The 72,089-nt window shown below is 47.4% G+C and overlaps 1 protein-coding gene across 1 annotated transcript; it reads right to left on the reverse strand.

Moving 5' to 3' along the window:
* Positions 1–26,575: 26,575 nt before the first annotated feature.
* Positions 26,576–55,209, reverse strand: LOC126263614 (thyrotropin-releasing hormone receptor-like). The gene is made up of 4 exons (XM_049960701.1): positions 55,159–55,209; positions 54,679–54,878; positions 35,049–35,340; positions 26,576–26,674 (listed from the first exon to the last, which is right to left on the reverse strand). The coding sequence occupies exons 1-4, from the start codon at positions 55,207–55,209 to the stop codon at positions 26,576–26,578; spliced, it is 642 nt and encodes a 213-aa protein (XP_049816658.1).
* Positions 55,210–72,089: the final 16,880 nt, after the last annotated feature.

The following is a 72,089-nucleotide window of genomic DNA, read 5'->3' on the forward strand; positions in this document are numbered from 1 at the left end:
AACCGTTACTAGGAAATTGGCATACCAATCCTTGTACTTTTGTAGCCGTAATAGTTTTGTGTGTCCATCTTGCAAGTACTGCCAGTAATCCAGGACGTTCGGTAAGTTCGTACGTGTGTCTCTATAGATGTAATGGACCGTCATACCTGTGATCCACGCCACTGCGTTCGTCTTATGTCGCGGAAAATACGTTTCCCCTGGAAAAAATACTATGTCAGAACAGACTGCTGTATAGATAGTGCGCCGCATGAACGCTATTATCTTTCTTGCGAGAATCCAGACAGCCAATGCCTCGCCGCAGACCAGCCGATGGTCGTCCTTATCCAGCACGGCGCATTGCTGACACAAGGGCGAATCCGCCAAATGTATTGCGTACTTTTTATCGTTTGTAGGGTATTTTAGGTTGACGACAATGTACCATGTTGATCTGACTGATGTAGGTAGGTGGGGGTGGTGGACCGTGCGCCACACCACGTGCCAATTAACAGCTGGATGTTTGCGTTCCACCCTATTCCGGGCGATCTGTCGAAGAAGCAGATGGTACACGTCCTTCGATGTCGACTGTCGGGTCGTCGGTAAACGCTCTCGAACGTAACTGTGTTCCACGATGAACGTGCGCACATACGTTAACGGGGGCGATATATGGCCGACACTGACTGGAGGAAGATGCGATGTTGGTACTAGTTCTTCGATGATCGTCCCCGTAAGCGAGTGATTCCTGTTGCGCCACCGTTTGAGCATAGTATTAATATACATGGCACGCGCCTTCTCGTGCACGTTCACTAAACCAACGCCCCCCTCTCACGCTGGGAGGGTAAGCGTGTTGTACTGTACCTTAAAGAGTTGTCCCAGGCACACATAGTACCCAAAGGCCGCCTGAATCCTCATAGCCATCGTGCGCGTCAAGGGGAGAAGGTGTGTCAGGTGGCACATCGTGGGCGCGAGATAAAGGTTGACGAGTAACACTCGCTGCAGCATATCCATCGACCGTAGGGCGTTTAGTCGTACTGCCGTGCGGACTCTGAGTAACAGTCTTCGGTAGTTGTCCGTAGCCGTTCTCGCTGTCTCTTTATGAAAGGTGATACCCAAACAGCGGAGGGTTTCCACCGCAGGTAAGGGTCCTTCCGTTCCTGGTTCTAGTCCACGCCCCACATGCATGAATTGTGATTTTCGGTAGTTGACCACACTTCCAGCTGCCATCCCATACGTCTGTAGCCAATCCAGTGCTGTTTGAGTCTCCCTGCATTTGAATGATAAATGCCGTAGGGAGATCCCGGTAAGACGGCGGCGAAGGCCTGCGAGACACGGTTCAAAGGCGATCGCATAAAGGAGGATCGACGAGGGGCAACCCTGTCTTAAGATCTTAAAATACTCAGTTCTCCCTCCGTTGACCACCATCGCTGATCTGGCGCCGTGCAACAGCCGCATCACAGCATTGGTCAATAATGGCGAGACACCCATCCTGTTCATCACCGCCGCGAGGTACACATGATCCACGCGATCAAAAGCATGATCGAAATCGACTGCAACCATCGCCCCCCGGAGGCGGCATGCAGCCGCGAGGGCGACGACGTCACGGTAGTCTCCCAAGGCTGTGTGGATAATACTGATGCCGCCAAGACAAGTCTGATCGGCATGTATTCGATTCTCCAGCGACTTTTTGATACGACTTCCCAGGATGCGCATGAAGATCTTGTAGTCACTATTAAGGAGGGTCAAGGGGCGATAATCACAAGGCCGTTTGCCACCACGGGGCTTCGGTATCGGTATCATGAGCCCTTCCGTGAATTGAATGTGAACCAGTACTTCTTGCCGCAGAAGCTCATTAAACATACATAGCCACATCGGTGTCATAATGGTCACAAAGGCACGGTAAAATTCCAACGGAAATTCATCTGGACCTGGGGACTTGTTGCAAGCACCTCGTGTAATCGCTTCCTCCAGCTCTTCACACGTAATTTCAGATAACCCGTCTGCTTCCCCGTTCACACTCGTCGCGTCTGGGATCTCTTCCAGGACGTTCCCCAGCTCCCTCGGACCCTCCCCGTTGCTCGCATAGAATCTGCTAAAATAATCCGTGAACGCCTGTGCTATGCCCCTTTGTGTTGTAAAACGACGGCCATCGCCGAGATCGATCTCATGTATTAAATTCCTGCGTCTTCTTCGTCTTTCCTTTATCACGTAATGCATCGATGGAACCTCGTTGGGCAGGAAATCCTGCGACCTCGCGCGTATCATCGTACCTGCCATCCTCTGCTTCGCAAGTTGTACCAGCTTCGCCTTAACTCGGTGGACGGCCGTCTGGCGTTCTGGTGTAGGTGGTTGAGCTAACAGTTCCCGGAGAGCCGTAAAGTAAAACTCAGTGGTCGTGCGTTGCCATTGAGAAACCTCCTTCCCGTAACCTATTAACGTCCTCCGCAAAGCTGGCTTCGCGCACTCGATCCACCACTGCAGGACAGAACCGAAAGAATTTCGTCGACGGAGGCAGCCATGCCACGCGTCCTCCACCATGCGTCGGCATTCTGCATCTCGCAGGTGGCAGACGTTCATCTTCCAATTACCCCTCCGTCTCCATACCTGCTGTCTATCAAGGTTAACCGTACAAATATATGCCTCGTGGTCTGTAAACGCTGTCGGCCATATTTCTGCGTCCACCGTCGACATTGCTAACGCCCTTGAAACATAGATTCGGTCCAAACGGCCCGCGGAGTGGCTAGTAAAAAATGTATATCCTGGTTGGTTGCGATACTTCAGGTCCCATGTATCGACTAATTCCATCCCGTTGACCAGCTCCCTAAGTTCTCGGCTAGTAGTATAGTTAGGTTGTTGGTCCTTTCTGTCGAGCACACAATTAAAATCTCCGCCGAGTATGCAACCATCGTATCGTCCCTGGAACCACGGTGCAAACTCGTGGGCGTAAAAATCTGCTCTGTCCCTTCTCTTATCCGAGCCTGACGGTGCGTATATGTTGATCAAACGTATTCCTCCTATGGTCACGGCCGTACCACGGGCAGAAGGCAAATACTCTACTTCGTCGGCACGTATCCCTTCCTTTAATAGTATAGCTGTGCCAACGCCTCTCTCGTCACACGGGGAACAGTAAATGTCGTAACCGTAAAAGTCCGAGGGGGGAAGTACCTGAACTTCTTGTAATAGTGCTATGTCTAAATCCGCAGCCTTTATCATGTCACTGAGCATCTTGATTTTTACCGGCGTCCCAATGCTATTGATGTTAACAGACCCTATCCGATAAGCTTGTTGCATGGCGGTCAACGTAGATAGGGTACCGTACGGTCGCTAATTTTGCCGTACATAGGCTGCCGTCGGACTAACGTCCCCCGCCGTTCCCTCATATGGTCTGCCATTATACCGTGCACTCTGCCGGTCTTACACCGGGAGAGTGCGTGGGAGCAGTTCCTCCGGCATCATCTGTTCCCCACGGGGGTGGCTCTTCTGACCAGTCCCCTAGTGTCCCATCGTTGTCGTGCGTTGCAGGCGCCGTAGCCTCCTCAGTAGCCTGTTGCCTGCAAAGAACAGGAGATCCTGGGTTCGAGTCCCGGTCGGGGCACACATTTTCAACATGTCCCCAATGAAGTACATCAACGCCTGTTTGCAGCTAGAGTGTCCATTTAATTATCATTTCATTTCTAGCAAAGCTGCATGGTCATCCACGGTAACTGTTCTTTCGGGAACAGATACTACCGTCACATATAGTTAAAATATGGCTTCCCGCCCATTGACCTTCTTGTGCGAACGTACACGCTTTGCCCGAACTCGTACGGGACTTGGTAGATTAATCTGCCACGAGTAATGAGTATGATAGGCAAACATCTACGAATGTAGTGCTGTGGACATGTTGGCAATGTGGACCTCACGGGGAGCGTGCAAAGGATAAGTCCCTGCAGACGCACTATCCTCTGTGCCCGCGGTGGCTCAGATGGATGGAACGTCTGCCATGTAAGCAGGAGATCCCGGGTTCGAATCCCGGTCGGGGCACACATTTTCAACATGTCCCCAATGAAGTACATCAACGCCTGTTTGCAGCTAGGGTGTCCATTTAATTATCATTTCATTACAAAACTTTTGTGTTGAGCCGTCAAGTACTCTGAAATCTGCTTTTTGTCACTTTTGCTAAACAGAAAAATCTTCATACCTTTTTTTAATATTTCTATTTACGGCTGAAATCATCGATGCAGTAACCGCTTTATGATCGCTGATTCCCTGTTCTGCGTTAACTGTTTCAAATGGTTCGGGTCTGTTTGTCACCAAAAGGTCTAATATGTTATTGCCACGAGCCGGTTCTCTGTTTAATTGCTCAAGGTAGTTTTCAGATAATGCACTTTAAAAAATGTCACTGGATTCTTTGTCCCTGCCACCCGTTATCAACGTTTGAGTATCCCAGTCTATATCCGTCAAATTAAAATCTCCTCCCGGAACTATAACATGGTCGGGAAATCTACTAGAAATATTTTCCAAATTTTCCTTCAGGTGCTCTGCCACAACAGCTGCTGAGCCAGGGGGCCTATAGAGACATCCAATTACCATGTTTGAGCCTGCTTTAACCGTGACCTTCACCCAAATTATTTCACATTTCGGATCTCCGTCAATTTCCTTCCATACTATTGCACTTCTTATCGCTATAAACACGCCTCCATGTCCGCAGCTCGTGGTCGTGCGGTAGCGTTCTCGCTTCCCGCGCCGAGGTTCCCGGGTTCGATTCCCGACGGGGTCAGGGATTTTCTCTGCCTCGTGATGACTGGGTGTTGTGTGATGTCCTTAGGTTAGTTAGGTTTAAGTAGTTCTAAGTTCTAGGGGACTGATGACCATAGATGTTAAGTCCCACAGTGCTCAGAGGCATTTGAACCATTTTTGAAACACGCTTCCCACTTCACTGTCCAGCCTGTCTCTGCGGTATACATTCCAATATGAGTTTAGAATTTCATTACTGTTTACGTCTGGTTTCAGCCAACTTTCTGTCCCTAGTACTATGTGGACATTGTGACCGTTTATTAACGAGAGCAGTTGTGGGACCTTTCTATAGACGCTCCTGCAGTTTACTATTAGCACATTAATATTGTCACTCCCTGTTGCGCTTTGCCTACTGCTACCTTGTCGCGTCTCAGGAGGCGTCTTGTCGGGCCTAGGGAGGGAATTCTCTAACCTAAAAAAACCCACATGTGCACACGTAGTCCGCTACCCTTGTACCCTCTTCCTGCGTGTAGTGTACGCCTGACATATTCAGGGGGACCCTACATTTCTCCACCCGTTAGTGGAGGTCGAGAAATTTGCACCCCAGATCTCCGCAGAATCGTCTGAGCCTCTGGTTTAAGCCTTCCACTCGGCTCCAAACCAGAGGTCCGTGATCGGTTCTGGGAACGATACTACAAATAGTTAGCTCAGATTCCACCCCGCGAGCGAGGCATTCCGCCTTCACCAACTCCGCCAATCGCCTGTATGAACTGAGGATGACCTCTGAACCCAGACGGCAGGAGTCATTGGTGCCGACATGAGCAACAATTTTCAGTCGGGTGCACCCAGTGCACGCTATCGCCGCCGGCAGGGCCTCCTCCACATCTCGGATGAGACCCCCCCGGCAAGCAGACAGAGTGAACACTGGCCTTCTTCCCCGACCTTTCCGCTATTTCCCTAAGGGGCTCCATCACCCGCCTAACGTTGGAGTTCCCAATCACTAATAAACCCCTCCCCCCGTGTGCATGCTCGGACCTTAATGAAGGAGCGACCACATGTCCACTCACAGGCAGAGTGGGCGATGCCACACGGCCAGCCTCCACATTGACCCTCCACCTCGTGCGCCGCGAACGCCGCTGAACCCGCCACTCCCCTTAGGGAGAGGGTGGGCCAACCGCGCCCGGTACCCCCGAAGATTTCTCGACAGCAGGGACCGTGGGTCAAGCATGTAACACCTGGGGTGTACCATGCGACGCACCAGACTCCCCACTGCCGCTACACTCCGAGGCAGCAGCCTGAAGACGGCTGACCGCGGCCATCAACACGCTCAGCCGTTCGCGAACAGTGTCCAGCTCCTCCTGCGTCCGTACACAGCAATCACACATCCTATCCATCCTAAGAAATCAATATACTGTAGAGAATTAATCAATTTTTAACTAGACTGCTAATTCACTAAAGGCGGCTGATAGCTGACTAAACTGTGGTTACTAGACACTTCTTGTTGGAAACAATGAAAATAAACCTGTCTCTGGACTGTATTCGAAACAAACGCTAGCACTACTGACAATACACCTGACTAAAGGGACACTCTGACTGTATTCAAAACAAACACGAAATCTATGGAACACTATTACTAGTATTCGAAAATTAAAGCTTCCTAAAAGCATAAACACACGGAAGAAGAAGTTTTTGTTTCGGTACTGATACACTGCACTTTTTGTGTAACTAGGCTTCAATACGTTATTAATAGAGGTTTCTTTGGCGGCTGTCCGTGACTGAAGACGGCCTCTTATTAACATAAATACTGATAAAATATCATTTCCTACTTACGAACTGCGAGAATATAGAAACTCAATTAGTATTTTTGCTAGTGATCCTAATAGGAAACACGAGGGCATAGTGCGGTTACGTCAGATTCAACCGTTTAAACATCAGGCACACTCGGCCGGACCGCCAAAAATACGGGGATTACAGGTGCTGCCAAAGTCTCTGGAGCTGACAGTGCAGTAACTGCCTGCGCTGACGTCATTACTCCAGTGTTCTTACGTAAAGATAAGATTTAGCTCCTACTTGTGTAACGTAAGTTGACTGACGGTGGGTGGTAACTCATGGTGGTTTCATCGTGACGTGTGGCCGACATTTGTCTCTTCTAGAAAACAATACCTTGAAGTGGAATGATCATATAAAATTAATTGTTGGTAAGGCGGGTGCCAGGTTGAGATTCATTGGGAGTGTCCTTAGAAAATGTAGTCCATCAACAAAGGAGGTGGCTTACAAAACACTCGTTCGGCCTATACTAGATCGAAAGAAGAGCAGCGCGTTTAGTCACAGGGTTATTTGGTAAGCGTGATAGGGTTATGGAGATGTTTAGCAAACTGAAGTGGCAGACTGTTCAAGAGAGGCGCTCTGCATCGCGGTGTAGCTTGCTGTCCAGGTTTCGGGAGGGTGCGTTTCTGGATGAGGTATCGAATATATTGCTTCCCCCTACTTATACCTCCCGATGAGATCAGAAATGTAACATTAGAGAGATTAGAGCGCGCACGGAGGCTTTCCGGCAGTCGTTCTTCCCGCGAACCATACGCGAGTGGAACAGTAAAGGGAGGTAATGACAGTGGCACGTAAAGTGCCCTCCATTCACACACAGTTGAGTGGCTTGCGGAGTACAAATGTAGATGTCCAGTGCGGTGTACTCCAGCGACCTCCACGGGCCCAGGAGTGAGCTGGTCGTGTTGGGCTGCAACACCCGACCAGAGGCGTCTAACGTCAGCGTTTCGACTGATTCCAAAGCAAGCCTTCGCTGATAAGTACCAAGTTTGATGCAGTTATATTGGATAAGTTTCTACTGCATCCGGTCTGTTCTTTTACGTTAAGCGATCAAATTCAGAACTATGCACATTTGTGCGATAAAAAACATAATTTCCATGGTCCCCCTTCTTCACTTTCATCATCATGCTCCAACATCTCACTTGAATAGATTAAGTTGGATGAAAGACCTCCCACACACTGAAAGGATCAATGAGCCGCTTAGAAGTGTGTACGGCGTAGCACGTTGTGACGATCGATGTGTGGGTTGCTGAAGACTCGCAACAATAGTCGTGCCACTCACAAGAAGGAAGACTGAGTAATATGCGACCATAAGAAAAGAAAACCGAGAGAGAAGTACTCGCATTTGAAAGAGCATCATATGTGGATGCGGTATTTCTCCTCTGTTATTGTGCCTGTTTACCAAAGAACCTATGACGGAAATGAAAGGGAAGTTCAGAAGCAGGATCGAAATTCAGTGATGAACAGTTATCAAATTGTACGAATTGGAGTGAACAGTTCACAGATCGCAGACTGAGACTGAGGAGAGAATAATAATATTAAAGAGAAGGAGGCAGATCAGCGATAGATGTAATTTGAAATGGGAGGGCCGTGCATCCGGCAAAGTAAACGAATTCTGTACGGTCTGATCAAAATAGTGCCTAACTGAAGAAGCCGAGAGGGTTTGACAAGCCACACTAGCACAGCAAAGGGAACACTACACCAAAGAGGGATGGACTCGTATCGAACATGGGCCTTAATCTGAGAAACAAATTCCTGAGAATAGACGAGTAGTAGATGAAAATTAATGCCTCCAAATTTTTTATTCTGTTATCAATATTGACCGAGGTACGCGTATAGCTTGGTCTGCTTTCGCCCTTCGCTGACGCTAGACGCAACTGTCTGTCGGTAGGCGGCTCGCACAGCAGCTCGTAGCACGGCGGTGCGTAGCGCAACTGTGACAGTACAGTACGCGGCAAGCAGCGTGCTGAAATCGAGGGGCCTTTAGTTGAAATCCGTAGAAGAATGAAAGCTGAGTACGCTGATGACTGTATAGACGTCAGTGATGTGAGACGTAGATTCGTTAGGGTCAGTAATGAAGGCAACGGTGGAGCTGGCCTCAACGTGTGCGACAGAGCTCGCGAGGGGACGGTCGAGTGCGGGAAGCGTCTAGGACGCTCATAGGAATGCAGATGACTAACTCGTGAGAGGAAATCGTCGGATAACACAGACACAACTCTCAGCTACGTGTGGCATATTAGGGAGCGTGTACGGGCCATCACTGCAGAACTGCAGTACAGAAAACCGTGTGCGATGTGGGTGCCTCGAATGCTCGCTCCTGACACGAAACAAAGGAACAGGACATGTCAACAGTTTCTTTTGCGTTATGAGCGTGAAGGTGATGGAATCCGAAACAGTATCGTAACAGGTGATGACAGCTGTTTTAAAATGGGGTCTCTGTTGGTTCTGGCAAAATGGGGACATTGTTCTTCATGTAACCAAACAGACCAGTTAGCCAAAGCTAATTTAAAGATTCTTACGTGAACAAACCGTTCACTTGCACCCATATTTTTTTTATTTATGATGTACTGAAGTGGCACGAACTGTCATTATAAATAATGTTTTGTAATTGTCCTGATAATCACCAATCTGGCGGCAGAGTTGCGCACCAAGGTTTTAGCTAATAGTCAAACGCTTTTAGCACTAAGTGCTAAAAGCCATCATAAAGATGGTGATTAACGACCGTCTCCCAATGGTACAGCTTGCTCGTTTCTCCCCCCCCCCCCCCCCCCACTGCTGCAGTGTGCTCCTGTTGGCACTTGCCCCATCACCGCCCCCAACCTCCTTAGTGTTTCCAGCACCCCGAGACTGTCATTCTTAGTCTCTACCTTGCTATAGCAATAGTAGCAGCAGAAGCAGCAGTGAATTTGGTGATATGGCAACTTTCCAGCCTATTTTCTGCAAAGTATCAAGTTATTTACGTGGATAATTTTACAGATTTCTTTTTGAGACGAAGCACGTTTCATCGCTATTCTGCCGATTGTGACCCACTTTTTAAGAGAACCTATGTAAGTATGATCTGCTGAACGGAATGAACAGTCTAATGAGTACACAGTATGGTTTGAGAGTAAATCGGAGAAAGACGAAGGTAATGAGAAGTAGTAGAAATGAGAACAGCGAGAAACTTAACATCAGGATTGATGGTCACGAAGTCAATGAAGTTAAGGAATTCTGCTACCTAGGCAGTGAAATAACCAATGACGGACGGAGCAAGGAGGACATCAAAAGCAGACTCTCTATGGCAAAAAAGGTATTTCTGGCCAAGAGAAGTCTACTAATATCAAATGCCGACCTTAATTTGAGGAAGAAATTTCTGAGGATGTACGTCTGGAGTACAGCATTGTATGGTAGTGAAACATGGACTGTGGGAAAACCGGAACAGAAGAGAATCGAAGCGTTTGAGATGTGGTGCTATAGACGAATGTTGAAAATTAGGTGGACTCATAAGGTAAGGAATGAGGAGGTTGTACGCAGAATCGGAGAGGAAAGGAATATGTGGAAAACACTGATAAGGAGAAGGGACAGGATGATAGGACATCTGCTAAGACATGAGGGAATGACTTCCATGGTACTAGAGGGAGCTGTAGAGGGCAAAAACTGTAGAGGAAGACAGAGATTGGAATACGTCAAGCAAATAATTGATGACGTAGGTTGCAAGTGCTACTCTGAGATGAAGTGCTTAGCACAGGAAAGGAATTCGTGGCGGGCCGCATCAAACCAGTCAGTAGACTGATGTCCAAAAAAAAAAAAAATGTAAGTATGGGTTTCGTTGTTAGTTTCCTCTACTTTTAGGAAGCCACACCTGTTTATATCACAGATATATTTTGCCCACGACTCGTGTAAATGTAGGTTTCGCGGTTATTTTTATCGATTTTCTCCCCCCCCCCCACCCCACCCCCACCCTACGAGGTCGCCCCATTGCCACTGACGCCGCCCCATTGCCACTGACGCCGCCGCCGCCGCCGCCGCCGCTCTCGCGAGCAACCCCGCACGCTATTCGTTCGCTTCTTCCGTCAGTCGACTGAACTATCGTTCTTTGTAGAACAATCACCCTCTGTGATTAAAAAGATCCTAATGGGAGAGATTCTTCAATACAAGCAAACGAGCATAAACGGCCTTAATGATCGTGATGCTGTTATGCAAGCGTTGTCTGTGTGTCCTAGATCTGACTATACTACTTTGCACACGCCGTACAAAATATTTGCTTGTCTACCTGCATCTGTTGCTACAGTAGAAAGAAGTTTTTCAACACTGCGCCGTCAAAGACATGGCTGAGGTCGACAACAGAGGAGGATCGACTTAATGGCTTAGCTGTGTTGAACACTCACCTTGACACTGGCCGTCCTGTCGGCGATATAATTAACCAATTTGCCACGAAGAATAGGCGCATAGAATTCATCATTTAAGGAAGAGAACCAGAATTGTAACTTTTTTATATCATATAATGGCATTCTTTGTGCATGTGTATAATCAGTTTAAATAAAACTTTCTTAAACTTTGCGTTTGACTTGATTATTTTTTATTAGGGAAAAAATAAAGGTAGCTCAAGATATCTTTAGCGATCCCTCCTTCAGGTTTTTCTGTATCTACCACTGAGGAAACGCGTATTATTGAAGAATAAACAAATAAAAATAATTTCCGTACTACTAACAATGCGCGGTGGCCATATATTGGGAAAGGCACACGGATCTAAGTCATATCCACTAACCATCACGTAGTGGACATAATGACCAACTAGCCACATGACGATATTGTTCTTCGATCGAGGAAAGAATCGGGATGCACGAGAATCTCCCCGAGATAGCCGCCTCCGACGTCCTGAGGAGCAAAGCCAGTTGTCGGCGAAGCCATCTCCAATGGTAATGGCCGCAGCAAGTCAACCGGTGAGATAATGTATCAGTTTCATGGCAACGATCCGTTACACTGAGGCCAATTCGAAAAAGTGGCACGTTGGTAGGTACAATATCATGAACAACTTGGTACCACGAGGACGCCACTTCCATCGGGAAAATCGGGAGGCTGATGTTAGACCAAACAATCTTCCAGTTCGTTTCTGGCGACAGGGCTTCGACAGAGGGAAGACTATAAGGAACTGGCCAGCGGCTTAACAGCATTTTTAGGGAGAGATTCGCTTGGGAAAGGATATTCACTCCTAAATAACTGACCTCAAGAAAAAATTCCTTGGCGTGCCGTAATTTATAGCTAATCCTACCAATATCTATTGGAGGTGTTAAACTCGCCTGTCGGATACAGTCATAATGGTGAGCTGTAAGTGACTGGGGAGCGCGTTGACACGGATAATGTTGTGGATTGGCAGGAGCCAACCCACGGAGTTTGGAGAAAGCCGAAAGGCACGCGTTTAAGCTCACGCAGGCTGGCGTGAGGTCTGGAACAGGACAAGGAAATGAGACTAGCAAAAAAGGACGTAACTGTGGAATACCTAACTTTAATCCATAAATGGTGAACACCGCTCTTGACGGTACTTGTTTTACAGCATCAATAGTGACTGGTAATGGCGTCTTGCTAGGTCGTAGCAAATGACGTAGCTGAAGGCTATGCTAACTATCGTCTCGGCAAATGAGAGCGTAATTTGTCAGTGAACCATCGCTAGCAAAGTCGGCTGTACAACTGGGGTGAGTGCTAGGAAGTCTCTCTAGACCTGCCGTGTGGCGGCGCTCGGTCTGCAATCACTGATAGTGGCGACACGCGGGTCCGACGTATACTAACGGACCGCGGCCGATTTAAAGGCTACCACCTAGCAAGTGTGGGGTCTGGCGGTGACACCACAGGTAACATCAGCCAACCAATCGTGAATTTCTAAGGAGCCACGTTGAACGCGACGCGTACTCTTGTCAAAACTGAAACGAACAGTAGATCGACAAGGAACAGATTTAGAATACTCGACAGACACCATGGCGCGGGCACAAAACACCGCCGCCAAAGGGGAAACGACAACAAACTCCGCTACGCAACTACGATGTGACTCCGGCCAATACCCCAACGAGACTGAGTAGCTTCAACACAAGCGGCGCTGCGAGACAGGCGGAAGTGAACGACAAGCTGCTCGCTCGACTCGCATGGCGACACTTTACTAGACACGACACTGCAGCGCGCGTCGAAGCCTACCCGGCGCACGTGGGTAGGCAAACCATTAACAGCAGTGCTGGCCGGTGCCGTGGCCCACGTCATCCTCCCAACCCCCTCAGCCATCCAGCACCCAGGGTCACACAAGCAAGGTGGCTGCCTGCTATCAGCGAAATACCTGCATACATATCTTGCGTAAAGAAACTAGAAACGATGTACTGGAGCAGACTGCATACGCGAATTTTCACCCCTCTTAGTCGACTGTAGTGCGATTCAAAAGATCCGGCCGCTTCCGCCTTGCAGCCGCTAGCCGAGAGTGCAGCGGTGCAGAATGGCGCCCTCCCTCACCCCGCCCCCTGTAGCCTCGCACCCTTCACGCGCTGCTCGCTGCTACCGGACTTCCAGGCACCAGTCTGCGTACACTAAGAATTTCTCAATATGCCCTGTCTCTTAGTTCCAGAAGAGTGGTGCTATTAATATCCCATCACCGTGCCACATTTTTTTTTCCGTAGCAAGACATGTGGAGTAAGCTTCCTTACATCATCTGGACTCTGGGATATCGTCTAATATCGTGTCGGACTTCCTTTTGCTGTGCGAAGTGGAGCAACTCGACTTGGAATGGACTCAACAAGTCGTTAGAAGTTCCCTTCGGAAATACTGAGCGAAGCTTCCTCTACAGCCGTCCATAACCGCGGAAGTGTTACTGGTGCAGTTCGCACAACTACCGTCTTGATTATCTCAGATAAATGATGGATAGCATTCATGTCGGACGATTTGCGTGATCAAATCATACGATCGAACTATCCAAGAAAAATGGCTCTGAGCACTAAGGGACTTAACATCTGAGGTCATCAGTCCCCTAGAACTTAGAACTTCTTAAACCTAACTAACCTAAGGACAGCACATACATCCATGCCCGAGGCAGGATTCGAACCTGCGACTAGAACCGCTCGGCTACACCGGCCGGCTCGAACTATCCAGAATGTTCTTCAAATCAATCGTGACCAACTGTGATCCGATGATACGGCCTGTTTTAATATTTTATTAATAAAAATTCCGTCCATGAAGAGGTGCAGATGTCATCCAAGTGGCAAAAGATAACCACCAATCAATGATCGTTTCGATTAGACCAGCGGACACAGTCCATTCCGTATCAACAAGCCCCACACGATTATGGAGTTGCCCCCGGTTTGCACAGTGCGTTGTTGACAACCTGGGTCCATAGCTTCGTGGGATCTGCACCCCACTCGAGCCCTACCATCAGCTCTTACCATCTGAAATCGGGACTCATTTGATCAGAGCGCGGTTTTCCAGTCGTCTAGGGACTAACCGATAGGGCTAGGAGCCCAGGAGACGCGCTGCAAGGGGTGTCGGTCGTACTGTTAGCAAAGGCTTCCGTACAGATACGTTCGTCGTACGTCCCTCATTGATTTCCGCGTTCATTTCAGGAGTGTAGCTGGTCTGTTAGCGCTGGAGACTCCACGCAAACGCTGCTCCTCTCGGTCGTTGAGTGAAGGCAGTCGATCTCTGCGTTGTCCGTGGTGGTAGGTAATGCCTGAAATTTGGTATTCTCGTCATTCTGTTGACACTGTGGCGCTCAGAATATTGAATTCTCTAACGATTTCCGCAATGAAATGTCCCACGCGTCTACCTCCAAATAACATCCCGCGTTCAACGTCTGCTAATTCCCGTCAAGCGGAGATAATCGTGTCGACAACCATTTCACATGAACTCCTGAGTACAAATGATTGCTCCGCCAATGTACTGCCTTTTATACTTTGTGTACGCGATACTACCGCCATCTGTGCATATATAGGTATCCGATACCTTCTGTCAAGGAGTAATGATGTGAACAGCATTCGTCTTAACACAGCTATGCTATACCATTTCTGTACCATTTATGCCGAATACCACAACAGTAACACGTGACACAAAGCCTTTTCATACTTTACCAAAGGTATATCATTCCATGTGTATTACGAAATTCACGTTCAGTTACGGTTTACCAGTTCCAGTATTTATTTTTCCTCATTCCGCCAGAATGCTTTCCAGCTATAGCAGATGGTTCTCCCCTCCTTTGCGCTTCACTGTCATAGTGATAAAATATACAGTGTATCACTCCTAGGAGCTGTCAAACGTATTTGGTATTCCTCTGCAGCTAATAGCATTTGTGAGTGGCACGCGGAGAGAATTTCTGTCTTTCGATGAGACTTTTGAGCTACTGAGCAGTTCCACAACTTTATTCGCAAGACTTTATTTACTAGCCGACAACACAACTTTCCTCTGCCTGTTAAGATGTTATTCCATCCATTAGTAGACACACAAATCTCGTAGAAGAACGTACACTACGCACCCTGCCTTCTCTGCAACTCACTCTCTAGCACTTTATTTACTCTGCTGCAACCTAGCAGAGGGCCGAGAATGATTGTCGAATTAACGTAATATATTCTATGACAGCATTGAAAATAATGCTAAATTACGAGGCAATTTTGATTCTGTTGGTAATGTTTAACATTTTCTTCTACAAGAAATCGAAAACTTTGAAATTTTTTGTGATGTCGTCAGTCATACGATCACACCGCCGCCTGAGAGATCGAACTGCCGGATGCGATTCTCTCGATAAACGTAACAGAAGAACGGCTGTCTTAGCCAAAGAGTACACAGACAGTCGCAGTACGTATGCTCGCCGCGGTGCGCCGCTACGCCACTTCGTGTGCAGCACGAGAGAAATGCAGTTGTGCCAGTCTACAATTCGTAGTCGCGGTCAGTGGTCAACCAGCGCCGAGGTTAGTCATCGTCTGCAACTCAGTCATTAATGCCATCAAGTATTTGTAGCTCCGTTCCAAGTTAGTCTTCAAATTCACCGGATTCCACATTCAAGATTACGAGAGAGTAATTCGTCCCTGCAAGATTTGTGACTTGTACATTATGTCATTCTACAGACGCTTAGTCGAGTCGCGTCTTCTAGAATTTTCAACCAACTGATCATGGACTACAGCAAACTTAAGTAATAAATACTTTCTTATTTTTTACTCCTGCTAACTAATTGAGTTTTCCTGTTGTAGTTACCAAGCAGTCTTGGCATAGTAGAACCCACGTTTCCACCTCCTTGGCTACATTATATTTGCCACCTCATGTTAATGGACTCGATTACGGTGCGATCATTTTTATCTATTTAGCGCCATGGTATAGACCCCTTGCGCCGGCCGCGGTGGTCTCACGGTTCTAAGCGCTCAGTCCGGAACCGCGCGACCGCTACGGTCGCAGGTTCGAATCCTGCCTCGGGCATGGATGTGTGTGATGTCCTTAGGTTAGTTAGGTTTAAGTAGTTCTAAGTTCTAGGGGACTGATGACCACAGATGTTAAGTCTCATAGTGCTCAGAGCCATTTGAACCATTTTCAACCTTAGACCCCGTTGGTTCCTCAGGCTACTTGTGCCGTGTCATTTATTACATAATCATCGTTTAATGCGCTTTAAATATAATACAAATACGTTAGAACCTGCTTTTATTGCTGGTTCACGTGGTAGGTTCCTTTAACGTGTCATTTTTATCCTGTATGCCATTCACTTCGCCGGCCAGTATGGCCGAGCGGCTCTAGGCGCTTCAGTCTGGAACCGTGCGGCCGCTACTGGCGCAGGTTCGAATCCTGCCTCCAGCATGGATATGTGTGACCTCCTCAGGTTAGGTTTAAGTAGTTGTGATTTCTCGGGGACTAATGACCTCAGATGTTAAGTCCCATAGTGCTCAGAGCCATTTGAACCATTTGAATCATTCACTTCCACGTACTTCCTTTCATGTTTCTTCCCTGGCGGCATATAACACGTAGAAAAATGACATGAAGGACATTGCTTAATGCGCAGCTTACACTGAAAATCTCTACCCATAGCACAAATACCGGTGGTACGTTTGTGTGCCTGGCTTGAACTCACGGTACTCACCCACTCACTGCACTTGGTGCTCACTTTAGTGTTCGCCTTCAAGCTTGCATTCAGTGCCGCCCGGTTGTGCCTCGCGTTTCTGGTCGGCAGTGCCGTACACTGACATGTGGGCAGGTTTAGTACTCGTAAATACGACTATGCCAGACGACGTAGAGTGTCTCCATCGAATCCAGGTATTCACAAAGAAATACCCGCTTCGTTACGGCAGTCACCGGACTTGCCACGTTAAGTGGAATTTTCAAATTCATTACTACTTCAGTATACGGAATACCACAATTGTACTGCTTTTGTGTGTTCACAACTGAGGCCATGTTTACAGGATACGACGAGTTCAACGGAAGGAATAGCCACCCCTCGGATAGCGAAAACCCATACTCCCCCTACCAATATACACTCCTGGAAATGGAAAAAAGAACACATTGACACCGGTGTGTCAGACCCACCATACTTGCTCCAGACACTGCGAGAGGGCTGTACAAGCAATGATCACACGCACGGCACAGCGGACACACCAGGAACCGCGGTGTTGGCCGTCGAATGGCGCTAGCTGCGCAGCATTTGTGCACCGCCGCCGTCAGTGTCAGCCAGTTTGCCGTGGCATACGGAGCTCCATCGCAGTCTTTAACAGTGGTAGCATGCCGCGACAGCGTGGACGTGAACCGTATGTGCAGTTGACAGACTTTGAGCGAGGGCGTATAGTGGGCATGCGGGAGGCCGGGTGGACGTACCGCCGAATTGCTCAACACGTGGGGCGTGAGGTCTCCACAGTACATCGATGTTGTCGCCAGTGGTCGGCGGAAGGTGCACGTGCCCGTCGACCTGGGACCTGACCGCAGCGACGCACGGATGCACGCCAAGACCGTAGGATCCTACGCAGTGCCGTAGGGGACCGCACCGCCACTTCCCAGCAAATTAGGGACACTGTTGCTCCTGGGGTATCGGCGAGGACCATTCGCAACCGTCTCCATGAAGCTGGGCTACGGTCCCGCACACCGTTAGGCCGTCTTCCGCTCACGCCCCAACATCGTGCAGCCCGCCTCCAGTGGTGTCGCGACAGGCGTGAATGGAGGGACGAATGGAGACGTGTCGTCTTCAGCGATGAGAGTCGCTTCTGCCTTGGTGCCAATGATGGTCGTATGCGTGTTTGGCGCCGTGCAGGTGAGCGCCACAATCAGGACTGCATACGACCGAGGCACACAGGGCCAACACCCGGCATCATGGTGTGGGGAGCGATCTCCTACACTGGCCGTACACCACTGGTGATCGTCGAGGGGACACTGAATAGTGCACGGTACATCCAAACCGTCATCGGACCCATCGTTCTACCATTCCTAGACCGGCAAGGGACTTGCTGTTCCAACAGGACAATGCACGTCCGCATGTATCCCGTGCCACCCAACGTGCTCTAGAACGTGTAAGTCAACTACCCTGGCCAGCAAGATCTCCGGATCTGTCCCCCATTGAGCATGTTTGGGACTGGATGAAGCGTCGTCTCACGCGGTCTGCACGTCCAGCACGAACGCTGGTCCAACTGAGGCGCCAGGTGGAAATGGCATGGCAAGCCGTTCCACAGGACTACATCCAGCATCTCTACGATCGTCTCCATGGGAGAATAGCAGCCTGCATTGCTGCGAAAGGTGGATATACACTGTACTAGTGCCGACATTGTGCATGCTCTGTTGCCTGTGTCTATGTGCCTGTGGTTCTGTCAGTGTGATCATGTGATGTATCTGACCCCAGGAATGTGTCAATAAAGTTTCCCCTTCCTGGGACAATGAATTCACGGTGTTCTTATTTCAATTTCCAGGAGTGTAATTTCGTTGTCACTATATAAGGTGGTAGTGTCATAAATTATGTGATTTTAACTTATGCACTTCTCAATAAACGAAAAGTAGATATGCATAAAAATCTTCTTCAATATGCCCTCTTTTCTCGTTGAAGTTATTTGACACGATGAACGTGGGACAAAATAGTATTTTTGCTGACAATACTTACAAGGAGCAGTGAAGAGATTGTCTATCAGCCCCCTTTTGTCAGAGTATCGCTTCCCCCACATTCTCATCATTAACGAATTTTCCAGTCTTTGATGTATAGTGTTGCATCTTCCTGACATTGAAATGTGGCTGGCCTATAGTCTTTAGCACTTCTCTCCCTTTCTATAACTTCTGCATGCAATTCGAGCCATCGTCAAACAGAATACTGATCGCTCATCATGCTACAGTAGCGGTAAACTCATTCCACATCTACGAAACTGGTTGATTCCTGTGATGGCGAAGAGCCGCTCCATATATTATAAAAGTTCATTGACATTCGATGGTAGCTGCCGAGGTCGGAGGTCCAATAGTGGATTTACAGTATGGTTCTGCATGTCTTCTCCTATGTAGGCAGCGCACACGTCCCTGCGTATTCAAATACAGATATGTAAACACGCAGAGTACGACGCTGTGGTCGGCAACGCCAGTGTCTGGCGCAGTTGTTAGATCGGTTACTGCTGCTAAAAATGGCAGCTTATTAGGATTGAAGTGAGTTTGAAAGTGGTGTTCTACTCTGCGCACGTACAATGGAACACAGCACCTCTGAGGTAGCGATGATGTCAGGATTTTTCCGTAGAATCATTTCACGAGTGTACCGTGAACGTCAGGAATCCGGTTAAACATTAAATCTCCGACATCGCTGCGGCAGGAAAAGGAGCCTGCAAGAACGGGACCAACGACGACTGAAGACAATCTTTTAACGTGACAGAAGTGTAACCCTCCCCCAAATTGCTGTAGAATTTCAATGCTGGGCCATCAACAAGTGTCACCGTGAGAACCATTCAACGACACATCACCCATCTGGGCTTTTGGAGCCGAAGGCGCACTCGTGTACCCTTGATGACTGCACGACACATTGTAATATATTGATTATTCCTTGCTATTGTAGTGTTATCTTGAAGGTGTGAGAAAGGAGGACAGGCGCTCCAAGGTGCGGAAGCAGAGACGATGCTGAGGGCAGACGAAACTAATAGAGAAATTGTTGCATGATGTAAACCGTAAGGGAGAGCCTTGCGAAAATGTAGACGCCCCAAGATGCGGTCCCAGGGCATTAGTTACTCTTCAAGGAATTAACATGTAACTTCATGTGTCGTCTAGACGCTGTGGTAGGTTGCCACCAACAGGCAAATATTAGCGATAAAGCCAGCTTGATTCCAGCCCTGAGAACAGCAAAGTCAGTAGGCCCACAAGGGTTATAAACAGAATGAAAACCCCCCAAAAACGTTTATCTAGCTGTCCCTACTCCAGGGAGCCCGAGGGGCAGGGGCTAACTGACATGTAACACTAATGTTCCAAGCCTTATTTGGCAGAGCAGTTACGTTTAGCTTTCAGCTGAACAATGTTGATACTAAATACGGACTCAGTGGAAATGCATTAACATCCCCGCCTTAGGACCGGTAGTGGGGACCTGTAAGAGACCTGCGGGATCGGCTGGGTGGCTTTAAGTGGGTTAAACAGTACCCCCACGCGACTCTTTAAAACCCCTAGATTCCCCATTTTGGCGGACTTCTTAGTCAGACTATCTGGGCGCCAAATCCGCGTTCGTCGACTCCAGCCTAAGTCCAGCTGCACGTAAGTCTGCTCTCTCACTTGGTGTGCCTCTGTGAACAGTGTCACATTCAGTACGTTTTGTTTTTCAACTAAGCTGTTGCCCTAAGACGCTGCTAGTGTTCGCTACTATGGTTAGCATCCACTCCTGGGACTTCTGCACCGGCTTCTGTTATAACAGTTTTATTCGTGCTTTTTCTAGCTCTAGAACTAGCCTCCAGTGTATTAGTCCTGTGTGGAATAAACAAATATTTCAAAACCCTGTTTGTCCGAGAGTCTCCACAACGAGTTCCCTATCAAGTCTCACCACCTGCATTTCTAGTAAATGTCTGTACCAATGTTGGCTCAGATAGAAGAAAACAATCAAATGCCTTCACTGTGAATTGTCCTCCTGCCTTCTGCTCTGTATCGTTCGGGACTGCAGACTGACCAGTAACCCCTTTTCTCCCTCTCCCACCTACGTCAGGACACGACATAGGAACAATATTGTGGTGTCAGATGTGGGTTTGTTTCCGGTGGAACTGATTTTTGAGATAGGTAGAGACACTTCGTTCCTGTTCAGCCAGAGGTCTTGACTAGACTGACGGCGTTGAGACTCTGTCAGACGCAGCACTGCCACTCCAGCGAGAGCAGACGGAGCGAGAAGAACAGAAGAAAGAAGAAGAGGCTGGACTTCGAAGTCGGACGCCGGAAGGTGGGGCCAGGGCAGCATGTCATCACAACTTCCGTCACCGCAGACGTCGCGGGAGCAGCGGAGCGCGAACCAGACGGTGCCTTTTCGCAGTCCTGGGGGGACCGCCAGGGCATCGCACCCACGACACCGCGCCACGGCAGCACGGAGACACGTCGTTCAGGTATCAGCAGGCGTCTTCAGCAGTGGCAGCAGCTTCAGCGGCTGCGGGCTACGCGACACGACGCCCGGCCCGAGATAGCGCAGCTCCGTACAGGCGATAGCATCTCGGCTCCTAGGACAGCACGTCGGCACGCATCTGCACGTATCAGAACAGCTCGCCTCTACTCAGCACGTCGCATCACAAACGCATTAAGTCATGGCAACCCCTAACTCTACCGTCACTGAGAGCAGACTGGCTACGGCTAGTATTTCAATAAGCGATGCATTAAGGTTGATCTCTCAGGCATTTGATGGCACTAAGTCAACATTAAATGAATTTATAAATAATGTAGACATAGTCTTTGAACTACTATGTGAAGCAGATCATCTTAAAATTTTTCAGAACAAGAATCCAGGCTCCTGCACGAAGCAAATTGCTCGTGCGCGAACTATCTTCCACATGGTCGGAAGTAAGAGGCATTTTGTTAGAAAATTAGGCACCCAAGCGCACGTTAAATTCCTATGCCTGTAACATGTTTTCCAGTAGGCAATCAAAGGGAAAATCAATCGCAGATTTGGCTAGTAAAATAGATTCGCTTCAACATCAATGTCATGAAGCCGTAGACGGTGCCATTCCAGCGTCAGAACTGGTGGGATCTGTGGCGTTAGTAGGAAAATTACGCAGAGCAGTACTCATTCAGGGGATCTATGACGAGCGTATACAGACAGTTGTGCATGTAAGGGGTGCAAGCATTACTCTGTCAGAAGCTGTCAAGGTCGCTTTGACAGAAGAGTCGGCAATGATGTCCATCAAGGCAAAAGGATTTAATGACAGCTACTCTCAGTGTTTTACCTGTGGTCGTGTAGGGCATACCTCAAAGGATTGCAGGAGTAATATCAGGTGCAAGACTTGTGGGAAATAGGCCATTTAACGTGAGACTGCCGACTTGAGAAACGGATTCGCGAAGTCAAGAATCAGAGACGGCAAAACAGATGTGAAAGTTGCAGTTTATTGGGACATCGACGCCACCACGACAGGAGCGGCCTCTGCAAGCGGAGAATAAAAGCGACGCCCAGCCTAGCCGCGGCCGGGCACTGGTACACGCGCACTGGAAGACCCGGACTAGAATAGAGCACTGCAAGAGGGCAGTCATATTAACGATAGCAGTGACTTAAGAACTTGAGTGTTTAGGTTGCATTGACATTGTATATATCAAAGGACATTGATTATTTGCATGTCGCCAGTTGCTTCGACCCATCATGTAGAAATGAAAGTATTATCAATTCAGTTACTGTAATAAACTCCATTAACATTATTTGCTTGTATGTTGTCTAGTTATACGAAGAAACAGCTTCCTAGGCACCCTGTAAGAGACGATGGTTCAAATGGCTCTGAGCACTATGGGACTAAACATCTATGGTCATCAGTCCCCTAGAACTTAGAACTACTTAAACCTAACTAACCTAAGGACAGCACACAACACCCAGCCATCACGAGGCAGAGAAAATCCCTGACCCCGCCGGGAATCGAACCCGGGAACCCGAGCGTGGGAAGCGAGAACGCTACCGCACGACCACGAGATGCGGGCTGTAAGAGACGAATGGGCAGAATCCCACATGAGCTTCACTCCCAAAGGGAGCTGGGCGAACAAAGGAAGAATGTAGATAAAGGAACCATTGTTATAACAGTTGTAAATTGTCGTATGTGTGTTGGGAAGGTAATAGAGCTCCAAGCGTTAATAGAAAGCACTGAACTCAAATCGTTATAGGCATTGAAAGCTGGCTATTGCCTGAGATAAGTTCTGCCGAAATTTTTCCGAAGGAGCTACCGGTGTTCAGAAAGAGTAGACTGGTTCCTGTGAGTTAATATGGCAACCGGAATAAAATAATAATTGGATCCTTTTACTGACCCACAGCTCAAATGACACAACTGCTGAAAGGTTCAAAGAAAACTTGAGTTTGATTTCAAACACATACCCGACTGATACAGTTGGTGGAGTCTTCAATTTACCCCCGATCTGTTGGCGAAAACACGTTTCAATCCGGAGGTGCGCGTAAAACATAGTCCGAAATTGTGCTAAATGCATTTTCTGAAAATTGTTTCGAGCAGTTAGTTGATGAGCACACTCGAATAGTAAACGGTTGTGAAAACAGAGTTGACCTCTTACCAGTAAATAATTCTGGGCTAATAACGAGCATCAAAATTGATACAGAGACTAGTGAACACAGGGTTGTCGTAGCGAGAATAAATACCGTAACTCCCAAATCCTCCAAAAATAAACGAGGAATATAAATATTCAAAAATCAGATAAAATTTCACTTGCCGCTTTTCTTAGAGACAGTCTCCACACACACCAAACTAGCAATTTCGGTCCTCTGAATGCGAAAATATTTTGTTGACGCCGATATACATAGGGAGAAACGATCATGGTAAAAAAATAAAGGAAATCAGAGCTCGCACGGGAAGATATAGACGTTCGTTTCTTCCACGCGCTGTTCGAGATTCGAAAAAGGAGAATTGTTGTGAAGGTGGTTCGGTAAAACCCTCTGCCAGGCACTTAAGTGTGATTTGCAAACTGTCCATGTAGATATAGATGTAGGGTCCGTATTGGCTCGCCTGTTTCTACATTTCTCCGGAATCCAAACTGATCTCCCGCGACGTCGATTTCTACCAGTTTTTTCCATTCTTCTGTAAAGAATTCGTGTCACTATTTTGCAAACATGACTTATTCTGCTTATAGTTTGGTAATATTCACAGTCGTCAGTACCTTCTTTATTTGGAATTGGAATTATTACATTTTTCTTGAAGTCTGCGGGTACTTCCCTGTCTCATACATCTTGCACACCAGATGGTAGAGTTTTTCTATGACTGGCTCACCAAAGACTATCAGCAGTTGTAACGGAATGTCGTCTACTCCTGCAGCCTTGTTTCGCCTTATGTTTCCCAGTGCTCTGTCAAATTATTCTCGCGGTATCACATCCCGCATGTCATCTTCATCTACGTCGTCTTCAATTTCTAGAATATTACCTTCAGATTCATCTCTCTGGTATAGACACTGTACAAGGTGTTCAAACACAGTCTGAAAGGCTTGTAAGGCACGTAGTGCCGAGAAACAACTGTTAAAAAAATGCGATACGTTGCGTCGTTTGCGAGTTATTTACCACTAAAGTTTGCTAATCAGTCGTTGCCCCTGCAAATTCAAGCAACTCCTGAGAGACGGTTGTTCATTTAGTTTCCTACAACCGAAGAAGAGAGAAGTACATTGGACGGTGATAAGGATCTAATCCGAGCCAAAGGCGAAGCAGTCCTGTGTTCCACTTTGAGAACAACTGACTCTAATTGCAGCTGGCGGGCCGTTTTAATTTGCGCGTGCAACGTCCTGATTGGCTCACTTCAATGCTAATTAAATCTGATACGTCGCAATATACCGGATTTTCTTCTCAACCGTTACCTCTCAGAACAACCTACCCTACAACACCCTTACAAACTTTTCAGACTGTTTCTGACCACTCTGTGTATACTCCTTTCTACCTACCTGCAAGATTAAGGGACTCATTATTGAACGCTCTGATCCGTGGAATGCCAGTTTTGTTTCTCTAGATTACATCTTCCTGAGTAATCTCCACTCAGAGATCCGAATGTGAGACTATTTTAACTCCCAAATATTTTACACACCATGACGCCATCACCATTTAACAATACAGCAGAGCTGCATGTCTTCGGGAATAACTGTGGCTGTATTTTGGCCCTGTTTCGGCCATTCGTAGTACCAGCATAGCAAGGATGTTTTACTTGTTGTTACAAGGCCAGATCAGTCAGTCACGCAGACTGAGAAGGCTTCAGGAACCACACCTTTGTCTGGCGCCCCAGCTGAGACCTTTGTGGTTACACCTACAGTATGGATATCTGTACCACTGAGGTACACAAGCCAGCCCACCAACGACAAGGTCCAATAATTTAAATTACTTTTTTTCTTATTGTTGTCAGCTTGGGACCCTTATCTGTTTGGATTAAATCCATCGAGGAGCGTCTTCTAAAAGAATCTTCTCCATCACATCCGGTATACTTTGCAACCCTGGCCAGCACAAGTATTTCAGAGTGTTGTTGAAAGAAACAGCTGGAATCGTCAGATACGATTTACAAATCCTGTGAAAGCATGCGATGTGTATGTCTGACAACCAACTCACGGCGCATCTTCTGCAGCACTTCTGAAGAGATACAGTGCACTACATCTTATCGTTGATCGGAAACCAGAGTGATTGAGTGGGCGCATCTCCATCTCAATGCTTCCACCGTCTTAAGCAAAATATCACAGATCTAATCTCGCGAAATCTATCCGTAAAGTACCTGTTTTCACCTTCCTTACAATGACACTGAGCTCAATGACTCACAGGTCCACGTGCTAAACCCCAGTAGATAGCACCATAAGAAATCCGCTGCACGTGGTATATGTCCTATGTACAACGTAAAACACTTAACATTTATGTGAAGATTTCTTAAAATGGCCTGAATACTAGATCGCTTTCTGTTTATAGGAGGGATGATTTGAGTTGAACATACCACGAAACAAGTGAAAATATCGTATTATTTCAAGTTGAAGACTTTCATGCTGCTCCTGATAAGCTACAACCTCTAGAAAAGCATTTATGCCTACTCTCCAAGCCTTCATACAACACACTTTGGATCAAATTTTATCATTACCAGTCGTTACCTGTGCTACTCCACTTGGAAATAGAGAAGTGGAAGAGCATTACGTGCCTTTGTGTATGAGGTGTTCTCTGCGTAGTAACTTTAAAGTTTCCAGGTGCCGTGAATCTGTGTAGCTTATACGCTGCACTATGGATCGCTATGGAGAGATTTAGTCAAAGGCAGCAATGTGTTAAACCACTGTACGATGATGTTGTCTAGTATGTGTTGGAACACACAGTTCGTGTTCCCGGTTTAGGGTCGATATTCGGTACGCTCCCGAGATGATAAAGTTTACTCGGATCATCAGCCGAGTCAAGGCTTCGTTCTGAGGCGACGTTTCGGCAAGTTTCCTAGTCCTCATCTTCAGGCGAAGTGTTTGTTTCAGTTCCATTGCGCCGGCCGAAGTGGCCGTGTGGTTAAAGGCGCTGCAGCCTGGAACCGCAAGACCGCTACGGTCGCAGGTTCGAATCCTGCCTCAGGCTTGGATGTTTGTGATGTCCTTAGGTTAGTTAGGTCTAACTAGTTCTAAGTTCTAGGGGACTAATGACCTCAGCAGTTGAGTCCCATAGTGCTCAGAGCCATTTGAACCATTTTTGAACCAGGTCCATTGCGTGCCTTTATAGTCGCTGGACCAAAGCCCTCGACTGCAGCTGCTGTGCCAGAAAGGGTGTCGCCGGTCGCGGACGGTGGTGGCAAGAGCTGCCGATGGTACGTGGGGCGCGGAGGGGGTGAGGAGGGGGCTCGCTGCGGCTCGCTGGAGGGTTCAAGCGTTGGCTCCTGGCGCTGCCTCACTATTCCACCAGCTGCCTTCCGATCAGAGCGCTCTTGCCCCATTCCCAAGCGGAGCTTAGCTGTAAAACGCTATCCCGTTTGAAAAGATCATCATGGACCCGTATCTACACTGCCTCTTTGATGACAGAATCCCAGAAGCCGTTCGCCCAGCACAGCTCCTTGGTCTGTTCAAAGTTAAACTTCGCCGTGGCTGTCCTCCGCAACTGCAAAGATGCACTGTTTGCGACGTTCACAAATAATGCTATAGACGCTTTGTGTCTTCTTCTGAGTCGTCTTGTTTCATATTCTTGTTCGGCTGCGGAGGGCGTCTTATCTGTGTCTCCGCGTAGCCGTTCCTGCGAAAAGTCTCCCGAATATGCTGTAACTCGGTGGGTAGACCCTCCTTGTCGCATATGTTTCGTGCTCTATGCACCAAGGTGTTGAGCACGGGTATCGGCTGTGCTGGATGTTAGCAGCAGTTACAGGAGCGTGCGCGTCCTTTTCCTGTAGACACTATGTCCCAGCGTGCCATCAGTTTTCTTCTTTATCAAGATATCGAGGAAAGATAGGCATCCGCTGTCTTCTATCTTCATAACGAACTTCATAATCTCGTGTATGATTCTTTTTTTTCATTTTGCTCGTTGTTGATCGTTGTGTTTGGTCGTTTCGGATGTCACATGACATCCGTTCATGTTCGTTGTTGATCCTTTCACTCAGTTTTTTGTTACAAAGGCCAACCAGCTCTCTGACCGAACACGCTGAGCTACGGTGCCGGCTTGCTTGCTGTTAAGTTGATCAAAAAATTCTTGCAGGTTTTCTTCGCCATGCGGCCACGAATATGAAGAGTTTGTCCACACATGACGCACCTCCTCCTTCGGCATGATAATGCGAAACGCCACGCGATTGCCGCGACATCTGATAGTCTGACGTCCGTGCATGACCGTCACTGATCGTCCTCCTTACAGTCCCGACTTGGCCCCAATCCGATTTTCATCTTCTTCCGAAACTAAAAGAATGCCTTCGAGGACTTTACTTTGGTAGCGACGAAGCGGTGCGAGCAAACGTGAGGTATGTCGTTGGGAGAAAAGTGTTCGACTCCGGGGTTAGTTTGTTGAGAAATAAATATGTAGACATGAAGAAAAAAATGTATAATGTTGCTAAGTAAATGCTTTGAGAGATTTTACATAAAAACTTGAAGGCAATGCTTTTCAGCATGCCATGGTATCTCTAAAGCACAACATTGTGTATTAGTGTTCTATTGATTGCGGGCCGTTGCAATGAAGACTCCCTTAAGTACATGTACCAAACATTTCACTTCAGTCACGTCGATCGTGTGGAAAGTAATACATTTCCTTTCACATATACACCCTCACCTACGCCAAAACGAGTTGATCGAACTATATTTTAAAAGCAGAATTGACTATGTATTTTGGTGTCTCTTCTTGCATGTAATGATATCATTTTTTAAATTTGTTCATTAATAATAGATTAAAATTTACAATGTAAGATAACCAATCAAGCGGATTTCATTCACTATTCGAATCGTATAGTCGCCATTTATTCTTTACCAAAGTCCAAAACGCCTCTCTAATTATAAAGGTAGATAATCGGAAATTCTAAAAATCTATACTTTAGGAACATTAATTTTGGTTACCTATGGGTCTTTAGCAAGTTTTCTGAAGAGATAAAATAATTTCAAACGCCGAAACGTTTAGTAGCATTTCACCCCACTTTTCTAAATTAAACGTAAGCAAATGGCTAAACATGAACGTAAACAACAACATACGTGTTCATCACCCGTCAAGTTTGGTAACCACGGTAACGGAAACCTTTGGCCAATCTCACCTAAGATAGCATCTGCGGTTGATCTGTGCAGAATGACTAATGGCGGACATCAGATACCATCACTTCAAATGTGAAGTCTATTCAGAAAACTTTAGATTTCTCATTTCCGAAACAATTCAAAATAATTTCCAATCCTTGTAGATGAAAGTATAGAAATTGTCAGCAAGGATGAAGAAAAATATTAGAGAAATGTTTGACTCTGTTACTGAAATAACAATGGGAATACTAAATTAATCGATTTACAACACAAAATTAAATTACCAATGATTGGTACATATTAGTATACAGTTTCATGTCTGTGAGAGCTTGCTGTTCGTATATGTTTTGGCGGCGTTTTACCTCGCGGCTGAATTACAATGTGCCGCATCGGCAATGACCGAAAGAGCTGGTATTCATCAATCTTGAATTCTTGATTCCGAGGTCCAGTTTATATGGTGTTTCGAGTAATTTCCGGTTGCAGTAATTGTTGTGGAAACTCTAATGTCATAGCATTCCAGTATCCTGTTTTAAACGGTGTGAACTAGTACGATGTAACTGATATCTCAGGATAAGTTGGTGTCCTCTGTTAGTCCGTGCTGATTACGACACCGTGACTGTTTGTGTCGCCTATGTGAGGATAGTTGTGAATTTCATTGCTCATATAGTGGAACTATTCGTTACAAATCTATCACTTAAAAATAAACGTTGAGGATGTGATTGTATCAGCTGAATTTTTTACCATCGGTCCTTGGCGGAACCTAACAATAATATTAAGAAGCAAAACATCTCCTAATGTTCTGCAAAATTATATTTGTGACTCATCAAGATTTCCCGGCGGATATGTTGTAAATTGTCCTCATGGGTTTGCCGCCGGATCACGACGAAACGGGGCGTTGACGTCAGTCGTGCGTACCACCAGCAAGGTTGAACCACCTGCAGAAGTCGGACAGTTCCTCCGAGGAAGTATTGTGGAATTTGCACAACGTGATCCGGCGGCAAACCCGTGAAGACTATTTACAAAATTATATATATTTGCTCACGTACAGGTTCCTCAGGCTATATTCAGGTGATAAGTGAATACCGTAAACACAAACATAATGTGCTACTTACACAAATATTATTCGTACATTAGATATGAAAATGACAGATTGTTTACATACAAAAACGTTAGATTTTTGTCGCATAGAGATAGTTACGTTAACTAAACAGGAGGTAAAAATAGTTTTCATGTGGAGATACATTAAACAACTAATGAGAAATAAGATGAAGTTACGGTTTTAAACTACACTTACTAGCCAGAGCAATGTGACCACCGACCTACTAGCGATATAAAGCCGTCCAGGCGATCGCAGTGTCACGTGGCGAAGAATGACCGCTAGCCAGACACACTCAGGGTGCATGTGCTACCAGCGAGCGAGCTGTCCGTGTGCAGAATGGGGAAGGCGCGTGATTTACCCGAGTTTCACCGAGGACAGGTTGTCACACTTGGCCGGGAGCCTCGGCACGAGAATTTTGGAAACTGCACGACTTTTCGGGTTTTCGAGAAGTTCCGTGGTGCGTGTCATCAATACGTGGTGAAACCAGGGTGAAACCATGTTCAGACGTCGCGGGGTTCCGTGGGCACACCTCATTACAGTTGTTGGACGTCGTAGGCTGGGCAGACTGACAAAACAGGACAGATGGCGAACTGTAGCAGACTTTAATGCTGGGCAGAGTACAAATGTGTCTGCACACACAGTCCACCAAACACTCCTAACGATGGTCTTCCGCAGCGGATGACACCTCGAATGTGCCAATGTTAACACCACAACATAGGCAACTGCGACTGAAATGGGGAAATGACCACCGGCACTAGGAGTTGGCGCAGTGGCAGAGCGTTGCACGGTCTGACGAATCCCGACACCATCTTCATCATGCCGATGGGAGGGCGCAAATCCGTCGTCTTCCAGGGGAACAGCGTCTGACACCTCTACTGCGAAGATGGGCTCCATTGGGAAACATTCACGTGGGCATCCACGGGTCCAGTGCAGCTCGTGTAAGGCACCATGACGGCCAAGGAGTATCGTACACTGGTTGCAGACCACATGACCCCTTCATGACGATCATGTTCCCTGGTGGCAGTGGTTTTCTTTGAACAAGATGATGCGCCATGTCACAAAACCAGGAGTGTGATGGACTGGTTCGAGGAACAAAGTGGTGAGTTACAGCTGATGTCTGAATCTGATCGAACGCATCTGGGATATGATTGAATGTTACGTCACAGCTCATCACCCTCCCCTCCATTAGGTGACTCGTGTATGCATATGTGGTCCCAGCTCCCTCCGATGACCTACCAAGACTTCACTGCTTCCGTGCCAGGCATGTCGCCGTTGTTATCCGTGCCAAAGGTGTACATACTGGCTATTAGGCGAGCCTTCATAATGTTGTTGCCGATCAGTGTAGTATCTGTAACGAAAACTTAATTTAACAAAGGAGAAATTGAGTCTGCTCATTTAATACTCGGGTGGCATTCCATGACATGTGTCTATCGACTTTTCAGTATTTCCAGTAGGGTTATCTCTCTGCTTTTCTTAACAGGATATAAAACTTCACATGCTACATAGTCTGAAAGTTTTTCTGCTAAAAGAGCATCAGCAAAGGCTGAATATTTCTTTATTTCTCTCCACATCCTTTCATATTCATGTAGCCTAATTGCACCATGTCTATCTGATCGATCAATATACATTTTTTTACACTGCCTGCAAGTGAGTTTATATACATCGTCCTGTCCCAAGGGTTGCAGTTTCTCTTTGCTGCGCTGGCGTACGCCTTTGCCAGCACCCTGGTCGGCACTAGGAAACATTATGTAGCAGGCCCTGAACTAGGCATGCCTATGACAAGAGAAGGCCAAGACACGCCCCCTGGCTCCGCACCAATAACGCCCCCTGGACGGCGTGCATATAGGCGGCCTCCGCCGACGTAAATCAGTCTCTCAACCTCAGTACGTCGCATCGGGACCCAGTTCGCACTGAATCTCAATACGTCGCACTGTGCTCTAGTCTTCCACAGTGATAGTCGTCGCCTCGCAACTTAGCTAACTCTGAGGGAACGTTAGTCATTGTACATACTTGTGATATGGACAAGATTCACGAATTAGTACATGGTATTTGATTGCTGTTAACCACTGACCTTCAGATAGAACATCACTGAAGTTGAGTAGTCAATTGGTTCCTGTAATAAAGTGTATTTTAACCACGGGTGCATTTTGCGTTATAGTTAGAGGAAACCGGCCACCCGCCTGCCATACCACCCTCTCCTCGCATTCAGCCACGAACCACAAAACAAGAGCGTACAGTCACAACATTTTCTACTGAAGAAAAATTTTATCTTGTGATTAAATGCCGAAATGTTGCTGATATACGGAATTTAAACTACGTTTACAACTGTTTAACCATAGATGTTGACAGTGTACAGTAGTGGTGTAACTATGCTTTTCCTTTGCTGAGAGAGATATGTCTGATGGTCTGTAGTTCTGTTGAAAGGCTGATTCAAATAATGGAACAGGTAAGAGGCGAAGCGAAGCTCCATCGAATGAGAAGCTACATATTTGTGGCTGTGTGGGTGCTGGGATCTTTCCGGTGTTAAAGTATCAGTAGCTAAGTTTATATCTGTAAACGATAAATAAGTGTCTTCTTGTATTGATATACACTCCTGGAAATTGAAATAAGAACACCGTGAATTCATTGTCCCAGGAAGGGTAAACTTTATTGACACATTCCTGGGGTAAGATACATCACATGATCACACTGACAGAACCACAGGCACATAGACACAGGCAACAGAGCATGCACAATGTCGGCACTAGTACAGTGTATATCCACCTTTCGCAGCAATGCAGGCTGCTATTCTCCCATGGAGACAATCGTAGAGATGCTGGATGTAGTCCTGTGGAACGGCTTGCCATGCCATTTCCACCTGGCGCCTCAGTTGGACCAGCGTTCGTGCTGGACGTGCAGACCGCGTGAGACGACGCTTCATCCAGTCCCAAACATGCTCAATGGGGGACAGATCCGGAGATTTTGCTGGCCAGGGTAGTTGACTTACACCTTCTAGAGCACGTTGGGTGGCACGGGATACATGCGGACGTGCATTGTCCTGTTGGAACAGCAAGTTCCCTTGCCGGTCTAGGAATGGTAGAACGATGGGTTCGATGACGGTTTGGATGTACCGTGCACTATTCAGTGTCCCCTCGACGATCACCAGTGCTGTACGGCCAGTGTAGGAGATCGCTCCCCACACCATGATGCCGGGTGTTGGCCCTGTGTGCCTCGGTCGTATGTAGTCCTGATTGTGGCGCTCACCTGCACGGCGCCAAACACGCATACGACCATCATTGGCACCAAGGCAGAAGCGACTCTCATCGCTGAAGACGACACGTCTCCATTCGTCCCTCCATTCACGCCTGTCGCGACACCACTGGAGGCGGGCTGCACGATGTTGGGGCGTGAGCGGAAGACGGCCTAACAGTGTGCGGGACCGTAGCCCAGCTTCATGGAGTAGGTTGCGAATGGTCCTCGCCGATACCCCAGGAGCAACAGTGTCCCTAATTTGCTGGGAAGTGGCGGTGCGGTCCCCTACGGCACTGCGTAGGATCCTACGGTCTTGGCGTGCATCCGTGCGTCGCTGCGGTCCGGTCCCAGGTCGACGGGCACGTGCACCTTCCGCCGACCACTGGCGACAACATCGATGTACTGTGGAGACCTCACGCCCCACGTGTTGAGCAATTCGGCGGTACGTCCACCCGGCCTCCCGCATGCCCACTATACGCCCTCGTTCAAAGTCTGTCAACTGCACATACGGTTCACGTCCACGCTGTCGCGGCATGCTACCAGTGTTAAAGACTGCGATGGAGCTCCGTATGGCACGGCAAACTGGCTGACACTGACGGCGGCGGTGCACAAATGCTGCGCAGCTAGCGCCATTCGACGGCCATCACCGCGGTTCCTGGTGTGTCCACTGTGCCGTGCGTGTGATCATTGCTTGTACAGCCCTCTCGCAGTGTCCGGTGCAAGTATGGTGGGTCTGACACACCGGTGTCAATGTGTTCTTTTTTCCATTTCCAGGAGTGTATACATTAAGGTCCAAGAAGTTTATAGAAGAGTTGTAAATTGAATTTTCTTGTGTTGTGAGTTTAAATTTGTAGTGACTTATCTAATTGTCTAGTATTACCGGTCCACAAACACATCGTAGACATATCTGAGACAGTACTTATTTTGCTATTCAGTGGCTCTTGCTCTAAGAAATTTTTCGAGACAGCCTACGAAAATTTCAGATAGTATAGGACTAAGAGGTGAACCCATAGCTAGGTCATCAGTCTGACTACAATACTTGTGTTGAAACTGGAAGTAATTCTGTTATACTCCCATTTGAGTAGCATCCATTATGTGAAGTAAATCTGAACGATTTACCTTGGATTCGTGCAGAATATCTGTTAATATGTCTATACGTTTGTCCGTAGGAGCATTTGTAAATCATTTAGTGAAATCGAATGACACTAGTTTAGGACTGTGTGAGATTTACATATCTTTAATTTTTTCAACGAGTCACAGAATTCCTGATACGAAACTTAGGTCTGCAACAGGTTATGTTTTTAATGATATAGTCTACCTCTTTTTCTAGGAGGTAACATAGAGCAGAAAAGTATGACGTTACTGTGCATACTGCAACTTCTGTGTAATTTGAGCAAGCCATATAGTCTAGGAGCCATGGCATTCATCTATTTCTAATCAGTTGTGAAATGTATCTAGATATAAAAACGTCTTTTATCCTCCCCCTTTTTGAGTTAATGTAATTATTTCTATGTGACAAAAAATGTAATTTTCCCATTGTAAACACTCTGCCATTTTCGTATCTTCTGTACAAACAGCATCCGTGTAAGCCGCAATGGTTCAATGGCTCTGAGCACTACGGGAATTTACTTCTGAGGTCATCAGTCCCCTAGAACTTGGAACTACTTAAACCTAACCAACCTGAGGACATGAGACACATGTACGCCCGAGGCAGGATTCGAACCTGCGACCGTAGCGGTGGCCCGGCTCCATGTAAGTCGCAAATCATGTTTACCTGTCGTTGCGTCATTCAACTGTCACCAAAAGGTGGCCTGAAAAGCCGAAAGTGTATTTCCTTTCAATATTAACTGCCACGGACAGATATTCACCTGGGCTGGCAAGGGATCTGTGGTAGTAATGAAAGGCACTTTGACAGTTATGTACTGCAAAAACGTTACAACAGACCACTCGCATCCTTCCGTGCTCCGTACCTTGCCTGATGGACGTGGCACAGCTTGTCATCACGACAGGATCGTGCAACAGTGATTTGAGGATAATTATAGCGAATTGATTCTGACGTGTTGAGCAACTGATGTAAACGCAATGAGACACAGCAGGGTCGGTATCAGGCGCCAGCTCAGTGCTAACAAACACCAGCCCACAGTTTATGGGAATTACACGAGCTGTGGAGAGACATCTGTTGTCCAGAAATCGGAGCAATATTTTCAATTATAATGTGAATTAATAGGCTGTTAAAGAGTCGGTCATAATGTGTCGGGTCGTCAGTCCGTGTGTGTGTGTGTGTCAGCGAGTTTAACTCAGTTCGACATCCTGTGTCTCGGCGACGGGGAGCTGCGCCGGCGGCGCGCGGCGCGGGCAGCGAGTGGCGAGGCGTCACCTGGCAGCGGGCGGCGACGCCGGCGGTGTCCACGTCCGGGGGCGGCGCCCCGGCGCCCCGGGAGGCGGCGGTGGCGGCGCCGCGGCGGAAGAGGGCGCGCGCGATGAGCGCGTACAGCACGCAGGAGAGCAGCAGCGGCGCCACGTAGAAGGCGAGCAGGTCGCAGAAGAAGTAGAGCAGGTAGTGGGCGCGCGGCAGCCGGAAGTCGCAGGCGCGGAGGTCGGGCAGGCCGCGGTAGCGCAGCGGGCGCGTCGACGCGAGCGCCAGCCAGGGCGAGCTGTAGGCGGCCGCCAGCGCCCACGCCAGCAGCGAGATGCGCTGCGCCCGCGACACCGAGCACAGCGCGTGCGCGCGCAGAGGCCTGCGGGCCGCAGTCAGTTGCCAGACACTGCATCCTGATACGTCTTACACACCGGACACAATAGCAAAGACCAGGCCCCACTGCTTTTTTGTTTCATCACTCGTTTATTGCATCAGACAAATACACATTTAAGACAAAATTTAAGTACATGAAATATTGGTCCCAGTAAAGGTTAACATAAGACGTGACACAACTTAGTTGTCTTAAGGGTTTCTGCTGGCAACAAATTTTAAGGAGGCAATGTAAGGTTTATATCAATTTAGCTCAAACATGTAACTAGTGACTCGACCACGACACAGACACCTTAACAATTTCGGCAACAAATAAATACCGTGGATTTGTGGATTTGTACTCACAGTAACCACCTAATCAACAGCCTTGCCATTGAATAAGTAGTAGGCCATTTGGAACGAATTAGCAACACCCCGCAACTAGGGGAGTTAATACCAATAGTCTTTAAATGTCTTGCTCCCCATTAAATAAACAAACTTACAGTAATTAAAAGAATAACAAATCAAACATACTACGCTCCACTGAAACTCTTCAGTGGAAGCCAAGCCAAGATGAAGATTCCATTAACTGACTAGCACTGAAGTCACACTAAAGCTCTTCTCTGTGTTCCCAGACACACATGGGGGTAACTCATACAAGACAAGATTTTGAAGGGAGCACATCAGAAAAACCGGTAGTGGAGCTAACTCGTGCCACTGAACATTAAGGTACTAGACCGGGGCACAAGGTGGTATACAATGAGGTTCCCTTAGTGCTATACTTCGCTCCAAAATATTAATTCAAATGGCCAATTCAAAATTAAGTACACATAAACCAGCATTAATTAACAAGGAGTGACACCAGGTCGCTCGAAGGGATGACAACACTTAATTCAAAAGACGAATGACGGAGGCAGCAGTAACATCAACCGCCTTCTCCGAGTTTTAACCAGGAGTCACTTCCCGCTATACAAGTAAACATTTAACGAAGCACAAGGAATGAACCCCAAAGAGAAAGTTCAAATAAAAACCCCAAAAGATTATAAAGGACAGGGAACCCAAACTATTTAAATTTAAAACAATTAGCTCTCCAAAAAGACAGTGTAAACGCGAAGGCCACACTTAAGAGGCCACCAAAATTGGTTACAGAAGGTCTTATACATTTGCTCCTTTTCTTTAAAAGAAACACAAGGCTGCTTAACTCCTGCTGGAATACACGAGGCTGTAGAATACACGAGGCAGCAGCCCAAGCTAGGCGGTCGCAAGGCACGGCGAGCAGAATCAGGAGAGCAGCCGACACATTTCCTCCATCCTGAACCGGCAGACCGCGTACAACCAACTCCACATATACGTGGTTGCTTCCCACCTCGTACCTCGCGGCGTCAACTGCCACTCGCCCCGCGAATGCCGAAAACAATAAGCCAAGCAAAGATAAGAAACATCGAAGGATCGATAATGGACATCCGAGAGAGACTGGCGCGCCATTGATGAGCGCCGCGGCTCACATCCCAAACGAGCGGGCACTCCGAACGCCACCGCCAAACCTCAGTGAGTGCGGCAGCCCGGGCAACGGCAAAGGGCTGCCTTCCGGGGAGTGCGGTTACACTTTGTTACATTCTCCTCGCTCCCTCCCAGACACGTATTAGGTTGGTGCATAAGTTCGTAGCATTCTTGTGTCGCGTGTTGGTATGTCGGTTGCAACGCCTTCATTTTTCGATCGCCATTTTTTTGTAGTTCACTGTTCCTATTTGAGTTTCCCCTTCAGGGACTCACACCTAGTGAGTACGTGGCTGACGACCACGGGGTGCCGAGCTGAGTCCTGGCATTGCTTCCACTTACTTATGCCAGGCTCCTCACTTTTATCTTTCCTATTTGGCCACCCTCGGCCAACTCTTGTTCTTTTCCGACCCTGACGCTATTAGGTTTCTAGGGCTAGGGGTCTTCCATTTCCAACCTATACTTCTACTGAGCCGAATATCTCCCGGGATAAGGAGATTACCTTCTATCAATTGCCAACGGCCTTCTAGGAGGGCGGATGAGCGGTTAGAAGGAAGGGCACTCTCTTGCCCTTGGGTTGGGAAACTGCTCCTAAAGGCGGAGGAGCCACAAGGTGGCCAACGGCATATAATGGAGAAGGCAAGGGGAAACCACTCCATTAAAGACCCGGGCGGGTGTCCCAAGTATCAACAGCTTATGACGGAAAGCTCATTCGTTAAATTCTCCGGAGGTAAAATAGTCCCCCATTCGGATCTCCGGGCGGGGACAACTAAAGAGATATCAAAATCCAAAAGCATTAATGTAAGAAGGATAGCAACATGGAACGTCAACTCACTTCTTAAATGTGGTAAACTGGAAAACTTGAAAATGGAAATGAAACGAATGGATATTGATGTACTGGGAGTCTCAGAAATGAGATGGCCAAACGCTGGTGACTTTTGGTCAGGGGATTACAGAATCATACATACTGGAACAGCACAAGACAGTCCCCGGATTGCAGGAGTGGGAATTATCCTCAATAAAGAGATGGGGTTAAGAGTAAAAGGATTTGTTCAACATAGTGAGAGGATAATTTATGTCCGATTGGAAACTAAACCAAGAGACACAATCATAATCCAAGTATACATGCCAACTACGAGGCACGAGGATGATGAAATCGACATGATGTATGACCACCTTGAAGAAGTAATTGGCAGAATTAAAGGAGCTGAAAACCTTGTCATCATGGGAGATATGAATGCCGTTGTTGGGGAAGGTAAAGAAGAGGATGTGGCAGGGAATTTTGGATTAGGATTAAGAAATGAAAGAGGGGATAAACTTGTAGAATTCTGCCAAAGAAAAAAACTTTGCATTACAAATACCTTCTTTAATCATCATCCAAGAAGAAGATATACTTGGAAAATGCCTGGTGACATTAACAGATACCAAATTGACTTCATATTAGTGAAGCAAAGATTTAAAAACCAAGTTAAGGACAGCAGATCACATCCAGGCTGTGATGTGGAAAGTGACCACATACTCGTTATGATGACGACTGAACTAAAATTCAAGAACATTAAAAGAAGAAGTATATGTAAATGGAATTTGACAAACCTGAAAAACAAAAATACACTGAAGCACTATCAACTAGAAACAGACAAGAAAACAAATACACAGGGCTGCAATGACATCCAAAGCAGCTGGGAAAAAATAAAAACTGGTATTTTAGAAGCAGCAGAAGAAGTAATAGTAAAAGAAAGGACAGAGAAAAGGAAGGAATGGATCACTAATGACCTACTAAATATGATGGAAGAAAGAAGGAAATTAAAAAATTCTGTGAAGGAGGAAGACCAAGAGAAATACAAGAGTCTGAAAAACAGAATCAACAGAGAGGCAAAACAAGCAAGAGAAAAATACCTTGATGATCTCTGTATTTCAGTTGAGGACAACATGAGCAAGGGAAATATCGACAAGGCCTATAAATGTTTGAGACATTGCTTTGGAGACAGAAGAAACAAATGTAGGGCTGTGATGGATGAAAATGGCAATATGTTGGATGACGATGATGAAGTTGCAAGAAGATGGAAACAATGTATAGGAAAACTGTACAGCGGACCAGACCTGTCTGAAAACATCATGGAAGAAGAAACAGAAGTAGATGCACACAACATAGGTGAACCTATATTAAAGGTAGAGTTTGAACTAGCTCTGAAAAAATTGAAAAACAACAAATCGCCTGGTATAGACAATATCCCAGCCGAACTTCTGAAATCTGGAGGAGCAAAACTGAATCGGGAGTTGTATAATCTTGTTTTCAACATGTACGAGCAGGGTAAAATTCCTACAGACTTTGAGAAAAACATTATGGTCCGCATTCCAAAGAAGGCAAATGCTACAAGATGTGAAAATTATAGGACGCTCAGCCTAGTTACTCACGCCTCTAAAATATTAACCTCAATTATCCTAAAACGCATAGAACAAAAAGTCGAAGCTACACTCTCCGAAGACCAGTTTGGATTCCGGAAAGATAGAGGAACCAGAGAAGCAATATTTGCTCTAAAACTAATAATAGAGAAACGACTAGATAAGAACCTGAAAACATACATAGCTTTCGTAGATGTAGAGAAAGCCTTTGATAATGTTAAATGGGATAAGATGTTTGAGGTACTCAAAAAAGTAGGAATAGACCATAAAGATAGAAAAATGATATGGAACCTGTACAAAATCGAGACTGCAGTTATCCGTGGACGGACAAAACAAGAAGAGATGCAGATACGGAAAGGTGTCCGGCAAGGTTGCGCACTATCCCCTGTTACCTTTAACGTATACATTGAAGAGGCGCTGAAAAAGTAAGGGAAAATTCACAGACAGGTGTAGTAATTCATGGCCAACGAATAGATATGATAAGATATGCCGATGATATAGCTGTCCTGGCTGAAAGTGAAGAAGATCTTGTAGTCCTACTGAATAGAATGGATAAAGTTATGGGTGAACAATATAATATGAGAATTAATAAAGCAAAAACAAAAGTAATGGCATGCGACAAAGAAGATCAAGTGAAAGTCCAAGTTCATGTAGGCAATGAACTGCTTGAACAAGTTGATAAATTTACTTATCTGGGCAGTAACATGACCGGGGATGGAAGGAGCAAGGCAGAAGTGAGAAGTAGAATAGCTCAAGCAAAGGCTGCTTTTAACAAGAAGAAAAACATATTAACATCTAAGAGCATCAGCCTTGAAATAAGGAAAAGATTTTTGAAATCATGTGTGTGGAGTGTGGCATGCTATGGGTGTGAAACATGGACTCTCGGGACAGAGGAAGACCAGAAGGTAAATTCTTTTGAAATGTGGTGCTATAGACGCCTGCTCAAAATAAAATGGATCGACAAGGTCACAAACGAAGTGGTTCTGGAAAGAGCAGGTGAGAAGAGAAACTTCTGGAGTTTCATTGTTAAAAGAAGAGTGCAATTTACAGGCCATCTATTAAGACATAAAGGATTCCTGAACACAATCATAGAGGGATATGTCGAGGGAAAAAGATCAAGAGGAAGACCACGACTGAGGTACATGGATCAAATCGTGAAAGATGGGGGATGTAACACCTATAAAGAAATGAAGAGAAAAGCTGAAAGACGCACAGAATGGAGACAAGCTGCCATTGTAGCTGTTGCAAACCAATCCTTGGATTGACCACTACAGAAGAAGATTGTAATTTTGTATTGGGGTTTGCGAATGGAAGTGTGGGCGCTAGAAAATGGAGTTGCGAGTGGAGAAATTGGAATATTTCCGACGAATTCTTCTGTTCGATTTCGAGCAGGGGACGCAGCCATGTACAGTGATAGTGTCACTCGACAGAAACAGACAGAAAATGGTTTTCTCGTTTGAAGGAGGATAGTTTTGTTATTAGTGACCGTGGTCACGAAATCTTCAGCGTTTCACGAATATCCTTTACATGCATTAATTACAACGTTCCATGTCAGTCTACTGAATAACTGACAAATGTGATGTACTGTGATAATTTCACCATCCTGCGACATTTGCATGCAATGGGGAAGGTGGTTGGCATGTCTGCCTGCTCGTCACAAACTGGCTTGTGAACGACACTGACTACTCCTATACTGTACCATTTCTGCTGGTGAGAAATGGCCTCTTTATGCTAAAGTAAGGAACAGAAAGGAATGGTTGAGCTCAAACAAGGCAGCAATTCCCTACACAAAGACCTGCACGCAACCACAAAACGTGATTTACGAAACTTTTCCGAGATGTTACCATCACTGCCGACATTTATTGTAAACAGCAGAGACACGTTGCAGATGCAGCAACGCTACTCCACGATAACGCCACCCGCTTTCTCCTACTTTTGCGAAAGCCACTGTGTTGGAGTTGGATGGAAACGGCGTTCCCCACCCATGTTATTCACCTAACATTACGCCCTCAGATTTTTGCCTTTTCCGATCTCTATCGAACAACTAACTTTCAAAGCAGGGTTTAGCGAAGATAACTGGCGCCCGGGTCTCGACATTTTACTGGCGCTTCCCCTCCCCATCGTCGTCCAAGCCACGGCACTTATTGGCACCCCCCCTCCCCTCCTCGGGGCTACGAGTCTACACTTCATTGCCCCCTCACCCCTTCCAGAAACACATCTACAGTAGAAACATAAGATACAAAATTTACTCTAATAATAATATTTTTTCGGCAAATATTGTTTGTCCTCCGCCGGCCGCTGGTGCCCGAGCGGTTCTAGGCGCTTCAGTCTGGAACCACGCGACCGCTACGGTCGCAGGTTCGAATCCTGCCTCGGGCGTGGATTTGTGTGATGTCCTTAGGTTAGTTAGGTTTAAGTAGTTCTAAGTTCTAGGGGACTGATGACCTGAGATGTTAAGTCCCATAGTGCTCAGAGCCATTTGAACCATTTTTTTTTTTTTTTTTTTTGTGGTCCAGACCATTTTGCGTCTCTCTGCAAGTGCCACCCGCTACCTGACAGATCCCCTTGCCCCCCTCGCTACGCCACTGCTTCAAGCAACTTCCAGTCCAGATGAAAATACGCTCCGAACGTGGCTCGAGCAGTTGTACGCCTCAAAACTGGTTGATTTCTACAGCTACGGAACCGAAAAGCTACCCAACGCTACAGAGTGTTGTAAATAGCTGAAGAGAATATATTATTGATGACTAAAGTCATGTGTATATGTGGTGTTCGTTAAAATTATGGGAAAATTCTCCGATCTTATGCTCCAACCCAACAATTTGGCCTCACTTTTGATGTGCAATGGTTGTCATGGATTAAATAAAAATAATAACAAAAAATAAAAATAGTGCAGCAGTGATATGGGCATTTGTTGGAACTTCCACTAGAGATGCAAATTTATCCACAGTCATTGAAAAGAAATACGACACTCATTTACAATCTTTTGCTATTTAAAATGTCCGTCAGTTGAACATTACTTCATGTAGATGGCCGCTATTTTCCTTCCCACAAATTTCAACACTTTTACGTAAATTAGACGTCGAATTTGCAGGACTGGCACTGGAATTCGATTTATTTCGTCGAAAATTTCATCCTTCGGTTCCTCGATTGTGTGTAGTCGGTCCAACCGAGAGATGCGATATTTGAAACGATCCCAAAAGACGAGATCACACATGAAGAATCAAGGGATGTTGGAGGACAGAAGACGTCTCCGTTCTTGCAGATGAGATGACCAGAATAGATTTTCTGTATCGTGTTAACGGAATACAACGAGGTATGGCATGTGGTCCCGTGTTATAGGGAGCATGTGTTTGTATTTGCGGAACATCAGTAAGCTGTCGCACTACAAAATGGTTCAACATGTCAACACAGCTTTGTGAATTCACATCAATGCAGCGAGCGTCTTCAAAAAAATAAGGCCCAATGTTTCCGGACAATGACACTCCACACTACGTTGAGTAGTTCTGACAGTGAAATGGCGTTTCATGAAGCTTTTCAGGATTTCCACTTGACCACTATCTATAGTTTTATTGTTAACTAAGTTTGACACATAAAAATTGGCCTCATCGCTCATGATCAGGTTGTCGCACACACCTGGGTTGAGTTCCCAACAGTTCCTGGGAAAAGCGTTGTGTGTTTGGCAGGTCGTACACATTCAGTCTTCTGCAAATGGTTCAAATGGCTCTGAGCACTATGGGACTTAACTTCTGAGGTCATAAGTCCCCTCGAACTTAGAACTACTTAAACCTAACCAACCTGAGGGCAGTCCGCAGCTCGTGGTCGTGCGGTAGCGTTCTCGCTTCCCGCGCCAGGGTTCCCGGGTTCGATTCCCGGCGGGGTCAGGGATTTTCTCTGCCTTTGACTGGGTGTTGTGTGATGTCCTTAGGCTAGTTAGGTTTAAGCAGTTCTAAGTTCTAGGGGACTGATGACCACAGATGGTAAGTCCCATAGTGCTCAGAGCCATTTGAACCATTTTTGAACCTAAGGATATCACACACATTCATGCCCGAGGCAGGATTCGAACCTGCGACCGTAGCGGTCGCGCGGTTGCAGACTGTAGCGCCTAGAACCGCTCGGCCACCACGGCCGGCAGTCTTTTGCACTATCTGAATTTTGCGTGGGTAATGTACACTCTGATGCGTTATGTCAAGTTACAGTGCACGTTTGCATGCAGAACGCCTGGGATCTTGGCTGAAGGCTTCTTCCACTCTTGCAACAATCTGTCGTGTGCCCTCACGTTTTTCACTTCCACCCTTCTTTCGCACCGTATCAAGTTTCCACAAACCCCCATACCCATTCTTTCATAGCATGTGGCAACGGAATTGAGGCATAACGTGCGAGACTGTAATGAGCGTGAAACGCACACTGGTCGGCCATGTACACGGTCCAGTCACGTTAATCTGACCAGCGACCGTGTTCGACGCCAACGTGCGACAGCCCACCTCAGACGACAGGTGGCAGCACGTGCAGTGCAGGTTAGCAAAATGGCGCTATCCGAAACCGTCGCCGAGGCTGCTGTGAAGTGCCTCGGGCCACAGATGACAGGATTGAATAGTGGCTGATGAGGCGTGTACAGGCTTGCAACATATTTGCAACTGTTGAGAAACTGACCACCCAGACGAACCAAGGGGCTGTCAAGAGAGTCTCCTCAACCACTGTTTAGCGAACGTTGCTTCGTACAAGCCTCCACAGCAGGCGCCTGGTTCGTTCACCCGTGCTGACTTCTTCCTGGTGATGCTATACTACTGGTAGTGCCCGCACGCAGATCCGAATGAGGGACAATTTCACGTCCGAATGTTTTATGCAAGAGTATTCCATCTAGCCGTACAGCAGAGCTGCAAGCCGTTGGGAAAAGTTGCAACTGTAATTTCCCACTGTTCTGACCCGTTCGCAGTACCAGCACAGCGAGGCCAAATCAGTCATCGGCAGACTGCTGACCCTGCAGCCACTGAGACGGCTGTTGCCCCTCGTCGGGAACCACATGCTTGTCTTATATGATGCACTCCGCATAGTGCTCAAGTGAATAGTTTGCCTCGCTCATTGAAGATGTAGAACCAAACGAAAAACTCAATAAAATGGGTATAAAATTATCTGGAGCCTCCTACGGACTACCAGACTCTCTTCCTGATGAAACCGGAAACATAAGAGAAAACTGTGGTGTCACCGCCAGACACCACACTTGCTAGGTGGTAGCTTAAATCGGCCGCGGTCCATTAGTACATGTCGGACCCGCGTGTCGCCACTGTCAGGATCGCAGACCGAGCGCCACCACAAGGCAGGTCTCGAGAGACTGACTAGCACTCGCCCCAGTTGTACGACGACGTTGCTAGCGACTACACTGACGAAGCCTTTCTCTCATTTGCCGAGAGACAGTTAGAATAGCCTTCAGCTAAGTTAATGGCTACTGTGGTGTCACCGCCAGACACCACACTTGCTAGGTGGTAGCTTAAATCGGCCGCGGTCCATTAGTACATGTCGGACCCGCGTGTCGCCACTGTCAGGATCGCAGACCGAGCGCCACCACAAGGCAGGTCTCGAGAGACAGACTAGCACTAGCCCCAGTTGTACGACGACGTTGCTAGCGACTACACTGACGAAGCCTTTCTCTCATTTGCCGAGAGACAGAATAGCTTTCAGCTAAGTTAATGGCTACGACCTAGCAAGGCGCCATTAACCATTTGTACCATTGCATGTATCTCAAGATAGTCTCACTTGTATCATCAAGAATGCTGTATACCAAAGGACGATATAAAAGTTAAGTGTTCTAGTAGCTACGTTCTTTTCTTTATCACATTCATTACGAATCCTGTTCCAGACTTCGCGCCAGTCGGCGTGAGTTGACGCGTGCCCTTTCGGCTACTTCACTGTGGACTGGCTGCCTTAACAGTCCACTACAGCTACGACCTAGCAAGGCGCCATTTGTACCATTGCATGTATCTCAAGATAGTCTCACTTGTATCATCAAGAATGCTGTATACCAAAGGACGATATAAATGTTAAGTATTCTAGTAGCTACGTTCTTTTCTTTATCACATTCATTACGAATCCTGTTCCAGACTTCGCGCCAGTCGGCGTGAGTTGACGCGTGCCCTTTCGGCTACTTCACTGTGGACTGGCTGCCTTAACAGTCCACTACAGCTACGACCTAGCAAGGCGCCATTTGTACCATTGCATGTATCTCAAGATAGTCTCACTTGTATCATCAAGAATGCTGTATACCAAAGGACGATATAAAAGTTAAGTGTTCTAGTAGCTACGTTCTTTTCTTTATCACATTCATTACGAATCCTGTTCCAGACTTCGCGCCAGTCGGCGTGTGTGTACGTGTGCCCTTTCGGCTACCCGTCATTGTGGACTGGCTGCCTTGTCAGTCCACTACATTGGCGACGAGGATGGGATAGCACAGAACGTTTCTGATGTTCGCATAAGGGAACAGATTTTGAAACTAGTTAATCCCTCCCTTCAACAAGTGATAGACATATTGGATAGGCAAGACACACTTGACTTTGCTCAGGAATCATTTGAAACTTCGCCAGCAGTGTGTCGCATTAACCGGCCTGCCGGGCGCGCTGCGCGGACCTGTAAACAGCCTTCGCGCACGTCCGCACCGCCACGTGTCCCGCGTAGGCAAGCAAATGCAGTGAAGTCATGCCCGCGGTGTGCAACTAGACATTCGCGTGAGAATTGCCCGTCACGCCAGGCTATTTGCTTTTTCTGTAACAAGAAAGGACATGTTCAAAGTGTTTGCCAGAAGAAGCTCAGATCAGACAATCGCAACCATTCCCGGCCCTTTGCTTCGCGCCGGAATCGAATCAAGGACACACCGGCTCGGGAACCTTCGCCCATGGACATTCATGTAGTTAATTCCACCCCGTCCAGTGTTCCTCTCGCTAACAGTGACTGTGTTCGTCCCACAAAAAGTGTGCGTCGACGTCGACGGAAATCCCGTCACGTCGCACGTGATTCTGTACCAGTGTCTGTTCACGTTGCACAAAACCGTCGCTCTTGTCGTCAGCAGGACAATAAACTTTTTGTAGATTTGGACTTTGCCGGACAAGTGATACCGTTCCAGCTCGATACCGGAGCTGCAGTTTCATTGATCAATAAAGACACGTACAAACAACTGGGCGCACCTCCGTTGCGTGCCGCAAATGTTCAGCTCACAAGTTATTCAGGACAGACTATCCCTGTGTTAGGACAGTGCACTCTTCTTGCCACATACAAGGGACAAACAAAACTTGTGTCTTTTTACGTTCTTCGTTCTTCTTCAGCAGTGAACTTGTTTGGTTTAGATTTATTTCAGTTGTTTAACTTGTCTATCGTCAATCAGGTCCTATCGGTGAATCAGACTGTGCCTTCAGCCAGTGTTTTTAGTCTATGTGAAGAATTTGCAGACATTTTTGCACCGGGCCTTGGTTGCGATAAGAACTATGAAGCACATTTGGAACTGAAAGTAAACGCGCAACCGCAATTTTTCAGAGCGCGCAATGTTCCCCGCGCATTGCGTGTTGAGGTCGCCAACCGCTACGATATCTTGTATCGGTCCACTGCTCAGCACGGCAACGCTGATGCGTTGTCCCGTTTGCCTGTTGCTGAGGATAAAGCATTCGATTCTTCCGACCTTGCTTGCCTGTTCATTGATTCGGAAACCGATGACGTGGTCGAATCGTTTCCGATTGATTTTCGTCGTGTAGCTACAGCCACAGCTGCTGACCCTGTCCTTGCTACTGTTTTGCGTTTTGTTGCTACGCAATGGCCCTTGTCAAAGTCACGGATCGAGGATCCGCTGGTTCGCCGATTTTTTGCTCACAAGGAGTGACTTTTTGTACGACGTGGTGTTTTGCTGTTGCGTTCTGATAATGACCAGTCCAGAGTCGTGGTCCCACGTTCGTTACAGTCCTCTGTCTTATGGCTTCTTCACCAAGAACATTGGGGTATAGTGCGCACGAAACAACTTGCTCGTCGGCACTGTACTTGGTTCGGAATCGATGCTGCGATTACGAAAATGTGCTCTTCTTGCATGGCGTGTGCCGAACAACAATCCGCGCCGCCGCGGAAATTCTTTGCATGGCCGAAAGCCACTTCCCCTTGGCAACGTTTACACATAGATTTTGCCGGTCCCTTCTGGAATGCTCGATGGTTGGTTGTTGTCGATTCCTTCAGTAATTTTCCATTTGTTGTCCGGATGTCTTCCACGACGTCTTCTGCCACAATCCAAGCGTTATCTGCTATTTTTTGCATTGAAGGTCTTCTGCAGACTATTATTTCCGACAATGGCCCACAATTCATGTCCGCAGAATTTCAGTCATTCTGCAAGGCCAATGGTATTCAACATCTGACATCCGCACTGTTTTCGCCTCAGTCAAACGGTGCCGCTGAACGTTTGGTCCCGACTTTCAAGTCACAGTTGTTGAAGTTGAAAGAGTCGCATTCTCGGGAGGACGTGTTATTGCTCTTTTTGTCCTCGTATCGCTCTCAGCCCCGCGATGGTCGCTCGCCAGCTGAGTTGCTCCACAGTCGTCCTCATCGAACCTTGATGTCTTTGATGCATCCGCCGCATCAGGTTCCTGTGCAGCGGCAGACTCCTGCTTCTGCTCCTGGCGACGTTGTCTTCTATCGCCACTATCGAGGTTCACGGCGTTGGCTTGCAGGGCGCATTCTTCGCTGCCTCGGCCGCGCGATGTATTTGGTTTTGGGGGCCTCTGGTGAGGTGCGTCGGCATCTCAATCAGCTGCGCTTCTGTCGTCGCCTGGGTTCTGCCGCTCCCCGTCTGCTTTCAGCGACGGTGCTGTCCGGTCAGCGCCCTGGGGACCCATCTACTGGCTCGCCTCATCCCCAGGTGTTACCGACGCTGCCTTCCCTATTGCCTCATGGCGACATGCCGCCGCCGCCGCCGCCTGTTCTCCCGCCGGCGCCGCCCGCAGTGGACGCTTCGCTGCAGCCGCCCAGCGCCTCCCTGGGTCACACGCCGCCGATCGCTTCCCGTGACCAGCTGTCCTCCGCCATGGAACTCTTGCCCGCTCCGGCCCAGATGTCGTCATCGCGCGTCGGATCCCCCGACGCAATGGAGGTCGACCCTTCGGCCCCTCCTGTCTCATTACGGGCGCATACACCGCATGTTGACGGGCACCCTGGACTAGGTTTTCAGGCGTTTCCTAGCTCCCCTCGGACCGAATGGCAGGGTGCGGGTGGCACAGCCTTGCCTGTTGTTAGGCTCCCCACCTCGTCGCATACGTCAACATGGGGTCCTCCCCACGGCGGGCGGAAGCCTTATCACACGACCGTTCGCCGATTTGCGGGGGAGGAATGTGGTGTCACCGCCAGACACCACACTTGCTAGGTGGTAGCTTAAATCGGCCGCGGTCCATTAGTACATGTCGGACCCGCGTGTCGCCACTGTCAGGATCGCAGACCGAGCGCCACCACAAGGCAGGTCTCGAGAGACTGACTAGCACTCGCCCCAGTTGTACGACGACGTTGCTAGCGACTACACTGACGAAGCCTTTCTCTCATTTGCTGAGAGACAGTTAGAATAGCCTTCAGCTAAGTTAATGGCTACTACCTAGCAAGGCGCCATTTGTACCATTGCATGTATCTCAAGATAGTCTCACTTGTATCATCAAGAATGCTGTATACCAAAGGACGATATAAAAGTTAAGTGTTCTAGTAGCTACGTTCTTTTCTTCATCACATTCATTACGAATCCTGTTCCAGACTTCGCGCCAGTCGGCGTGTGTGTACGTGTGCCCTTTCGGCTACCCGTCACTGTGGACTGGCTGCCTTGTCAGTCCACTACAAAAACTTCAGTACATTGCTAGGTCAGTTTCCCAATCACGCTTCAATCGTCAGTTATGATGAGCACAGTTTTCTTAGTGCTGGGGATGAAAAAACACACTATCAAACAATTGAAATTGCATCTCTAACTACAATAGATAGTTCGGAAGTTCACGCTTGATCGTTACATTTTAGATCTAATGACAACATGTAGACAAGACCACTTTGATGATGTCCACATCAGAGCTGGTATCAGTCACCTTGAAGCAGTCGTACCACCAGTGATTACCAAAATACAAAAGGAAATTTGAATAAGTAAAAAGATTTGTATGTTCAGTAAATAATATGAACAAGAACTCCACGAGGAACTTGAAAATTTTAGCTCGAGACGAGAACATGCAGAGGAATTATCATCCAAGATCAAAAGTGTTGTTGCCCGCATCTCGTGGTCGTGCGGTAGCGTTCTCGCTTCCCACGCCCGGGTTCCCGGGTTCGATTCCCGGCGGGGTCAGGGATTTTCTCTGCCTCGTGATGGCTGGGTGTTGTGTGCTGTCCTTAGGTTAGTTAGGTTTAAGTAGTTCTAAGTTCTAGGGGACTGATGACCATAGAGGTTAAGTCCCATAGTGCTCAGAGCCACTTGAACCAAAAGTGTTGTTGATCCGCACTGGACAGATACACTCCTGGAAATTGAAATAAGAACACCGTGAATTCATTGTCCCAGGAAGGGGAAACTTTATTGACACATTCCTGGGGTCAGATACATCACATGATCACACTGACAGAACCACAGGCACATAGACACAGGCAACAGAGCATGCACAATGTCGGCACTAGTACAGTGTATATCCACCTTTCGCAGCAATGCAGGCTGCTATTCTCCCATGGAGACGATCGTAGAGATGCTGGATGTAGTCCTGTGGAACGGCTTGCCATGCCATTTCCACCTGGCGCCTCAGTTGGACCAGCGTTCGTGCTGGACATGCAGACCGCGTGAGACGACGCTTCATCCAGTCCCAAACATGCTCAATGGGGGACAGATCCGGAGATCGTGCTGGCCAGGGTAGTTGACTTACACCTTCTAGAGCACGTTGGGTGGCACGGGATACATGCGGACGTGCATTGTCCTGTTGGAACAGCAAGTTCCCTTGCCGGTCTAGGAATGGTAGAACGATGGGTTCGATGACGGTTTGGATGTACCGTGCACTATTCAGTGTCCCCTCGACGATCACCAGTGGTGTACGGCCAGTGTAGGAGATCGCTCCCCACACCATGATGCCGGGTGTTGGCCCTGTGTGCCTCGGTCGTATGCAGTCCTGATTGTGGCGCTCACCTGCACGGCGCCAAACACGCATACGACCATCATTGGCACCAAGGCAGAAGCGACTCTCATCGCTGAAGACGACACGTCTCCATTCGTCCCTCCATTCACGCCTGTCGCGACACCACTGGATGCGGGCTGCACGATGTTGGGGCGTGAGCGGAAGACGGCCTAACGGTGTGCGGGACCGTAGCCCAGCTTCATGGAGACGGTTGCGAATGGTCCTCGCCGATACCCCAGGAGCAACAGTGTCCCTAATTTGCTGGGAAGTGGCGGTGCGGTCCCCTACGCACTGCGTAGGATCCTACGGTCTTGGCGTGCATCCGTGCGTCGCTGCGGTCCGGTCCCAGGTCGACGGGCACGTGCACCTTCCGCCGACCACTGGCGACAACATCGATGTACTGTGGAGACCTCACGCCCCACGTGTTGAGCAATTCGGCGGTACGTCCACCCGGCCTCCCGCATGCCCACTATACGCCCTCGCTCAAAGTCCGTCAACTGCACATACGGTTCACGTCCACGCTGTCGCGGCATGCTACCAGTGTTAAAGACTGCGATGGAGCTCCGTATGCCACGGCAAACTGGCTGACACTGACGGCGGCGGTGCACAAATGCTGCGCAGCTAGCGCCATTCGACGGCCAACACCGCGGGTCCTGGTGTGTCCGCTGTGCCGTGCGTGTGATCATTGCTTGTACAGCCCTCTCGCAGTGTCCGGAGCAAGTATGGTGGGTCTGACACACCGGTGTCAATGTGTTCTTTTTTCCATTTCCAGGAGTGTATGTACCCAGTTGAATGTGATGGGACGGGTCTTCCATGGTATACACATATCATAAATGAACTTGTAAATGAAGATGGGTTGCTGCATATAGATGTAAAAGAAAGCACAGGGCTATAGACAGATAGGTGTTCCATTAAAGGCGTTTGGCTGCCAAGAGGGGAAAGAGTGAAGCCTTCTATCACTGATCTATCAGAATATTATCGAATGTCCTTTGACAAAATCCGAGGAAATTCTGGTCTTATGAAAAGGTTGGCAGTGACACAAAAGTTAATGTTGAATCACTCACGGACGAGACAGGACCTGCAACTGAGGCGAGCAAAACAAAAGCAGAAATACTTAACTCCGGTTTCAAATGTTCCTTCACAAAACACTACACAGAAGTATTGCTCCAGTTTAATTCTCGTAGCACAAAAAGATGAGACAAACAGTAATTTGTTTCAGTGGCGCTTATAAACAGATGGAATCATTAGAATTAAATAAAGCTGCAGGACCCGATGCAATCGCTATGAGATTCTATACAGAATTTGCGGTTTACTTAACCCCTCTTTTAATTATAACCTACCATAGATATGCCGAACAGAAAACCGTGCCCTGTAGTAAGTAGGAAGTATAGGTGACATCAGTGTAAAAGAAAGGTAGCAGAAGTGACACACAAAACTACCGTCCAGTATCCTCGACGTACGTTTGAGGTACAATCTTAGAACATATTGTGTGTTGAAAGGTAATGAGGTATCTCGAACAGAATGACTTCATCCTTGACACCGAGTATGACTTCCGAAAACATCCATCATGTGAATCCCAACTTCCACTTTTCTCACATGACATCATAAGAAAGCTACGGATAAAAGAGTCAGGTAGACGCAGTAGCCCTAGATTTCCGAAAATCATTTGACGCAGTCTCTCACCTAGGCTTGTTATCAAAAGCACTATCGTATGGGGTGTCAAACGAGATTTATGACTCGACTGAGGGTTTCTTGGTAGGGATGACGCAACAGGTTACCTTGCATGCAGAGCCATCTACAGACTTGTAACTAACTTGTGGTGCGCCCTAGCGAAATATGTTGGGACTCTTGCTGCTCATGTTGTACGTTAATTGCGTCGCGGAGAATAATAAAACCTCAGCCTTTTTGCAGAGCATATTGTTATCTACAATAAAGTACTGCCTGAAAAACGCTGCACGAATGATCAATCAGATGCTGATAATATTTTAAAGTGGTGCAATGATTGGTAACTTACTTTAAATCAGAAATATAAAAATCCTACAACACACAAAATGAAAATACACAAATGAAAAGAAGTTTTGCATCACCTCGGTTCCGAGAGTTCCGGAAGCTGTGCAGAAAACTGGACTAGAGATCAACATAAACAACATTTCCGCACTTTATTGCTCATGAAAACCATGCACTGCATTTTGTTCCACCATACAGCCAGACCTTCAGACGTAGTGGTCCAGATTGCTGTACACACTGGTACCTCTAATACCCAGCAGTAGCACGTCCTCTTGCATTAATGCACGCCTGTATTCGTCGTGACATACTGTCCACAAGTTCATCAAGGCACTGTTGATCCAGATTGTCCCACTCCTCAACAGCGATTCGGCGTCGATCCCTCAGGGTGGTTGGTAGGTCACGTCGTCCATAAACAGCCCTTTTCAGTCTATTCCAGGCATGTTAGATAGGGTTCATTTCTGGAGAACATGCCGGCCACTCTAGTCGAGCAATGTCGTTATCGTGAAGGAAGTCATTCACAAGATGTTCACGATCGGGGAGCGAATTGTCGTCCATGAAGACGCGTGCCTCGCCAATGGGCCGCCGATGTGGTTGCTCTATCGGTCGGAGGATGGCATTCACGCATCGTACAGCCGTTACGGAGACTTCTATGACCACCAGTGGCGTACGTCGGGCCCACGTAATGCCATCCCAAAACATCATGGAATCTGCACCTTGCGGCACTGGCTGGACAGCGTTTCTAAGGCGTTCAGCCTGACCAGGTTGCCTCCAGACACGTCTGCGACGATTGTGTGGTTGAAGACATATGCGACACTCATCGGTGAAGAGATGCCAATCCTGAACGGTCCATTCGACATGTTGTTGGGCCCACCTGTGCCGCACTGCATGGGGTCGTGGTTGAAAAGATGGACCTCGCCACGGACGTCTAGAGTGAAGTTGCGCACCATGCAGCCTAGTGCGCACAGTTTGAGTCGTAACACGACGTCCTGTGGTTGCACGAAAAGCATTATTCAACATGGTGGCGTTGCTGTCAGGGTTTCTCCGAGCCATAATCCGTAGGTAGCGGTCATCCGCTGCAGTAGCAGTCCTTGGGCAGCTTGAGCGAGGCATGTCATTGACAGTTCCTGTCTTTCTGTATCTCCTCCATGTCCGAACAACATCGCTTTGGTTCACTCCGACACGCCTGGACAGTTCTCTTGTTGAGAGCCCTCCCTGGCACAAAGTAACAATGCGGACGCGATCGAACCGCGGTATTGACCGTCTAGGCATGGTTGAACTACAGACAAGAGCCGTTTATCTCCTTCGCAGTGGAATGACTGGAACTGATCGGCTGTCAGACCCCCTCCGTCTAACAGGCGCTGCTCGTGCATGGTTGTTTACATCTTTGGGCGGGTTTAGTGACATCTCTGAAGAACCAAAGGGGCCGTGTCTGTAATACAATATCCACAGTCAACGTATATCTTCAGGAGTTCTGGGAACTGGGGTGATGCAAAGCTTTTTTTTATGTGTTTATGTATTATCCTATGACTACAGTATCAACGGATCACAGCTTGATCGATCTACTCTTACAAATAAGTGGATGCAATAATTTACAGGGACATGAAGAGGAATATCACATAGTGTCAATCGTAGGTAAAGCAGGTTGCAGACTGCAATTCCTTGGTAAAATACGAGGGAATGGCTGTAGTCTACGAAGGATGTTTGCACACAAAACGCTCGAATGACACATTCTTCAATATTGTGTAAGTGTGTGGGACCCTCACCAGACAGGACGAACGATAGATATTGAATGCGCTCAAAGAAGTGCAGCACAAATCTCCACAGGTCAGGGTGTGACGGAGGTGCTGAACGAACTGAACTTACACACACCTGAAAATATGCGTAGAGTATCCCATGAAAGCCTACAGAGAGAGTTTCAAGTTTTGAATCAAGGAATATATTATCGCTGCAAAAGGGATCTCGAAGAATAGATTAAACTGATGACAGCGACCACAGAAGCGTTTAAACAGTCATTATTCCTGCGGTCACCTGTGAATGTTATGGGAAAAAGTCCTAGTAACTGGTACAATGGGACGTACGCTCTGACATGCACTTTTTAGTTTTGTTTAGTTAGTGGTTTACTCTTTAACTAATAACTGGAGATAGAGGGTTTCGTTTATCACAGCAGTCCTCAAACTATGCTGTAAGCTACGTGTGGAGAACACTGTACGGCTTTACATACTGTAAGCCAGCTGTTACTGTATGCCTAAATTGTGCTTCGAGTAGCTGTTGCCTGAAACTTGACTGGGACTGGGTGAGGAGGTGGTTACCTGCAGATGGCGATGTAGCGCTCCACGGTGAAGGCGACCAGGCTGAGCGCGCTGGCGTTGATGCCGAGGTTCTGGCAGAAGACGAAGGCGGCGCAGCCGACGTCGCCCCACAGCCACTGGTTGCCCACCAGGTAGTAGCTCACGATCTCGTTGGGCACCGACGCCACCAGCACGAGGCAGTCCGCCACCGCCAGGCTCACCTGCGGACAGCACGAGGCTCTCCGTACTGACCCACCCACTCACTCAGCAGTCGTCGTCCGAGCACAGGCTCGCGACCCAGTCGAGCATCGACGCCACTGGCACTGGGCTCTGCCAGGCTAACCAGCAGCCGACACGAGGCTCTCCGTGCTGACACACTCAGCCACACTTTCCCAACCAGGCAGTTGCTCACTATCTCATTTGACACCGATGGCGCCAACATTAGTGAAGTCCATTAACATAAGACTCACTTCCTGCCGCTACCAGTCTCCCTGTACTTACTGGCATCGCCAGCTCCGTTGCCACCGTCGCCAGGTAGTCCCCTACCGCCATCCTCACCTGCAGCCAGCACAAGTCTGTCTACCTACCGAGCCACTGGTTGCCCATTTGATAATAGTTCGTGACCTTTCTGGACACCAATGTCTGCAGCACAGTGCAGTATCCTAAGTCTTTTTGTACATACCATGACAGCCACCAATTTACTCCCAAATAGCAGAACTTTACCTCTAAGGGCAGCGACGCCACTAACACCATTTAATGTGCCACAACCAGGCTAACATATGGGCAATACAAATCGCTATGTATCCACAACGGGAAATGTATTCATGTCGGAGTATATTATCCAATACTGATTTTAATTTAGGGCTATTTTCACATTCTTCGTCTCTGGTGTGGGGACATTATTGTTCATAGGACATTGCTTTAGCTACCTAGGTCACAACAGCTCTTCGATAAATTTCCATCGACCGTGAAAGCCATTACATACCTGAACTGTACTTCAATTGAGCCACTTCTACGATAATCATTTTCTCGTCTTACCTGCCTTTTAGCTGATGTATTGGTTTCCCTTAAGCCTTCAATGCTTTGCATAACGAAATTTGTCTCTGCTCTGGATTATACCTGAAAGAGATTCCTGGGCTGATGTAATTTGTTTTTGAAACAGTCAATGTTGACAAGCAACATACACCATCAGCAGGTATTCTACTGCCGAGCCAGAGAGGAACCACAGTTACTGGAGCCAACATCACGTAACAAGGGTACTACTTCACCATGGTCACAGTCTTCAGTATAAATTTAGTGCAGTTGTCTGGTAACAAGCTCCACACATCTGCCACGATATTTACTGCAAATAATGCAATTTTTCGTGCTAATTTCCAACATGAAATTAGAATATATTTCATGGAGCTCAGTTGGTCAGATGCATTTTCTCGTTTTTAGATATTTTTCATTTAAATTCCGTTAATTACTTTGGCCTCCTGGCTGAGACCTGTGTCCTCACATTGAAATTCGCAGCACATCAATACTTGTTGCGACACCCTGCCGGCTGCGCTGACAGTGTCCTGACTCGTCTGGCTGGAAAGCGTGGTCGGCGGCGTTTGTGCTGCAGTTAAAGGCACTCTTTAAGCCACCCACTCACAGTTCGACGAGTCGACCCACTGTGCGGGTCAGCGACCCATCTGAATGTCGGCGGGTGGGCATGCTGTGACTGTGCGTTCCACTCTGCCTGCTCCCAGTTGTGCAGTAGATTTCTCCGTGCCAAAACAAAAGGGAAAACAACGGAGTGTGAGGTGGCAGGTGGAGGTTGGGGCTAGCGCACAGTGGTGCGCTGGTGCAGCAGACACATCTCGTCCCCGGACCTGGGGCCCTATTCCCTATCTTTCCGCCATTTTGTCGATCGGTACGGTACGCGAGCGCACCGAAATAGAGCCCCAACATTACTCAGTACGCATTTCGAAAGCGATGCCGAACCGTCCTAGCGAACCGAAACGCTGTTATCAGTTCTCTTTGCGCCAACCAATGAAAAGCAATGTGCCTCAGATCCGTGCATGCGCACTGCAGCGGCACAGTGGCAGGAACTCGAAGAGGCTAGCAGCCGACACAGGCTTGCCATTCTTCACAGTACCGAAAAGTGTGGTTAGAGTACGTAACACTGTTGAAATTTCGCTGACCACCGGCTTCCGGAACGCACGATAACGATAGAATATTGATTGTGTACTGAAAACTGTCGTAAATGTCACATTATGTCATTTTATACTCACTCACATCGTCTTGTTTTGGATTTTACGTATAGGAATATGAGTTAGGAATGGAGTGTAGTAGTACATTGTACAAATACATCTATAGAAACACCCGAAAAATTCGTCATTTTTTCTGTTTTCCGTCGTTCCTTACTTGTTTCAAAATTCATGGAGGTTCGTTCCTTCTATGTAACAAATTGAAGGCAGTTTGTTTATTGCCATACACGTTTCGCTTCCTCTATTCGTGATGATGCTTCACACATACAAGAAGCTACACGCGCATGGGAATAAACTGCCTTCAATTAGTTGCATATACGTAACACATCTCCAAGAGCCCGAAAAATTGTTTAAGAGAGTGTTACAGAATAATAATTTGCATAGAATGTGGTTGTAGCTCGCTCCTAGAGATCCAAGTTCACAGCAATTTACGCTGTGCTGTTAGGTTCCTGTCTGACCACACTCTCGGAAATCACTACGTATTCTGAAAAAAAATGGTGAATTATTTGTGACAAGAAGTAGTCACTTCCAGTTTTTTCACGCAGAGTAATTTCATCTTTCATTTCTTGAATATACGGAAGTCACGAAATCGGAGATACTGGTTACTGAGAAATAGCGCTCTTAAGTGTAAAGTGCAACGAATATTTCAGAAAAATATTTTTTTAAAAAGTGATACGAGAGAAATTTCAACTTTTTTTTCTTTTTTAGGCAGAGTGGGTGGGGCTCGTGCTTGCAGGCCTGGCCACGGTGTCCCCGTCGCCTGAAAGGTTGAGGGAGAAGCACCGGGAAGGAAATATTGTACATGCATGTAATTCTTTTTTTATCTTTTTTTATTTATTTAATTTTAATGTTCCAGAAAAAGTCACATAGGAAAAAGAAAGGTTAGAAATATAGGGCCGAAGTGACATCCTCGTCACTTCACTGGGAGTATTATCCTATCCCGCGAAATTACGTAAATCTGGGATTCCCCACCGCTTCATGTAACCTGCTGCCTACAAAGTTCGCAAAGTGCATTTTGCATTTAGAGTGACGTCGGATGATTTCGTGTTGTTCTAGTAGATAATCGCCATAGTCCATGCCCGAAATCAAGACCCGTGAGAGCACGTAGTGCGATGCGTGTCCTCCAACCAGCGGATTGCCGACGTTTTCTGTGATAGAAAAGAGACAGCGTCTGGGAAAAATAAAGCGTCCGTCGTGACCGTGAAGTCGTCGGAGCTTCGGACGAGTGCCATGACGAGTTGCGTCAGCCGCCAAACATCCCTTTCCTCACCGCATTGCAGAGAATGTTCGTCCGTGTCCTGCATGCCATATATAAGGCAGAACGGAGAATCTGCCACGTGACTGTCTTGCGGTTGGTTAATGTATACCAAAACGATCTCGCTGCCGTGGTGAGGAGAGGCGTATGGACAGCTCGCCAAATCTGTCGTCAATTCCTCGTTGGGTATTTAAATTAGACGACATTGTCGCCATGATGACGCCTCAAAGAAGAGAAATCTCACGGGTAATGACGCTCCTTGCAGAAGGAATCTGTAACTGAATTCTCAAATTCGCGATAAAATTCGAGTGTCAATTTATGCACCGCATCCTTCGTGAGTGCACCCCGTACGTCATCTTCCGCTAGGGGTTCCAATAACGCCTCTGCATCGGGACCATCCACCTCCGTTTGCATCAGTCGCAAAATTTCTTCTCCTGTCCGAACGTCCGTCGGCGTCCCAGTGAAATGGAGGCGGAAATGCTCCAGGAATCCAGCAGCTAGGTCCTGTTGCGACATCAAGGGCTGACCATCACCATCATGGAGCACTGTGATCAAGGATAGGCGATGTCCCTTGGACACATGATACACACTAGTACGTTCTCCATCAACGTTATCCAAACACCGAGCACGAATCGAAAGTCCCTCCAGTAGACGTTTCGTGATCGATAAAATGCAAGCCTGAATGCGATAGGCGATGACGCCCTGGAGGAGAGGGCACGGAGCACCATGTAGTAATAAACAAGTGTATCTCGGTGCCAGTTCGCTTTTTCCTTGCCATGCGTTATGAGAGCTTTCCGTATCGCCGGTTTTGCACATTGCAGCCACCATGAAAGAACCATACGGTGCATCGGGAGACGGCGAGTTCATGTCTGCCATGCTTCTTCGATTCTCTGGCGACATTCGGGATCCACTAATAACGATGAATTCAGTTTCCACGAACTGCGCCTCCGCCAGACCCGCTGGGAGGGTTAACTTGCGTAAATATGCAAGCAGATCAGTACAAGCTGTGGGCCAACTTTCAGCAGCCAACACGTGATCTCTTAATCCATCAGAAACATAAATCCGATCCAGTTTGCTCGTCGAGTGACCAGTAAAAAGGTATAGTCCTCCCGCTGCCTATGGATCTTTTCCCACGTGTCCATTAGTGCCACGTCCCGGCAGATCGTGTGCAGTGCGCAACAGGAGCTGAAATTAGGGGTTCGGTTCTTCGGTGTGAGAACACAGTGAAAATCCCCTCCTGCCACGATGTCATATCTCCCATAGAACAGGGGCGCAATCTCCTCCGAGTAGAATCGTGCTCGCGCCCGTCAGTTGTCAGATCCGGAGGGTGCATAGATGTTGACGATACGAATGCCGTTCATGGTCATCGCCGAACCCCATGCCGAAAGTCACACACCGGAATCCGTTGCCGGACTAATTTCGCTGTGCCACGTCCTCCGTCTGGAGTCGGCTAAGTAAGTGTTGTAACCACGCACGTCGGGAAACGCAGAACTGCACGTTTCCTGCATCAGCAGAATAACCACGTCTGTGGCGTAAATCATGTCCCGGAAAAGTTGCATGTTTGCAAACGAACGGGCGGTGTTAATGTTCACTGTGCCCACCTTATACGCTTGGTCCGTGGTCGTTGTCATGCTCGTGTCATGTCATTGTGAAGTCCAACGCCAACGGGCTGTCCTCTGTTGTTCTCGTTTCGTGGTAAGTGAGTTGTAATCAATTTCGGGCGCCAATTCCTGTAACTCTTCGACTGTTTCGGCTAGTCGCAGTGCTCATCAATTCCAGAAGCGTCATCTGATGCATTTCATTGTGGCTGCCGAGACATTGTCCCTGACACCTCCCCGAAACCACGCGGCTGCTGCGGTCGCGGGTTCGAATCCTGCCTCGGGCATGGATGTGTGTGATGTCCTTAGGTTAGTTAGGTTTAAGTAGTTCTAAGTCTAGGGGACTGATGACATCAGATGTTAAGTTTCATAGTGTTCAGAGCCATTTGCACCATTTTGAACCTGACTCCTCCGTCGGCAGTACCGGTTCAGTCGATGTCAATGAAGAGCGACCATCTGAAAGGCAGGATATCCGGTCACCATCTGAAGGAATCCTGCCAGCGCCCTCTACAGGCACGTGTTCCGTGTCAGACAGTTCTTCGGCTCGAATAACTTCAGCGTACCCTAGGCTCGGGGAGAACGTGTCACCCGAACTATGGCGACCCTTTTTGCGACGGTTCGGCGATCGTTGTTTGCGCGCCCTGCCCTCTGCCGCCGTACGGGACGCCTCACTGTGTTCATCGAGCGCTTGTTGGTCCGTTGGTGCCGCTGCTGTCTCGACCTCCACTTCCACGCAGCGTGCTGCATGTGACGATGCAGAAAGTTCTTCCCCCATCTGACGTGGGTCTAGGAGCATTCTCCGTGTCACCCCCATCCTCCCCTAACTCGGTCTGCTCTTGCATCAACACGTCCTTGCCACGCTCCGAACTCGGCAACACCTCCTGGCGGGCCATCGTCACGTACGTCATCGGCAGTTACGTGGGAACTTCTCGCTGTGACGCTTCTCCATGTGGCAGTTGCATGAAGCGGCGTTGTATGCACTCCGAGCGGGTATGTCCTTCTCCACCACAGCCATCGTAAATCACAATAGCTCGACTTCCTGCAATATGTAAATAAGAAGGGCTATGTTTGTTAAGGACGATCCGCACCTGTCGGAAGCCGTTTAGCATGGAGTAGGTACTAAAACTCGCCCAGCATTCAGGCGGATGGCTGAGTGCCGTTCCATATGGTCGCAGAGATTCAGTAACCATCGATTATGGTACGTCAAATGGCAATTCAAAGATCCGAATGACACTCACACCCAAACCTGAAGGAGCTACAGCTACATCGCTGGTGTGGCCATCAGACTGTCGAAATTTAAATCCTCTTTGAGCAGCGGCGAGAGTTCTTTCACACGCAGTACGTACATCGTACTGCTTAGAATGGATAGGTGTATTCCAATGAGGTGTGTAGCAGGTAAACGAACTTCTACCCTCAAAAACGCTCTAATTCGAAAGCCTTTGGTCTGGCATATTCGTTGTCAAACGTAAATTCGAGCGTAGTCTTTCCAAAATTGTGTGCCATGACGATTTAGTGAAACAGCAAGAAGCGCGAGTACCGGCGGTGTAAGCACTTGCTCGTCCACGGGCGCCCGCGGCCGGGACGACAGGTCCGTGTCGCGCCACCGCCTAAAGCAGACTCACAGATGGCCGCCTCATCAACTTCGCTACTACAGCTTGCATGCTAGCGCCGCTTTATTTTATGTAATTCCAGTCGAGAGAGACGCAAGTTGACTTCGATTTCGAATGATGCGGACGTAAGCCGTAAATACATGAAATTTTGGGAGGTTTTCTCTATCAGGCTTCAGAAAATTCCTTTGCACTGTAACAAATTTTAATCGCGTTTCGATAATTAATAAGTAAACCATTAGCAGAAAAGACTACGCGAAGTCACTAGTAATTTCAACTAACACTCATGTGATATACGTAAGCAGAGCCGATGTCTTGATATTTAATGATCTTTAAACTCTTAATTGCATAAAATAACAGGTATTTTGAGAGCGTATTGACCGAAAACGTTTTTTGGTATGTTGTATCAGCCTAACCTAACCATATTTCTAACAAAGGAAAATAGTCTATTATGAACTCACTTTCCAACCAGACACGCCCTGTGGAGATTCTTTAGTAACCCAATCAGTAAATCCAAAGCTAAAACCACTCAGTATGTTTAAAATAACAAATTATAAGTGTAAACAAACCACAGCAAATCGAACGACAATGCCATACCGAAACCCAAAACCTCTCGGTACAGTTCTCGAAAAATCGGTGGGAGGACCGTTCTGTAACATGTCTCAGGAGTTTATTGAATAGGGAATTCGGATAAAGACGCAGTGGTTAGCACACTGGACTCGCATTCTGGAGGACGACGGTTCAATCCCGTCTCCAGCCATCCTGATTTAGGTTTTCCGTGATTTCCCTAAATCGTTTCAGGCGAATGCCGGGATGGTTCCTTTGAAAGGGCACGGCCGATTTCCTTCCCAATCCTTCCATAACCCGATCTTGCGCTCCGTCTCTAATGACCTCGTTGTCGACGGGACGTTTAACACTAACCACCACCACCACCACCGGATAAAGAACCGAAAATGACGTCTCTACTAAGACTAACCTACTGCACCGATCGGTATGAACGATATAGAATAGGGTCCCTGACCGCTACAAAATCGTACACAATAAAGGCGAACGCGTCAGGTAAGACCGGCTCGGCAGAGGTGTCGGCCTGTGATTGGGCAGCCTCAGGTCAGCTGTGGCGGCGCGAGGGGGAGCGAGACAGGTACCTGCTAGCGCTGGTGATGAGGGAAACCTGCCAGAAGCGAGTGCTGTGACTGCAGTGGAGCAGTCAGAGAGGCTGCAGCGCATTATGGGGCACGCCCGAGCTGCGGACATTGGCCAAAGTAGGTGAAAGGCTGCTGAGTCTGGTGGACCGGTGGGCAGAGTGGCAGGTGCGCCGACGTCTGTGAGGACCTCCGCCAGACGCCGTCGCGCGAGCGGTTGATGACTTGTGAGGCTACAACAGGCCAGATGGGCGGCAAGTGTCTTTCCTGGTGGTGAAGGTATGTGACAGCAGAAGATGCGCTATTAAGCGTTCCGGTTATTCCAAAAGAAAAGGTGAGCTGGGTATGTGCTTTAGTGGCTAGCAATGATTTTCATCTGTTTGTTGTTGTGGTCTTCGGTGCAGCTCTCCATGCTACTCTATCCTGTGTGAGCCTCTTCATCTCCAAGACACTACTGCAACCTACATCCTTTTCAGTCTACTTACTTTATTCATCTCTTGGCCTCACCTGCTATTTTTAACCCCCACACTTCCCTTTAATACCAAATTGGTGATCCATTGATGTTTCAGAATGTGCCCTATCAACTGATCCCTCCTTTTGGTCAAGTTGTGCCACAAATTACTTGTCTCCCTAATCCTAGTAAGTACCTCCTCGTTAGTTACATGACTACCCATCTAACCTTTAACATCCTTCTGTAGCACCACATTTTGAAAGCTTTCTCTTTTTGCTTTACATGCGAACATTTTAGGTTAGGCTTTACCGTGACTGTTATTGGTATTAAATGAAACAACAAGTTGACTGTTACCAGTCACCGTTTTATTTATTTCCACGACGCGTTTCAAAGGTTTAAACCTCCATCATCGGGTGGATTCACATTAGTTAGTATGACATTTGTGTGTGTGTTACTTTTTTTTTTTTTTTTTTTTTTTAGGAACTTGTGGCACTGGCTGGTGGAGAAACAAGACACTATTTCAGAACATGATTTTGGATTTCTTCTGACAAAAATTAACTGATATCTAATGGTAAACATAAAATAAGTAAACTAGAGTACCTCCAGTGGTCACAGGTTCCTTTCGCTGTCGTATCACATCACATGTATACTGTCACATTTGTAAAAACATATGGCGTCTGGAATCTTCTGCGTGCAAGGTTCGTATAGCAGAAGAGAAGACATAATCGCAAAGTGCAAAGAATATACATCCTAACAACATTATCATAGAATAATTGTTTAAAGCATTTGGATGTGTTTCTTTTGAGGTGTCGAATATATGTGTGTGTACTTCAGGTGGCATATAAATCCAATTTTGACAAGTTAAAACGGCTTAACATTCGTATTCGTTTCTACAGTCAGGTGAAATGTTAAAATGGCTTAAACTTCATACCTGTTAATAACAATCAGGTTAAATGTTACAGACTTGAAGCACAATAATCTTATTGGCTACAGCAGTAAAATCATACATAGGTGACACTATAGACATGTGAGAGGCTGGAGGCACAAGGAGAGGAAGGGAGAGAGAGAGAAAGTGAGAGAGAGAGAGAGGGGGGGAGGGAGGGAGGGAGGGAGAGAGGGAGAGAGGGTGCAAAGAGTGATTGTATGAGAGCAAACATTTACATGGCAAGGGGTCTTAAGATTACATGTTACATATATTAGCTGCCTAAAGGTTGGAATAATACATTGGTTAATGCAAATTATCTGTAAATGATGTCAGTCACTCTTGGCGGCTATCAATATTTATGGTAAATATTAAGGGGTGAGCACGTGTGTGTGTGTGTGTGTGTGTGTGTGTGTGTGTGTGTGTGTGTGTGTGTGCATTTTAAGAATGTAGGCAGTTGCTGAAAACAGAGATGATACTATTGTAAATATTGTCATCTTTGTCATTTAAGATGGATTCCGGTTGTTTCGTTTGGTGTTTGTATATTTAGAGTGTTTCGAGGATGTCTAGTTTTCTGCCTTTTGGTTGGATTTATACATGTGATATTTTACGACCTCTGGAGGTACTCTAGTTTACTTATTTTATGTTTACAATTAGATATCAGTTAATTTTTGTCAGAAGAAATCCAAAACCATGTTCTGAAATAGTGTCTTGTTTCTCCACCAGCCAGTGCCACAAGAAAGAGTCGTAACACAACACTCACACAAATGTCATACTGACTAATGTAAATTCACCCGATGATGGAGGTTTAAACCTTTGAAACGCGTCGTGGAAATAAACGGTGACTGGTAACAGTAAACTTGTTGTTTCATTTAATTTCTCTATTTGACTAAACTGTTTATCGTCCATATTTCACTTCCATAATGGCTGTACTCCAGACAAATACCTTCAGGAAAGACTTTCTGACCCTTATATCTATATTCAGTGTTAACACGTTTCTCTTCTTCAGAAATGCTTTACTTGCCATTGCTAGTATGCATTTTATATCCCATCATCAGTTACTTTGCTGTCCAAATAGCAAAAATCTTCTACCCGTTTAAGTGTCCAGTTTCCTAATCTAATTACCTGACTTAATCTTATCACATTTCATTACCCTTGTTTTGTTTCTGTTGATGCTTCTCTTATATCCTTCTTGCCTGCCAAGTCAGCAGTGTGGTCTAATGCAGTGCTTTCCGGGCGGGAAGGCGCGCCAGTCCCCTCCACGAATCCACCTGGTGGATTACTGTCGAGGTCCGGTGTGCCGGCCAGTCTGCAGATGGTTTTTCAGGCGGTTTTCCATCTGCCTCGGTGAATGCGGGCTGGTTCCCCTTATCCCGCCTCAGTTACACTATGTCGGCGACTGCTGCGCAAACACTTTCTCAGCATACGCGTACACCATAATTACTCTACCACGCAAACACTGGAGTTACACTCGTCTGGTGTGAGACGTTCCCGGGGGAGGGGGGCACTGTCCACTGGGGGCCGAACCACAAAATAACCCTGGGTTCAGTGAGGGGCGGCGGTGGGGTGAGTGGACTGCTGTAGCCTATTGTGAGGTTATGAACCACCGAGGGCTACAGCGGGGACGGAGCCTCTCGCCGTTTCTAGCTTTCCTGCTCCATAGAATACAATACAATTTATCCTTCTTTCAAAACACTGCCCATTAGGTTCAACTGTTTTTGCAAGTGATCAGCTTCTCAAAACCTGAGTTGTGTAAGATCATTGTAGTGTACAGAGAATGGAGCCAGCATTGTCGCTTGACTGAAATGGCTGTTAGCATTTGTATATCGGATGCTGGGGCCATGAACAGAGTATCATGTGTTTCGATTAATGTATTTTCTTGCACGCCGAGGGTGTCCGTTGATGTCTCTCATGAGTAGAGCTCTGTGAATTGCACTGAGATCGTTGTACTGTGGGCGTTATTGAGATTACATGTGCACATGTTTGTAGACAAATGTGGCACTTCTGTCATTTTAGTGTAAGGAGAATTCTAGCTCTTTTGGTATTGGTATTAGCAGTAGGGAGTAGTTAATGGAGCGAGTTCTCAGTAGAAGTAGAGGTGAATTTATTGTTAGAGAATATACGGCCTGTTGTAAAGTCTGCAGGTCCCAGTTGTGACTTTATGTTTGTAGTGTTTTGTGCTGATTGACTACTGATCTCTATTTGTGCTCTATTGTGTTCTATGGGCCAAGAAGCTGAGTACTGTGGGTTGTTTATTCTGTTGCTATTGCCACAAATTTTCCTGTCATTGCAGCAGTACTTATAACTTCTATAATTTATTTATATGTGTTTGGTGACCTATTTCGCAAGGATTATAGCTGGGCAAGATACTTGAGTCCTTCTTGTTAATTTTCTGTTTTCGTAAATTGTCGAATAATTTATTTGTGTTTAATAAGTGTTAATAGCTAAAATAAGCCTATGCATGCCACTCCCATCATCGAAATAAATTCCACGACACAAACCTCATCGGAACCACCTGTTGCGTATGAGTTTTAGGTAGGTCGAAATATTTTCAAGTTTAATTACCAGTTACTGTGGTGACACTGTCATTGGCATGTGAAATCAATAACATAAACTTAAAATCAGCATTATTATTCAACTGTAAGAGATCTGGTCGAAATTCAGCCCACCTGTAAGAGACGCAGGACTGCATATCGCTCCTTGTATCGCAAATACAAGTGACGTACATATGTAAGTATTCACTGTTCCCTTAAAAATTCAAAGAGCAGATCTGCGGCTAGGAACGCAGAGGCATTAAGCACCAGTATGTAGAGAATAAATGACTCATCAGAGCTAAAATGCAACCCAGAGAGAAAAACCTTTGTACTCTGTGATTCTGCAGAAATGATTAGCACATCAGTCACCTGGGTTCAGCATGTGCCCTGCTGTCTAATAGGCAGTGTCCGCCATGAGTCCTGTGTATAAGGCGAAAATGACGTCCCGTGGTATAGGCACCCATGCTGCGTTCACCTGGTTCAAACGTTCATCTGTGGTGGTTGGCACTTGCTCACAGGGCTACACCTGTCGTTTCACCATATCCCACATATTTTCTATAGGCGACAAGGCTGGGCATATGGCGGGCCAGGGCAAAAGGCTGACATCCTGTGACACCTAGACGACACATGTTCGTGCAGCAACATGTGGTCGTGCATTGTCTTGTAGAAAAATGGCGTCTGGGGTGTTGTGCAGACAGGAATGTCTACGGGTTACAGGATGTCGTTCATATAGGCCAGACTGGTGTCAGTGCCCTGGAGACGCACCCCGCACCCCGAGACCTCGACGTCGCACCGCATGTCTTGTGCGAATGCAATCGCTATGGTGCCGCACCCCCTGTCTGTGGTGAACCAAAGTGCGGCCACCACTTTCAAACAAACAGAACCTGGATTCTATCTGGTGCCATTCCTGTACCCAGTGACGTCGTTCCACACACCATTGCCCTCTAGTTTGTGTCTGCACTTTCGTCAAAGGTAGGCAGGCGGAGATGTGGACGACGCGCACATTACCCACGCTGTAATGAACGGCGACGACTGTCACCCCTGGTAGTGTACGAAGTGTTTACACTGCTCCATTGTTGCGCCAGAGCCTATGGGGAAGCAGATAAGTCCTGCAGTGCCAATCTGATGCGGTGCTGATCTCCTCGGGGTGTGGTCTGGGTGGTGCGTCCTAACCCACCTCCTCGTGTTCTACGGCCTTCCGTGAACCATTCTGCACACACCCGTTGCGCTGCCGAAACGCTTCGTTCTACACGAGTAGCAATGTCCGGGATAGATGCGTCATTCTCCCTCAAACTGACTGATTTGACGGTACGGTTTGTGCACACGTTTGCGAGACACCCTGCACGCCTGCTCACTTCCCACTGATCCATTACCATCGGTTTACAACGACAACGAGAGCCGCAGGCACACTTTGCTGGTGTTGCGTCGCGATATCGATGTTGGCCTTGAACCCGCATACATACACGGTTTAAATGCTAATCCCTGCTGCAGGACATACTGATGTACGTGTCCAGTGAACATCTGCAGTTGTTGAAGGTCTTTTGCTTTTTCTGGGCGTGAGTGCATTTCCTATGGCTACTACACCTGCAGCTATGTTCATTGATTCTCCATTCAGTAATAAATAATAGGTGTTACATATAAATGGTTCTTGACACATATCTCCAGAACATTGGTAATAGGGACAAATGGTTGGTACACCGTTAACCAGCATATTTCGTTGTATCTGGTGAGATGAGCTCTGCCTGAAACCACATTGAACCGTGAATTTACTTTCAAAACTTTTCCTTAAGAATTTACTTTATTTACTATCGATTCATCAAGAACACTAACACATTTAATCACACTATGTGAGCGTGGAAGTAGTTGCCAGGGAGTAACCGATGAAATCTAAAATCAAATTGAAACTTCCTGGCAGATTAAAACTGTGTGCCGGGACCTAGACTCGAGACACCGAGCGAGGTGGCGCAGTGGTTACACACTGGACTCGCATTCGGGAGGACGACGGTTCAATCCCGCGTCCGGCCATCCTGATTTAGGTTTTCCGCGATTTCCCTAAATCGCTCCAGGCAAATTCCGGGATGGTTCCTTTGAAAGGTTCCTTTGAGACCGATGACCTCGCTGTCTGGTCTCCTTCCCCAAGCAACCCCCCCCCCCCACCCTAGACTCGAACTCGGGACCTTGGCCTTTCGCGGGCAATTGTTCTACCCACTGAGCTACCCAAGCACGACTCACGCCCCGTCCTCACAGCCTTACTTCTGCCAGTACCTCGTCTCCTACCTTCCAAACTTTACAGAGGATCGCGGGAGAGCTCCTGCAGAAGGTTCGCAGGAGAGCTTTCAACAAATGGGAATTTTATTCTAAAAGCTTTTTCTTAAAAAAAAAGAAAAAAAAACAGATTTAAAACTATTAGCAGAAAGCACCCTATGAATATCAAGTTGCAATTTATTCAGAGGCAGAAAGAAACAAATTTTTGAGTGTATGAGCTTTCGGGCTGATAACTTTGCCGCTCCCTTTTGACACGACCGTAGTCACGACCGCTCACATCAACCTCTGAGAGATTACACTGGTGCAAATCCGCAACACACCAATTACCTTAAAGCAAAAGTTTTAACAATTCACACAAGCACACAAACTATGCACCCCGTAGGAGGATGGAAATGGTACAAAACACTAAAATTAAAAAAATATAAACTTGCCACTGGCGGTGCAACTTGATTTTAACTTCTAAGAAAAGTCTTATAGTGGAAGGGTGGCAACTTTATATACTAAAATGACCATTTAAATAAAAGCCCATTAAATGCAATCATACATAAAATTATACAAGGTTGGCCAAACGTGCTCTACAGTACACATATACCGCCTCTCAAGATGATAGGCCAGGTTAAAACATATTTCAGGCACTAGGTCGTTACACTCCAAGCAATAAATTCGTTGACACACCAAATCCGACAAATATGACAGAGGCAGCTCCGAACGACAGACAGACACTAACTGCTTAACAAATGCGGACGAGAGACAGACGAGCAAGCTGGGGACGAGAGACTGACCAAGAAAACAACTAGAATTTAACAAGAGTAAATCACACAACATATCACCAATCACTTAACTTCTAACAAACTGCGATTTCTCGAGAAGACCTGGTTTCAGGACCCCCAAAATCGCTCTCCCGAACCGTCCACTGCCAGCCGCTTCAAAGGACGCAGGAAGGCGCGCCGATCTGCCGTCTCACGGCGTCGCAGCTCGCACCGGCCAGACCGACGTCGTGGGTTGACTCCTGTTGCTCTCGTGTCGGCCGCGAAGCCACTACCCCTCGCTATACGGCGCGGCCCACTGGACTCACGTGGCGACCTCACATGCGCCGACGCTCAAGGCGGACAAGTCATCTTATGTCTCAGTGCGCGACCGACCAACCGATCGATCCAACCGCCAATGACCGTTGCCTGAGCAAACTCGAGCAGACTGGCGGCCTAACGCGCAGACTCAGATGCAGGAACTAAGCCCAGACCGGGCGACCACTCGCTGAGTTCTCTCACTGCGCCACAAATTCGGACGAGAGACAGACCAGCAACTGGGGACGAGAGACTGACCCAGACTCACTCCGACTGACCAACTGACCGCTGGCGAGCTCATAGCGCCCTTTAAATGCACGTGAACAGGCAACCTTTCCCCTTCCCCACCAGAGGGAGACACCAAAGCTGCGACTGCCACAGCGGCGCCACCGCCAGAAACGGAGGGCGGCTGCTCCACACTACGCGCTGCGGCAATACCACGGCTCACACATAAAATAAAAAATGTAAAAGGAAGTGTTGGATACCAAGTCAGCTGCAGACCGTTTATGTTTGGTAATCAGATTTTGATAAATTCGGGTTTGTAGTAGCTGCCACGAATCACCACTGTGGTTCTGGGCACAGGCACGCGCGAGAAACAGAGAACGGCGTGGAAATCGGTAGCGCGGGCCACGTGAGCTACTACTGAAAGAGCCGGCCGAAGTGGCCGTGCGGTTAAAGGCGCTGCAGTCTGGAACCGCAAGACCGCTACGGTCGCAGGTTCGAATCCTGCCTCGGGCATGGATGTTTGTGATGTCCTTAGGTTAGTTAGGTTTAACTAGTTCTAAGTTCTATGGGACTAATGACCTCAGCAGTTGAGTCCCATAGTGCTCAGAGCCATTTGAGCCACTACTGAAAGAAGAGCTGAGCTGCGACCTACATCTTTATTTGTGTATATGCTTCACAAAGTACCAGTATTATCCATTATCATTCCTATCCCTTTCGCGTACTAAGCAAGCCAAGAATGACTTCCTGTATGCTATCTTTCCAGGAAATTTCAATGACCAACTTCCTGCTGTTAATCCAACGATAGTTTATTTGTGCCAACCTACACTGGCAGAAATACTCATCGTAATGAAGTAAGAGAAATCACAGTTCGTACGAAAAGATGTATGTGCTCACTTTTCCCAAGTGCTTTTCGAGAGTGGAACGGTAGAGAATAAAGTAGTCATGTAGTTGTAGAGGTATGCCTCTGAACACCTTCTGATGCGTCTTACTTTATTCTCAGGAGCCCTCAGCGAGACACACGATGGTGACAGCGAAATGGTAGCTGGCTCTCTGAATTGACACAAATCCTCGAGAACCACGTCGCCTTCCCTCCAAGGATTCCCGGTTAGCTGTCTGCCTACTTATCTGGGTGGTAACGTGCTTGCCTTCCATGAAGCGGACCGGGTTCGATTCCCGGCCAGGTCTGAGATTTTCGCCGCTCGTGGACTGGGTGCCGTGTTGTCCCCATCATCGTTTCATCCTCATCACCGGCGCGCAAGTCACACAATGTGGCGTCGAATGAAGTAAGACTTGCACTTGGCGGCCAACGATGCCATACGCTCATTTCCACTTGCCGATTAGCTGCCCAGAGGAGTCCTGTTAAGCTTTCACCCACGGCGCCGTTACGACTCATGGACCGCTGGACGCCGGCTGTCACGCCCACACCACAGGCACTCCCCTCAATGTAACAGAGACGGTACTTCAGAGGAGCGCGCACTGTCGTCTTGTAAGCGGCTTTACCTGCGGACGCCGTGAAATTTCCCAGGATCCGCCCAACTGTCTCAGGCCTTACCCACCTCCATTAATATTGATTTTACGGGACAGTCCCACGTCATATCGCTTGTAGGTATTAGCACTCCATCCTTGTATGAGGGTGTGCTGAAAATTAATGCTTCCAAATTTTATATCCTGTTCTCAATATTGGATGAGAATTTACACGTCATGCATATTACCCGGTTTAATTTGCCGCTAAGCTGACGCGAGTTGCAACCCTCTGTCGCTAAATGGCTCCGAATTGTAGCGTGTGGAAAGTAAGTATGACGGTGGTGAGAAGCGACGTGCTGTAATCGAGATTCTAACCGCAGTAATCGTGATTACATGGACTTCAGTAATGTACGACGTTGAGCAAGTAACGAAGGAAACCGTGGAGCTAACCACACCGTGTGTGACACACCTCAATGTGAACGACGGAGTGCGCCAACGGACGAAACTCACCGGAAACAAACAGATAACTCTGAAGTAGGTGTGGCGTATGACGAGGGCGTGTACGGGCCATCACTGCATAGCTGCGGTACGGCAAACTGTGTGCACAGTGAGAGCCTCGTATGCTCACCTGTGACATGAAACAGAGCAGACTGAACATCTGGCAACAATTT

The sequence above is a fragment of the Schistocerca nitens genome, chromosome 6 (genome assembly GCF_023898315.1).
Source record: "Schistocerca nitens isolate TAMUIC-IGC-003100 chromosome 6, iqSchNite1.1, whole genome shotgun sequence".
Lineage (NCBI taxonomy): Eukaryota > Metazoa > Arthropoda > Insecta > Orthoptera > Acrididae > Schistocerca > Schistocerca nitens.

Excerpts from the sequence above, each read along its gene's own strand:
- LOC126263614 (XM_049960701.1), bottom strand. The coding sequence starts at position 55,209 with ATGGCGGTAGGGGACTACCTGGCGACGGTGGCAACGGAGCTGGCGATG. Across the intron at positions 54,879-55,158 it reads CAACGGAGCTGGCGATGCCA|GTGAGCCTGGCGGTGGCGGA; the intron begins GTAAGTACAGGG and ends TGCTGTCCGCAG. Across the intron at positions 26,675-35,048 it reads TCCGCCGCGGCGCCGCCACC|TTGCGGAGGACAGCCACGGC; the intron begins GCCGCCTCCCGG and ends GCATCTTTGCAG.